Here is a 63,218-nt window from a genome sequence, read left to right as displayed (position 1 = left end):
ATCAAACAACATCTTTCTCTCTAGAACTTCTAATTTCTAAAATATCAAGCATAAAGCATATTCAACAAAAAGGCAACTCTCTCTCTCTCTCTCTCTCTCAACCACTGATTCCAAATACACGCGTTGTTTTCATGGGGCAGTTGATTGAGCAAATTTAGGTAACAAATATCAGAAGATGATAGATGTTGAAAAAGACAAATCTAGGTGAATGCGTGGAAAAATGTACTTTTTACTGTTTTGGCTTGATATGAGCGAATTTCTGAGTACATAAAATTCATCATTCTTAAAAATAAAATAAAAACAAAAATTGAACCCCAATTTGAGGGTTTCCACCGTCCCGCTACTAAAACTTTGTGAAGGAGGTAAATCGTGGGATGTGCCCTAATAGGCTAAGAAATAAGAGTTGTTTATATATTACGCTTACAAGGAGTCCGATTTTATGTCTCTGGAATCGAACCCCCACACTCTTACTTGTTTGGCAATATCTATTAACAACATTTTATACGATTAGTCATCCCACTCTTGCACTTGAAAAGTAGTAGAATTCAATTTATTCGGTTTGACGTTCATGCAGATTTTACCTGTTCTCTTTACATACGAAGTTTATTTTATTTTTTCGAATGGTCAATTTGTATTATTTTACTGTTTATTTTTCTTTTATTGTGGCAAGGGTTCAGTGGGTTATATAGGTTGCGTAGGGATGTGGAATGCCATAATCATTGATTCATATCAATCGAGTGGGGATGTGGAATGCCATACTCATATCAATTGGGGGAGAAAACTTTCTTCTAATGCCTCCTTTCGAGTTAAAAATGAAAATTGATGAATGCAAGTATTAGGAGTTGTGAAAGGAATATGCATGTAGGATTATGTAATTTGTGATTGTCTTTTGACAATTGACTGTATATGACCAAGTCTTTCATAACATTGAATGTTTGCAATCAGGTATATGTAAGCTATTATTGTTTGTAACTAGATTTGTGTAAGACATTATTGTTTGTAACTTGAACTGTTTTCAGTACAATTGTCTGTGACCAAGTTTAACTTAACTTTGATTGTATATGATCATGTATTTCTTAAATATGATTGTTCGTGACCACGTCTTTGTTAAAATGTAATTGTCTTTGATTAGGTCTTTATTAAATGTGACTATTTGTGGCCTCAATCTTAACTTTGACTATATGTGATCAATGCCATCTTGACATTGACTGTATGCGACTATGTCTGTGTTAACATTATTTTGTGATCTAATATATGAATAATGACTTTTTGGTGACTATTTGTGGTATTTTATGTGTTAACTATGACTCTTTGATATCAAGTTTGAGCTATTTGTGACCAGATCTGTTTTCATTATGAATGTTTGTGGATTGTAATGCTTTTATTGTGACATGTAGTTATTTGACTGTGACGTATTGCTGTCTCAACTTATATTAATCAAAGACCTGTTTATATGTTTCAACCGATTTCTCGATCACAAATCATAAAGTTTATAGGTTACAACTTATTTCATGTCACAAATTATCAAATTAATTGATCATAAGTTATTTCTTGACTATAAATTAATTGATCACATATCACAAATTTTATATGTTACAGCATATTTCAGTTACAAATTATCAAATTAATTGGTCATAAGTTATTTTAGGGAATAAATTACCAAATTAATTTCTCAAGAAATTGTGAGTCATGACTATAAATTTAAACTGTAATCTCACATTTTTTAGTTTCCGTATTATTTATTTATCATAAATTATCTATTTTATCGATTACATTATTTATCAGTCACAATAATTCAAATAATTGGTTACAAATACTCTTCATTCCATGCTACCTCCACCACACCATACCACCACCACCGTCTTTTCAAATTTTTTTACTAATGGCTAGAATTCCTAATATGAAGAGAACACACAAAATGCCCAATTTCTCCGACAAAATATTCAATCAGAGAACACTAATATGGAGAGCAATGAAAAAGTAGAGATGATGTTACTATCAATAGAAAAAAATCATGTCCTTTTAAAGATATTTTGGAGTTTTAAGGTTATTATTAGATCCTTGACATCAGTAAACGTACATGTACAGAGAGTAAATTCAAAACACTCTAGCGTAGCTGGGTTCGCTATATAAAACCTTAATCCTATTTGAAAATTGCTCTTACTATGAGTTACTCCAGGAGTTTTGAAAGTCGTCCCCAGAGGCCAAATCATTTTCCTGGACAAGAGCTATCTTATCCAGATTCTATAAACTATAACCATTTTACACAATCTGAAAGCCGAACATTGGCAGGATAAAGCAACTATATGAGACGGTAATCAAATGAACACCTACAAAGAAGCTCTAGGATCCTTTGCACGAAATTTTCTTGTCCTATTTTCGTGGGCTATCAGTTGAGCATTATACTTTGTTGATTACCTGGAAAACAACAATCTAGTAATTTAACACCCTAATTAATGTTGGAAAAATAAGTGAATTGGCTCACTTTGGCAAAATTTTCGGTGGGACCCGTTGGTCCAATTTGGAAGATCAAAGTTGATCATTGTTCTCCTTCGTGAGAGTATCGAAACCATATATTTATTTGTCAAAATTAATGAATGGATGAATGAGAAATTGGAGCTCAAATATGACCATTGGAAGATGGTTTATGTGGGAAAATGAGTCTAGTCCCACATAGGAAAATGAAGAAAGTATTAACAACTTTATATAGGATTATATAATGGAATTGTGTAATCATGTGTAGCATAGAGGCTCTCTCCACGTGCGCGCGCAGGGGGTCCAAATCACGGAACGAAATTGCCTTCGGACCTTGAAATCGTGTGCGGACGCGTCCTGCGTACACGAATGTCGGGTCCACGTTTTGCAATTTTTTGCTTTCTTCAACTAACCTTTGAGTTTCTTGAAACTACCAAAACTCTCAGAAATTGAAACAACTCCATTATTTATTGTTATGGAGTTAATAAGACAGATTTAAACTTATATAAATTGTCATTTTCCAGTAGTTCCAGTACATACAAAAACCACACGAAAATAGGAGAAAAACATTCTGCATATTTTCTTCCTGTATGCATCTCATTTTCTGTCCAGTATAATTTTGTGGTGATATTGTTCGAACACAAACTCAATTCGTCGGAATAGTTTCTGTGGTGCTCAGATTCTGTTGGTTCTGCCGTTGTATCCTGAGAAACAGATGCTTAGGCTAGACTTCAAGCACTTACGGTGAGGGAGCGAATATTTTTTAAGAAAACTATGTTTACATGGGCTTCGGGTTAAAAGTTTATTTCCAAATTTATATGCTTCTAGTTTCATTATTTGCAGAATTATAAGCCTTCTAGATTTATTTTAACATGCTTTCAAAATTTATTTAGCTTTCTGAAATTTATACTGCTTTTATATTTCTGCAAATTATATAATTTATCATTCTTATTCAACTAGTATAATTCATTTTAATCAGATAATATTTTGTATATACGAACCGGGATATGAAATCGTGTTTGTGAAAATTCAAGTTCTGTGTTATTTAAATTATTTATGAAAACAAACAGTTTGTCCAAAATTCGTGTTGTTTAAGTTATCATAAAGTGTGAAAAATCTGTTGTTACGTCACTGTCATATACGGTGAGCTAACTAACATATATAGTAAACTGCCAAATACGGTGAGTTGCACTGCCATATACGGTAAACAATTGTCAAATACGGTAAGTATAAATACGGTGTCTAAAACACAAATACGATATATGAGAACCTGATTCCACTCCATACAATACCGATTAAATTTACCAACAAACTTAAAACAGATTCCTAAAAAAAAAAAATTGGTTTCATATATTGTTAATTTTAGAAACTAATTTTTTTTTGTTTGATTTTCAGAAATGGCAAATGAATCGACCAACATGAATGTGACCCAAACAATACCTACTAGAAATCATGCTATAGGCTCAACTGTGGCTCAAGGGCCAAACTCTGTTGTGGCTCGGACTGTGGCTAAATTGCCAAGTCATGTTGTGAGTCAAACTATGGCTCCAACAACTGACCAAACGGTTACTGTTTCGGTTAATCATAAAGAGAAATCGAAAAAATTCAATGGTTTGAATTTCAAGAGGTGGCACCAGAAAATGCTATTTTACTTGATTACCTTGAATCTTACGAGATTCTTGACTGAGACTGCTCCTGTACTCAATGTAGGAGAAAGAGATATTCAAGCAATCAATACGCTTGATGCTTGGAAGCATTCGGATTTTTTATGCTGAAACTACATTATAAATAGTTTAGCAGACACGCTATACAATGTGTATAGTACTATGAAAACTATTAAGGAATTGTAGGAGTCTTTCGACAGTAAATATAAAACTGAGGATGCCGGGCTAAAAAGTTTATAGTCGACAGATTCCTAGACTATAAGATTGTGGACTCCAAAACAGTTATCAGTCAAGTGCAAGAACTCCAAGTGATTCTTCACGAAATTCATGCCAAAGGAATGATTTTTAGTAAAGCTTTTCAAGTAGCTGCAATTATTGAAAAATTGCCCACTGCATGGAAAGATTTCAAAAATTATTTGAAACACAAGCGAAAGAAAATGAACGTTGAAGAACTTATTGTTAGACTTCGAATTGAAGAAGATAAAAAAATTTAAGAAAAGAAGTGGTTCAATCTTGGTGTGGCGAAAACCAATGTTGTGGAGCATAGTCAAAGTAGTAAGAACTACAAAAACAACTGGACCATCCAGTGGCAAAATGACCAATCTAGGACCAAATGATGAAATTTCTAAGAAGAAATTTCGAGGAAAATGCTTCAATTGTAACAAAACGGGCCACAAGTCTTCGGAGTGCAGATTGCCAAAGAAGAAGAAAGAAGCAAATGGTTGATTACATGGCACATGATGTGTTGGAGCTGAATTTCTCAGCAGTAGTTTCTGAAGTGAATATGGTGGGTTCAAACCCTAAAGAGTAGTGGATTGACACCGTTGCTACGAGACATGTGTGCTCTGATAAGGAGATGTTTACTGTGTTCGAAGCAATTGAGAATGGGGAAAAGTTGTTTATAGGAAATTCAGCAACTTCTGAAATCAAAGGTCAAGGAAAGATGGGTCTGAAGATGACCTCGGGAAAAGAGTTGACTCTCAACAATGTGCTACATGTGCCGAAAATTCGTAATAATTTAGTGTTCGGGTCGCTTTTGAATAAGGATGGTTTTCACATTGTATTTGAGTCAGACAAAGTCATTCTATCAAAAAGTGTAATGTTTATCGGAAAAGTTATGTTTCCGACGGTATGTTTAAGCTGAATGTAATGGTTGTGAAACCAAAATTGAATAAAGCAAATTCTTCTGCTTATTTGCTCGAGTCTTCCAATTTGTGGCATGATAGACTAAGACATGTTACCTATGATATTTTACAAAGACTAGTTAACTTGAATTGCATACCCAAGTTCCACATTGATTCAAAACATAAGTGTGAAACTTGTGTTGAAACAAAATTGACAAGCTCATCGTTTAAATCAGTTGAACGGAACACAGAACCACTTGATTTAATTCACAGTGACGTATGTGACTTAAAACTTGTACAGACAAGAGATGGCAACAAGTATTTCATTACTTTTGTCGACGATAGCACCAAAAACTGTTATATGTATTTGCTAAAAAGTAAAGATGAAGCTATAGAGAAATTTGTTCTCTATAAAAGTGAAGTTGAAACTCAACTTAATAAGAAAATTAAGGTATTAAGAAGTGATCGAAGTGGTGAGTATGAAGCACCATTTTTGAAATTCTGTGCACAACACGAAATCATATATGAAACCACCGTACCTTATTCACCGCAACAAAATGGTGTTGTTGAACGGAAAAATCGCACTTTAAAGGAAATGATTAATGCAATGCTAGTAAGTTCTGGGTTACCTCAGAACATGTGGGGAGAAGCTGTGTTATCAGCAAATTACCTTCTAAATAAGGTACCCCAAAAGAAAATGGAAAAGACCCCTTATGAGTTATGAAAAAGAAGAAAGTCTTCCTATAAATACTTATGAGTGTGGGGGTGTCTTGCTAAAGTGGTCGTTCCAACGCCAAAGAAGGTAAGGATAGGGCCAAAAACGGTAGATAGGATCTTCATTGGCTATGCACACAATAGTAGTGCTTATCAGTTTCTTGTGAATGATTATAAAATCCCAGACATACACAAAAACACGATATTGGAGTCAAGAAATGTGTCATTCTTTGAACATGTATTTCCGTACAAGTCCAAAGAGGAAGCAAGCTCCTCCAAACGAACATATGAGACTATGACTAAAAATAGTCATGATGAAGAACTAGAAGAGGAGATTGAGGTTAGACGTAGCAAATGAGAAAGGACAAAAAAAACGTATGGTCCTGATTTTCTAACATATATGCTAGAAAGTGAATCTCAAAGTTATCAAGAGGCTGTGAATTCTTCGGGAGGACCTCAATGGAAGGAGGCCATTAAAAGTGAGATAGATTCCATACTGCAAAATCATATATGGGAGCTAGTGGATCTTTCTCCAAGAAGCAAACCACTAGGCTATAAATGAATTTTCAAAAGGAAAATGAGAACAGATGGAACTATTGAAAGGTACAAGGCCAGATTAGTAATAAAAGGTTGCAAACAAAGGGAAGGCCTTGATTACTTTGATACATATTCTCTAGTGACGAGAATAACATCTATTAGGTTGGTACTTGTGATTGTCGCTTTGCGAAAACTTGAAGTACATCAAATGGATGTTAAAACTACCTTTCTAAATGGACATTTAGAAGAAGAAATCTATATGAAACAAGTCGATGGGTTTTCGTCACTAGGGCAAGAAAAGAAAGTTTGTAAATTTGTGAAGTCACTATATGGCTTAAAACAAGCGTCCAAACAATGGCATGAAAAATTTGATAATGTCATGATAGAGAGTGGATTTAAAATCAATGAGTGTGGCAAATGTGTTTACGTCAAAGACACTAAAGATTGCTATGTTATTTTATGTCTTTACGTTGATGACATGCTTATTGTCGGTAGTGACAAAAAGATGATTGAATCCACTAAAATTATGTTGAATTCGAGATTTGACATGAAAGATATGGGTTTAGATGATGTTATTCTTGGAGTCAAAATCTCAAGAACATCAGATGGGCTCGTTCTAAGTCAGTTACATTATGTGGACAAAATTTTGGAAAAATTCAATAAGGATGATACTAACTTGGCTAGAACATCGATAGATACGAGTCAACATCTTTCTAAAAACAAAGGTGAAAGTGTCTCTCAAGTAGAATACTCAAGACTTATTGGAAGTCTAATGTACTTGATGAGTTGTACAACACCAAATACAGCCTCCACAGCCAGTAAACTAAGTAGATATATAAGTAATCCAAGAGCTGATCACTGGAAAGGAATAGTAAGAGTACTAAGGTACTTAAGATATACTCGTGACTATGGACAACATTATACCAAATATCTAGCGGTCATTGAAGGATACAGTGATGCTAATTGGATATCTGATATAAAAGACTCAAAATCCACCAGGGGGTGTTTCCTCCTGTCCATTCCTATGATGTAATAGTGATGCCCGTAAGGATGAAGGATAAGCAATAGGCTTTTAATGATTCTTATGCGTCGAAGTTCGAGCCAAGTAATGCAGGTTACTTATAATAAGAGAGAGAATTAGGGCCGCTTCTAGGAGAATTGTGTGGGGTTCTTTCTTAATAACTCTCACAGAACCAGGTATATGTTCATGGCCAAAACGAACATAATAATGAGAACTGAATTATGTTAGGAAGGATCCTATGTAGAGTATATCATCGTTTACATAAACGACAGAACAGTTCAAGGACTACACGTCTACTGGTCAGCTAGTAAAGTAAATATACTTTCACAAGGGAAGGTTCAAAGGGTAATACCTACCTATCCTATATAGGCTTCAACCGTTGAACTTTATCACCTAGTCTTGTGTCTTAGGGTCACCAAGTCTCGTGTCTCAGGGTCTCGTATCTTTCCTAATTTTCATTCATGTGGGGGATTGTTGGAAAAATGAGTGAATTGGCTCACTTTGGCAAAATTTTCGGTGGGACCCGTTGGTCCAATTTGGCAGATGAAAATTGATCCTTGTTTTCCTCCTTGAGAGCATCCAAATTATATATTTATTTGCCAAAATTGATGAATGGATGAATGAGAAATTGGAGCTCAAAGATGACCATTTGAAGATGGTTTATGTGGGAAAATGAGTCTAGTCCCATTATTTGCCAAAATTGATGAATGGATGAATGAGAAATTGGAGCTCAAAGATGACCATTTGAAGATGGTTTATGTGGGAAAATGAGTCTAGTCCCACATAGGAAAATGAAGAAAGTATTAACCACTTTGTATAGAATTGCACATTGGAATGGTGTAATCATGTGTAGCATAGATGCTCTCTCCACGTGCGCGCGCAGGGGGTGCAAATCACAGACCAAAATTATCTTTGGACCTTGAACTTGTGTTCGGGCACGACCTGCGTACATGAATGTCGGATCGAACGGAGAGAAAAATTGGCTCGTTTAGAGTGTCCATGTTTTACAATTTTTTGCTTTCTTCAACTGACCTTTGAGTTTCCTGAAACTGCCAAAACTTTCAGAAACTGAAACAACTCCATTATTTATTGTTATGGAGTTAATATGGTAGATTTAAACTTATATAAATTGCCATTTTCCAGTATTTCCAGTACATACAAAAGCCACACGAAAATAGGAGAAAAACATTCTGCACATTTTCTTCCTGTATGCATCTCAGTTTTTTGTCCAGTGTAATTTTGTGGTGATATTGTTCGAACACAAGCTCAATTCGAATTGCACATTGGAATGGTGTAATCATGTGTAGCATAGATGCTCTCTCCACGTGCGCGCGCAGGGGGTGCAAATCACAGACCAAAATTATCTTTGGACCTTGAACTTGTGTTCGGGCACGACCTGCGTACATGAATGTCGGACCGAACGGAGAGAAAAATTGGCTCGTTTGGAGTGTCCATGTTTTACAATTTTTTGCTTTCTTCAACTGACCTTTGAGTTTCCTGAAACTGCCAAAACTTTCAGAAACTGAAACAACTCCATTATTTATTGTTATGGAGTTAATATGGTAGATTTAAACTTATATAAATTGCCATTTTCCAGTATTTCCAGTACATACAAAAGCCACACGAAAATAGGAGAAAAACATTCTGCACATTTTCTTCCTGTATGCATCTCAGTTTTTTGTCCGGTGTAATTTTGTGGTGATATTGTTCGAACACAAGCTCAATTAGTCGGAATAGTTTCTGTGGTGCTCAGATTCTATTGGTTCTACTGTTGTATCTTGGGAAATAGACGTTCGGGCTAGACTTCAAGCACTTACGGTGAGGGAGGGAATCTGGTTTAAGGAAACTATGTTTACACATGCCTCAGGTTAAAAGTTTATTTCCAAATTTATATGCTTCTAGTTTCATTATTTGCAGAATTATAAGTCTTCCAGATTTATTTTAGCATGCTTTTAGATTTTATTTAACTTTTTGAAATTTATACTACTTTTATGTTTCTGCAAATTATATAATTTACCATTTTTATTCAAGTAGTTTAATTCATTTTAATCAGATAATATTATGTATATACGAACCGGAACATGAAATCGTGTTTGTGAAAATTCAAGTTCTGTGTTATTTAAATTATTTATGAAAACAAACAGTTTGTCCAAAATCTATGTTGTTTAAGTTATCATAAAGTGTGAATTCTGTGTTGTTTAAGTTATCATAAAGTGTGAAAATTCTATTGTTATGTTACTGTAATATACGGTGAGTTAACTAGCATATAAGATAAACTGCCAAATGCGATGAGTTGCAAATACGGTGAGTTGTACTGCCATATACGATAAGCAATTGCCAAATACGGTAAGTGTAAATCCGATATCTAAAACATAAATACGGTATAAATTCTGTGTTGTTTAAGTTATCATAAAGTGTGAAAATTCTATTGTTATGTTACTGTAATATACGGTGAGTTAACTAGCATATACGATAAACTGCCAAATGCGATGAGTTGCAAATACGGTGAGTTGTACTGCCATATACGATAAGCAATTGCCAAATACGGTAAGTGTAAATCCGATATCTAAAACATAAATACGGTATGTGAGAATCCAATTCCACTCCATACACTTCTGATTAAATTTACCAACAATTAACTTGTCACTAGAGAAGATATAGCGTATAAATAAAGAGAGAGATAGTCAGTTTCCAGACTCTTAAGCGGCTGTATCCAAGAGAAGAAATAATGCCCTATGACTAATCTAAAATTCAAGAATTGCAAAAAGTTAGAAGAAATATGAAAAACTCAGACTACTAATGATCAAGCAATTTCCTTTTCTTTTCACCTTAACAAATCCAGTTAGAGTGATTTAGCGAGTGTAGTTTGAAACAAAGACATGATTGAGAAAGATGGGTTATAGAGAAAGAAATAGATTTTGCGTAGAGACTAAAGAAGAAGGCCTAAAGAGAGAGAAACAGAAATAGACAGTTATGGTAATGAGAGAATGGGACTTAACTAATCGTTATTATCACTTGACATTTGAAATTAAAACTATACCACCTTACTTTTGAATTGTATTATTTATATCTAGGGAAGAATTCATTTCTAAGAGTTTATCTATAGCCTATTTCAAAATTAAGAAAAAAGGTTTACAATTTCAAAATTCAGATATTATTAAAAATTATTTATGAAATAATTAATTAAAAAATATTTTATTAATCAAACATATTAAGGTCACAAATTTAAATGATTTGGTCACAATTTATCAAATTCATTGGTTACAAATTATTTTTAAGTCACAAATCGAAAGTTCTATAAGTCACAAATTATTTGTCGATCACAAGTCAAAAATTTTATAGGCCACAATTCATTTATTGATCACAAAATAAAAATTTTTATTGATCACAACTCAATTGTCTGTCACAATTCAAAAATTTCAATGATTGGTAATCACAACTCATTTTCGATCACAAATCAAAAATTTCATAGGTGACAATTCATTGATTGTTCACAAAATTAAAATTTTTATTGATCACAATTCATTTATTAGTCACAAATTTTCAAAATAATTAGTCACAATTAATTTTACAGTCACTAACTCAATAAATTATGAGTTACAATTACATTTTTTAGGTCACATATTATTCATTGGATACAAATTAACCAATTTATTTGGTCACAAACTCCTCCACATCCCATCCCACCTACCCCAACCACCTCCCACCACGATCACTGTCGTCTCAACAGACTGCAAAACCACCACCACACACTACATCAACCCAAAATCACCGTCACAATAACCAAACCAACCCACGTCAATACAAAATCACCGTCACAGTAACAACACCACCACTACCCACACAAACTCCGAAACCAACAACCTACACCATCACTAGAAACCACAACGACCGTCGCCACCAACACACTAACAACACCCAAATCAACCACATAGAAAGCAAAAGCAACAAAAAGATCAGATTCGGTAGCAATCACACTCGTCCTCAACCCACAGCGGCGACGAGAAATGGCAAATCTGCAACGGTGGTGTCGCCGGAGATGTGGCACACACTGACGCACGGCTTCTTCACAAAGCGAGTTGCTAGAGTGGTGGATCAGCTCCGCGGTGTCATTTCACAGCTGCAAATCATGGTGATTGGCCAGAGATGTGGGACGCCGCGCTGCGTTATGCGGTGCTACCTACATGGTGGCAACGACGCTGTGTCATCATTTGAAGTGGCATGGGTAGGTCTCAAGCGGGCGGCGAGCAGATGGAAAGGAAGAGAGGGAAAAGATGGAGAGTGATGGTAGAAGACTCACTGGAAGAGAGGGAGAGTGACGATGAGACTGGGGGAGTGAAATGAAATGGTTAGGGTTTCCTCTGATTTTTGAAATGCTAACTTATAAATTCTGGATTCACATAATTTCCTCTTATATCTATGACTTGGGTTATTTTCCATTTTTCAATTCAAGGCCCAATTTACGGGCCTTTGCCATATTTTTCCAAATGTTGATTAACAATTCTTCCAAAATTTTCATGTCTTTAATTTCTCCACGCCTTCATTATAACATAATTTAATTCAAATTAAACACAGTAGGCAAGAATGATCAGCATTTTTTATATCAGTTTGACATTACAGGCAATGTAATGTGAAATGATAAGGTCAATTAAATATATAAATATGAGACAATTTTTTTATTGATTTTGTCATTAATAAGCATAATTGCAACAAATGCTCCAAACCTTTAAAACACTAACAGTTATTTTTTGAAATCGCCACCTAAAACCTTTTGAAACGTGGCGACGAAGGCATTTTTGAACGGTTTTCATCTGAATGTCTATTAGTTAACCAAAAAATTTAACTTTGACCATATTTTAATCAATTAGAAAGGGGCGAAATAGTAAACATCTATTAAAATAATTAAATGAAGGGATAATTGAATAAAAAAACAAAAAATTAAAAAATTAAAAGAAAAGAAAACATCTTCTTTTACTGCACCCCCACTCTCTCCACCTCACGTAGCCAACCACAAAATCACCCCACTCGTCTGTTATAATTGGCGCCAACGGAAATCGTCGAAGCCAACACCCATCGGAGATCAATAAGTTTTTGGAGAAGGTAAGTGGTCGAAAAATTTGGAGAAGTGTAGTAGGGATTTTGGTTTCATCTATGATTTCTACAACAATAGATTGTCATATAACCTTTCTTGAGGGAGAAATCCTAGTTTGGACTATGGTTTTAAAGGGGTTGAAATTGCCATGACTTCTTATTGTTCGGTACTGCAATTCTTGAAAATCTTTGTTGCCAACCTACCCATTGATGCAAAAATTCAAGCAAGTCCTTGTTGAGCGTCAATTGAAGTATGGTGACTGTGGTCGATGAATGTGATTGACGGAGATAGGTAGATGGATGGATTTTAAAGTGGCGGTGGGTGACCGTGGCTGGTGGTGTTGGGTTGAGGTAGGTTGAAGATCTACAATTTTTATTATTTTTTCTTTTTCTTTTGTTCCTTTTGCTTACCTTTTTAAAAATATTAAATAATATGGTTAAAGTTAATTTTTTTGGTCAATTAATAGACATTTGGATCAAAACTGTCCAAAAAGAACCTCCGCATATACCGTATCATTTCGAAAGGTTTGCGATGATGTACAATTGTAATAAATTAAAGATTTGAAGAAAATTTGCTAATATTTTTAAAGTTCAGAGTATCTGCTACAATTTTCTCTTATTAATATCACATCACATGAAGGTTATTCCCAGTTTGTGCATATAATACTACTCTATCCATTTAATCTATACTTTATTCATTGCCTCCAAGGAGTACTTTTTAATTCGTTTTGTAATTTTACTTCTCCACTAACAAGAAAAAAATGTGGCATATATAGGCGTTATTTTTTAAATCATAAAACAAACATAACCATATGAACCCTAACATTGTACATGCATGCATGTATTAAGACAATTTTACTCAATTTGGCACCTATTTAAGGTTGATTTTAACTAATAATAATAATAGAAAGAAAAATATCTTTTAATTATGTCCAATGGGAATAGGCACCGGCCAATTCGACTTAGATATCTTGAGAACGGAACCTAACTAATTCACATTAAAATTGTAAAAGGTTCCAGTTGGAAAAGAAAGGAATCGACCATATCTAAACCATTTGCTTCTGGTTCACCTCGATCAGATTCTTTTATGCTTAAAAAATATATAGTGTCCCTGGTTGATGAGGTTTAAAATTAAATTTTTAATAAATTTTGATAAAAACTAATGAGATTGATGGTTAAAAATTCTAAGTCTTATAAAATATATGATTAAAATTAATTGTTGATTTTGACTTGAATTAACATTTAGATTTTAATCCCTACCAAATACTGCTAAAAATGTAATGGCTATGTAAGTTTTATTTAACTTTCACATTTTTATTTTAAACAACAATTTATTATTATTATTTTGAATACATTCCTATAAATTATTATTTGGTTAAATTCATCAGTGGTCATCCAACTTTGTATTTAGTGTCGCTATAGCCATCCAATTTAATTTTGTTTCATCATGGCCATTGCACTTTATATATAGTATCACCATGGCTATTCAATTTGATTATACTTCACCATGGCTATATAATTTCATGAAACGCTTCATCATGACCACCAATTTCATATAACATTTCACAATTTTGTAAAACAACAACTTTGCATTATATATAAAATAAATTTTAAAAATAAAAAACAAAAAATTATTTTAAAAATTATAACAAAATAAAAAAATAATATTTAAAAAAGTGACTTAAAAAAATAAAATAAAATAAAAAAACTTATTTTATAATAGCTTTAATTAAAAAATAAAATAAAATAAAAAATGTTTTCGAATTATAAAATTTATTTGATACATAATGCAAAGTTATCGTTTTATCTTTTTTAAAATGAGTGAAAATAAGGTGGGTGGTCATAGTAAAACATTATATTAACTTGTATGGTATTGTGAAATATTTCATGAAATCGGTGGTCATGGCGAAATAAAATCATATTGTGTGGCCATTGTGACACTAAATATATAATTGGGTGGCTATAATGAAATAAAATCAAATTAGGTGACATGGTGACACTGAATATAAAATTGGGTGGCTGTTGGTGGATTTAGTTTAAGTATTATTTAATCGAGAAGTTAATTAAAAATATATTTTTAGAATCAAATCAAATTTAGCATTTCCGCACGTAAATTCAAAATTTTTCATACTTTTTAACCACACATTCTCCTAAAAATCACTATTCAAATTATTGTTTTTTTTTTCTTCTCCATATGATGGCCGAGGGCTTAATTATTTAAATGACGTTGTTGTGTGCGTAGAAAATATACACACATAATAGATACAGAACACACACAACAGCAAGGTGGGTGGGTGAATTTTTTGCATTATTTTATTCACTGAAACCCACCTCAAAGATTCTGTAAAAACATTTTCTGTACATATGGAAAAATCCTTATTTAAATGGAATTGAGAACTAAACTAGATTCAATCTGGCGTGATCTTCGTCGGGTGATTCCAAAAAAAATGACCACCCTTACGCAATCCTTTGAAATAAAACCATTCTTTTTATTTTATTTTTTTGGGAAAAAAAATCTATTAGTTGCCTATTGCAGTACTCTTGAAAAATTAAGATATGCATAACCTATAAATTCACTTAAACTTTGCAATCAAACCAATCTCAATAATTGTGTGGTTGCAATCAATACATAACAAAACAAATCAATATGTTCCTCATTATGTCATACCATTTCCAATTAGGACTAAATTTGCAAATTCTCATTTCTTCATTCTGTCTGGTCAAATATATTAAACATGTACTTTTAAATTTTTCAAGAAGGTTGACCACAATTGTTGGACCGTAATGCTCTAATCCTTTAGTTTGAGGATGTGTAAGCAAATATTTAAAATTTTCATTTGGTCCACAATGTAAATGTTGGGCAATTTCAATTATTGCAAGAATAAATTTATCAATCCAAGCAATTAAGTAGAACGATCAACTATGCAAATAAATAATCCAAGCAAAAATAAAAAAGCGCAACACCAAATTTTACGTGGAAAAAAACCCTCCAATGTAGAGGGGAAAAAATCATGGGGCAACTCCGGCCAAAATCCACTATAATAAAATATCGATTACAATTATTCAAGTTTATGCCCCAAAACTTGAATTATCCATAAATTGGAATACCACAATAATTAATCTCTAAGACCACAAATTTATCTCACCACAAATCAACACTATGATTAAAATTGTGAGAACCCACTATGAACACAAATCCAAAATATATCTTAGAGAAAATTTCAATTTGTATTATGTAGAGAAGAAAGAAAAATGACCTGTGTGAATCCACACCCAGAATTGAAGAAAAATCCTTTTTCTTCCTTTTATTCTTCTTACACCTGCACAGCCAGTTTTACTTCAGCAGCAATGGTTTGTGTTTCTCTCAATGAAAACCAAGTTCAATTCTCACAATCCTTTAGTCACCGTTTTTGACCATTGAGTTTGTCTCTCTCTTTTTCTCACTTGCAGCCACGGTTTTTGGGTGAATATTTATGTGTGCGCCCACAATTGTTGACCTAAAAGAAATTAAGGAGAGTTGGGCTTTTCTTTTCTTTTTCTCATGGGCTGGAACCCATTTATCAATCTCCCCCTCTAGCCCATTGAGGAAGGTGATTATCCTTTAACAAATTAGTTAGAATTCATGTTGACCAGTCTGGCACAAAACTCAAACTTTTCTCTGGTCACAACCTTTGCCATCATGTCAGCTGGATTTTTCTCAGTATGAATCTTCTCCAACAATATCAACTGTTCTGCCACGACCTATCGTAGCCAATGATATCTGACATCAATGTGCTTCGTCCAAGAATGATAAGTAGTATTCTTGCTCACGTCTAATGCACTCTGACTATCACAATTAACTATATACATGTCTTGCTTCAAACCCAAATCTTGGAGAAATCATTTCATCCAAAGCATTTCTTTCGCTGCTTCAGTTGCTGCAGTATACTCAGTCTCAGTTTTAGATAAGGCAACACACTTTTCTAATTTGGATTGCCATGAGACAGCTCCCCCTGCAACAATAATCAAATATCCTGAAGTTGATTTTCTACCATCAAGATCACCAGACATATCTGCATCTGTAAAGCCTTCCAAAATTGGTTTTGAACCTCTAAAAGTCAAGCACATTTTAGAAGTACCTCTCAAGTATCTAAAGATCCATTTTATTGCCTCCCAATGATTTTTATTAGGATTAAAAAGAAACCTGCTAACTACTCCAACTGCATAAGCAATGTTTGGTCATGTACAAACCATGGCATACTTCAAACTCCCAACCGCAAAGGAGTAAGGAATCTTTGCCATTTTTTCTTTATCTTCCTCCTTAGAAGGACAAGTCACCTTACTCAGTTTGAAGTGACTACCAAGTGGTGTCCCAACAGGTTTAGCATTATTCATGCTAAACCTTTCCAGCACTCTCTCTATATATTTCTCTTGTGATAACCATAACTTTTTGGCTTTCCTATCACGACGAATATGCATTCCCAAAATTTGCCTTGCTGGTCCAAGATCCTTCATGTCAAACGACTTGAACAGATCTACTTTCAAACTGTGAATTAACTGAACATCCTGTCCCACTATCAACATATCATCTACATGTAGCAAAAGGATGATGAAGTTGCCACCATGGAATTATCTGACATAAACACAATGATCTGTATCTGTCCTGGTATAACCATGACCCACCATAAATGAATCAAACTTCTTATACCACTATCTTGGAGCGTTTTTCAACCCATACAAACTCTTTTTCAACCTGCAAACCATATGTTCTTTTCTTCTTACTTCAAATCCCTCTGGTTGAACCATGTAGATTTCTTCCTCCAAATTACCATGGAAAAATGCGATCTTGACGTCTAACTGCTCAAGCTCAAGATCCAAACTAGCTGCTAAATCCAAAACTACTCGAATAGAAGTCATTTTGACAACATGAGAGAATATCTCATCAAAGTCAATCCCTTTCTTCTGACCGAAGCCTTTTACCACCAATCGAGCTTTATACTTCACTAGCTTTTCACCATCTTTCTTTAGCTTGAACACCCATTTATTTTTCAATGTCTTTTTACCTTTAGGAAGCTCTGTTAGCTCATAAGTGTTATTCTTCTACAAAGAATTCATCTCTTCCTGCGTAGCCTTCACCTAGCTTTGTTTGTCCTTATGAGTTCTACCTCCTAAAAACATTCTGGCTCCCCCTCATCAGTTACCAACACATAATCTAATATTGGATACCTGGTTGATGGATGATGCTCCCTGGTAGATCTTCTGATATGAGATTCTGATGTAGTATATTGCCCCCCTGCTCAACATCGTCTAAATCATCCTTATAAACTCTTGTTGGCTCATCAGCATGATTGTCAACGTGTGTCTCTACCCCCTGAGTGACATTGTCTGAAGGCAAGGAGACAAGTGTAAGGTCAGTGACACCCTCAATAACACGTCTTTGATTCCTAGATTTCTCAACATCTGCCAAATTCTGATTGTCATGAAAAATCAAATCTCTGCTTCTGAATATTTTCTTCTTTTCTAGATCCCATAATCTATAGCCAAATTCTACATCTCCATAGCCAACAAAAATGCAAGGACTGACTTTATCATCTAGTTTTAACCGTTGTTCCTTAGCCACATGTGAAAATGCTTTGCACCCAAAAACCTTCAAGTGAGAGTAAGAAACATCTTTTCCTGTCCACAATTTTTCTGGAATTTCAAAATCCAAATGAGCTGATGGAGACCGACTGTACGATTCGTTCTCTCTGCCACATCGTTGTGCTGTGGAGTACTAGGAACTGTCTTTTCATGTCTAATACCATGTTCTAAGCAGTAATCTTTAAACACTTTAAACGTTTATTCCCCTCCATTGTCAGTTTGGAGACACTTCAAAAGCTTTCCACTTTCTCGTTCGACCATGGCATGAAATTCTTTGAAGTACTGAAAAACCTGGTCTTTTGATCTCAAAAAGAACACCCACAACTTTCGTGAAGTATCATCAATAAAAGTAAGAAAATACTTATTGCCACCTAAGGACTCCACCTCAATGGGACCACACACATCAGAATAAATCAAATCCAAAACATTAGATTTTCTATTAGAGGATTTCTGAAAGGATACACTATGATGTTTACCAAATTAATAATAATCACAAGACTTTAAAATGTACCTTTGGTAAAAGGAATGAGAGACTTCTTTGCCAAAATCTGTAATCCTTTCTCGCTCATGTGAGCCAACCGCTTGTGCCACAAGTCTGGTGAAGAATCGCTTTTAGTTACATTTACCGCTTCTCTCTACACCTTTACTTGTGTCTTGTAAAGTGTGCAACAAATATTTCCTCTAGCAAATACTATTGACCCTTTTGTTAGTTTCCATCTCCCATTGCCAAAATAACAGTCATACCATGCTTCATCAAATGCATGTGTAGATAGTAAATTCAAGCGCATGTCAGGAACATGTCGCACATTCTTCAATGTCAAGCTACATCCAATATCTGTCTGAAGAGAGATGTCACTAATTCCTGCAATACTGACAAAACTATCATTACCCATCTTCACTCTGCCAAAGTTACTTGATTTGTATGAAGTGAAGAACTCCCATCTTGGAGTAACATGGTAAAAAGTTGCTGAGTCAATAACCCATTCAACAAATGAATCTACAACATGACAACATTGCTCATTTTCAGCCGAAAATACTACTACCACTACTTCTTCTTCTTCTAAAGCACTAGCTGCTGTATTTATCAGTCTTATTCTAATTTTTCTCTTCTTTTAATTTATTTTTCCAAGCCATCCAATGTTTCTTTATATGACCTCTTTACCACAATAAAAACATTTGACATTCGCTCTTGTCTTTGACTGACTTCTGAAATTACCCCGTCCCTTAGGACCTCTACTTTTACTCCTACCTCTGTTCTCTGTAATAAGAGCCTATACATCATTCTTACCCAAGTCTTTTCTTCTTATTTCTTCATTAAACAAGATGTCTTTAACTAGAGTAAGTTCCAACACACCATTCGGAGCGGAGTTACTAAGTGATACCACCAAAGTCTCCCAACTATCAGGTAATGAATTCAGAAGTAATAGTGCTTGCATCTCATCATCTAGCACTATTTTCATTGTAGTTAACTGATTTATCAAGTCTTGAAATTCACTCAAATGCTCAGCAACTGATTTTCCCTCCTTTAGTTTCAGATTCACAAGCTTTCTAATAGCAAAAGCTTTATTTTGAGCAGTCTTTCTCTCATAGAGACTCTCCAGTTTTCCCCAAATACTATGTGTATCTGTCTCTTGAGATATATGATGGAAAACATTAATTTCAACCCACTGTCTAATATATCCAATGGCTTTCCTGTTCATCTTCTTCCAGTCACCGTCACTCACATTGCTTGGCTTAGCACTATCACCTTCAATAGGTTCATGTAAATCTTTACAATACAAGATATCCTCCATCATAGGCTTCCAAATAGAATAATTTGAAGTCGATAATTTAATCATAGTGCCCGAAGCATTTTCCATTTATTCTGCAATAAAACCACACCCACACAACCTGAGCTCTTATACCACTTTGTTGGGCAATTTCAATTATTGCAAGAATAAATTTATCAATCCAAACAATTAAGTAGAACGATCAACTATGCAAATAAATAATCCAAGCAAAAATAAGAAAGCACAACACCAAATTTTACGTGGAAAAAACCCCTCCAATGTAGAGGGAAAAAAACCACGGGGCAACTCTAGCCAAAATCCACTATAATAAAATATAGATTACAATTATTCAAGTTTATACCCCAAAATTTGAATTATCCACAAATTGGAACACCACAATAATTAATCTCTAAGACCACAAATTTATCTCACCACAAATCAACACTATGATTAAACTTGTGAGAACCCATTATGAATACAAATCCAAAATATATCTTAGAGAAAATTTCAATTTGTATTATGTAGAGAAGAAAGAAAAATGACCTGTGTGAATCCACACCCAAAATTGAAGAAAAATCCTTTTTCTTCCTTCTATTCTTCCTACACGTGCACCACGACTAGTTTTACTTCAGCAGCAATGGTTTGTGTTTCTCTCAATGAAAACCAAGTTCAATTCTCACAATCCTTTAGCCGTTGTTTTTTACCATTGAATTTGTCTCTCTCTTTTTCTTACTTGCAGCCACAGTTTTTGGGTGTGTATATATATGTGTGTGTGTGTGTGCGCGCGCGCGCCCACAATTGTTGACCTAAAAGAAATTGAGAGTTGGGCTTTTCGTTTTTCTTTCTTCTCTACATAATACAAATTGGAATTTTCTCTAAGATATATTTTGGAGTATTCATAGTGGGTTCTCACAAGTTTAATCATAGTGTTGATTTGTGGTGAGATAAATTTGTGGTCTTAGAGATTAATTATTTTGGTATTCCAATTTGTGGATAATTCTAGTTTTGGGGCATAAACTTGAATAATTGTAATCTATATTTTATTGTAGTGGATTTTGGCCGGAGTTGCCCCGTGATTTTTTTCCCCTCTACATTGGAGGGTTTTTTCCACGTAAAATTTGGTGTTATGCTTTCTTATTTTTGCTTGGATTATTTATTTGCATAGTTGATCGTTCTAATTAATTTCTTAAATTGATAAATTTATTCTTGCAATAATTCAAATTGCCCAACAGTAAATAAATAGTTAATCTCATAAAGAAGATTTGTCAATTCTAAACTAAAAAGAATGAATTTCTTATTTAAGCGGGATTCTGTGCAAGTAGATTACTAAGAGGCTTAGTGATAAAGTTTAAAAATAGGGAGATACGTAGCGTAACATCATTAAACAGAAAAATAAAAACACCCGTATAGGTGCTGCGACAAAGCCCCTGTTTTTAAACCCTGCTTGAGAAGCATTATTGTTACCATAAATATTCCAGTGTATCAGTTCAACATTGAGCAATTTTCCATGGCTTTAACTGGGAAGAATTTTCCAGTATTTCTTTTGGTTCTCCTTCTTGTTCTCCTGGCTTCTTGTCATGAGAAACAGGTTCTAATTCCACTTACTGATTGATTCTTAACCATGTCAAAACCTACATAGTTCTTTTAGTTTCATATCTTTCACTAAATATGCTGTCATTTGCAGGTGTATATAGTGTACCTTGGAGAACATAGTGGAGAGAAAACATATAATGAAATTGAAGAAAACCATCATTCATATCTGTTCTCTGTGAAAGAAACTGTGGAAGATGCTAAATCTTCTCTTATTTACAGTTACAAGTCCAGCATCAATGGCTTCGCGGCATTGCTCACCCCAGATGAAGCCTCCAAACTCTCCGGTGAGTAGAACCACCACTTCTCTCTCTATGTGTGTGTATTTTTGTGTGTTTGTCTAACTCAATATTGTAATTTTTGTTAACAGAGATTGAGGAGGTGTTGTCTGTATTACGAAGCCATTCAACGAAGTACTTTTTGCACACTACAAGGTCATGGGAATTTTCCGGTCTACAACAAGGAAGTAAAGGGTTTCAGTTGAAGGAAGACTTGTTACTGAAATCAAGATATGGCCAAAATGTTATTGTTGGCATGCTAGATAATGGTATTGTAAATATAAATTTCTTTTTCCTTCTTAATTGCGTTGGATGATTTTAACAGGAATAAAATAAGAATTTCGTCATAGTCGAGTCTTATATTGTACATCAAATATCCCATGAAGAATTATTGATCAGATTGCCATGATTGCATATGATATTTTTTTTTTTTTTTTTGGTTATTAATCAGGTGTGTGGCCAGAATCAAAAAGCTTCAGCGATGAAGGAATGGGACCATATCCACCATCATGGAAAGGAATTTGTCAATCAGGAGATGCATTCAACTCATCAAACTGTAACAAGTGAGTTTTCTTTATATTCCCTTCAATAAATGTCACATTCTAAAGCTGCCCTTCTATATTGTAGAAGAAAAATCTAGCCGTAGTCTGGCCTCGTCACTACTTAATTAACAACATCAGCTAAATGATAGGGGTTTGGCGCATAACTCTAATACTGAGAGAACCATCTTGAATTAAGGAACTTTATACCTCCAAAGAGGGATTAAGCCTGTTTCTTCTAGGTTGTTTCCTAAATTATCAGAAATGACATTTTCAGCTAAAGCGTGAATTGGCCCCAGCTTCTTGTCCTACATTCATGTCCTTATATGCATCACTTATTTGTCTATGTTCGGCTTATGATTCCTGGCTTGTCTATTTCCAATCAAACTGTGATAAATTCTGGCAGGAATTTATTAGTTTTGGCTTCTTGCAATGCCATCTTGTGAACTTCTATCCCTTTAAGTGTCTATTTCACTGTTCTTCTGTGCCAAAGGCGTTACCAATTATTCTGTGCTTTTGCTAGACCAAATATTTATGGGCATTCCCTATCTGACAGGTCATTGTATAGTTGTAAAGCATAAACCAATATGACAAATCGTGGTATCTCAACGTGATATGGGCAGAAAGAGATTTAAAAGTCAGTGATCTTTTTGTAAGGGCTATAATCACTTGTTTTAACCGTTTTATACAATATGGTTGTTAGATTTATGACTCTCAATTGGATTGGGAGTCTTTGATTGCGTGTTGGAATTAAAATTGCAAAAGGAATCAAAGTGGCGGACAAAAGGAAAGGAAATAAATTGGTATCCAAATTCGAGTGAAATTAAGGAAAGAAATATTATTGGAATGGAAAGATCAAACTGCATCCAATTGGAACGAAATTGAATGGAATCACGCTGCCTCTTTTTCTCTCTCTTTTTTTTTTTTTCATGTTTAACCTAGAATTTCTACCTTTTTAGGACTCTTTTAGCGCTAGACTCGTGTGGTATAAATATGAGTCTCCTCTTTCAGTATTGTTGAAGCCAATTGCTGTAATTCTCTCCTTTCATAATGATTAAATAAAATAACATCGTTCCTCTGTCAGTTCCCTTTTATTTTGCATTTTTTACTTTATAATCTTGTTCTTGGTTACTTTGTGATCTTGTTTTATTACTTCAATTGTGTAATTCATTAAATCTCAATTCCTGCATAATTGATCATCGATCCCAACAAAGTGGTATCAGAGCAAGATTGCAAGTTTTTCGTGATTTGATTGAGGTTTTTAGAGATGGCTTCGATGAAGTATGATATTTCACTGCTTGATCGCAATACAAGGTTTTTGCTATGACAAGTAAAGATGAGGGCTGTGTTGACGCAGATAAAACTTGATGATGCTTTGCTGGGTTTTGAGAAGATGCCAGCAAATTGGTCTATGGAGGAGAAGCAACAGAAGAATAGAAAGGCTACATCATTGATTCATCTTCATTTGTCTAATAATATACTGCAGGATGTCTTGAAGGAGAAGACATCGGTTGCTTTGTGGCTCAAGTTGGAGCAATTGTGCATGACAAAGAATCTGACGAGCAAACTGACTCTAAAGCAGAAGTTGTATTCCCATCGCATAGCGGAATGAGGGTTACTGCAGGACCATCTTGCTATGTTCAAGAAAATCGTTGCAGATCTGGAGACGTTGGAGGTAAAGTATGATGAAGAGGATCTGGCCTTGATCCTGTTGTGTTCATTACCTGGCTCTTATTCGTCGTTTCGTGATACTATATTATATAGTCGTGACACGCTAATCATTGAGGATGTACACGGCGCCCTGTTCTCAAAGGTAAAGATGGAGTTGTTGGTTGGAGATCCTACATCTAGGGGTGGGGATGCTCTTGTTACTCATGGTGATCGACGGAGGGGTAGATTGAAGGTGAGGTATAGCAATGTGTATTGTTATTACTGCAAGAAGAAAGGACACATCAAGAAAGATTGCGACAAGTTACAGGGTAAAGGTAATTTACATGCAAATCATGTGGGGACAATCAGGTAATTCGAATGAGACTAATATTGCTAAGAATTTTTGTGATGATGAAGATGTGATGTTGGCTTTATCTGACGGGGAATCCAAACCTGAGGAGTGGATTCTGGATTCTGCATGTTCGTCTCATATGTGTCCTAATAGGGCGTTATTCCAGACATATGAGACGGTGAAGCAAGGTGGAGTTGTCATGGGAAACAACCAATCTTGTCGGATTGCAGGAATCGGTCCAGTCAGATTAAGGCTATAAGATGGGACAGTGAGGACACTTGATCAGATTCGTCATGTTCCAGACTTGACAAAGAATCTCATATTACTGAGTACCTTGGATGCAAAAGGGTACAAATTTTTTGTTGGAGGTGGAGTCTTGAAGGTTCGAAAGGGTGTCCGGGTTGTACTGGAAGGACGGAGAAAGTCCAAATTATACATCTTGCAGGGGAACGCAGAACCAGTTAGGAGACATTCGGGCAAGTTCAGTATCGTGGTGGACATTCAGTTTGGTACAATATCTCTTGTGTTGGGCTCTGGATCAGTTCTAAATATTGCTAGGGAAAGCGTTGGTGATTCTGCTTTGCCACCAAATTCAGCAGTTGCACTGTGTTCAAATGCCAGAGGGAGATCCATGGAGCATAGGTACAGTGTTGTCAATAATGTCTGGGATGCTTTGAGGATCGTTGAAGGTGATAGTTCTGGCAAGGGACTTTCTGATCAAGTACTGTGTTTGGTTTCTGCTATAGAGTGTGCTTCGACCCTGTCTAGTGAATATTAATTCCTTGGTGGAATTTTGGGAACCTAGGTTTAGGTTCGGGTGTCGCTTGTCGACGGCAAGCGGAGGAACATGTTTTCGTGGAGAGTTTAGTACTGTGTTGAGAAGCTTGGTTATTGTGATGCAGACGAATTTATTTCTCAAGGTGAAGAAATTTTGGAGCTTTGTTCGTTGCACCAGAATTTCGAGTCAAGGTGGAAATTGTTAGATTTGTGACTCTCAATTGGATTGGGAGTCTTTGATTGCGTGTTGGAATTAAAATTGCAAAAGGAATCAAAGTGGCAGACAAAAGGAAAGGGAATAAATTGGTATCCAAATCCGAGTGAAATTAGGAAAGAAATATTTTTGGAGTGGAAAGATCAAACTGCATCCAATTGGAACGGAATCACGCAGCCTTTTTTTCTCCTTTTTTTTTTCACGTTTAACCTAGAATTTCTACCTTTTTAGGACTCTTTTAGCGCTAGACTCGTGTGGTATAAATATGAGTCTCCTCTTTCAGTATTGTTGAAACCAATTGCTGTAATTCTCTCCTTTCATAGTGATTGAATAAAATAACATCGTTCCTCTGCCAGTTCCATTTTATTTTGCATATTTTACTTTAATCTTGTTCTTGGTTACTTTGTGATCTTGTTTTATTACTTCAATTGTGTAATTCATTAAATCTCAATTCCTGCATAATTGGTCATCGGTCCCAACAATGGTCACCTGATATAGCTCTTTATAGACGCAAAGAAACTAGAATTTGTGCGGTGAACACCATATTTGTCTGGTTCGAAATTTTTGCCTCAAACAGCACTTATAATTTGTTCAATGACAGGAAAATAATAGGTGCACGATACTACATCAAGGGTTATGAGGCACACTATGGCCCTATTAACGGAACATTGGATTATCGGTCCCCTCGTGACAAGGATGGACATGGAACTCACACAGCATCAACAGTTGGAGGCCGAAGTGTTCAAAATGTTTCTGCATTGGGTGGATTTGCCCAGGGCACTGCATCAGGTGGCGCACCACTTGTCCGACTGGCTATCTACAAAGTCTGCTGGGCAATTCCCGGCCAAGGGAAAGAAGAGGGAAATACGTGCTTTATGGAAGACATGTTGGCTGCCATGGATGATGCAATTGCTGATGGTGTTCATGTATTGAGCATTTCAATTGGGACAAAGGATCCTGTTTCCTTCAATGAAGATGGTATTGCCATTGGAGCGCTTCACGCGATCAAGAAAAATATAGTGGTGGCTTGCAGCGCAGGGAACTCGGGCCCTTCACCTGCTACATTATCTAATATGGCTCCCTGGATTATCACAGTTGGTGCTAGTAGCATTGACCGGAAGTTTTTAGCACCTATTGTGCTGGGAAATGGCAGGAAAATTGAGGTAAACCAAGCATTCCACTAGGAAAAAATCATTTGACAATACTGTTGATCACTGATTTAAGTTCCATTTTCTTCTGTGAATATTCTCAGGGACAAACAGTAACTCCATATATGCTGGAAAAAAAGATGTATCAACTAGTTTATGCAGCCCAAATAGTCAATGCTGATGTGCCAAAAAATATCTCCGGGTTCTCTGATCTCTCTCCCTCTGTCTCTGTCTGTTTGTTGTCCCTGTGTCTATCTGTATTTGTGTGCGTATTGAATTTTGAACATTGATAATGTGAAGGCAATGTCTACCTGGTTCACTTTCACCCAAGGCCACAAAGGGGAAGATTGTATTATGTTTACGAGGGAATGGAACAAGAGTGGGAAAAGGCTGGGAAGTGAAAAGGGCTGGTGGGATTGGTTTCATCTTGGGAAATGGTAGAGCAAATGGAGCTGAACTAGCAGTTGATACTCATATTCTTCCAGCCACTGGTGTCAATTATGAAAATGCTCTTGAAATTCTCAACTATATCCATTCTACAAAAACACCAATGGCCTATATAGCACCAGCTACAACAAAGTTAGATAGCAAGCCAGCACCATTCATGGCTTCCTTCACCAGTAGAGGCCCGAGCACAGTTTCACCCAATATTCTCAAGGTAAGTGGAGATACAAATTCATATCTAACTATTGCAACATAGGATCTTGAATGAGTAAAATGCACACAAATAACTTTGATGGCTTACTTGACAGCCAGATATTACGGCTCCAGGGCTAAATATATTGGCTGCATGGAGTGAAGCCTCATCTCCAACGAAACTTGACCAAGATCATCGCATAGTGAAATATAATATCCTATCAGGAACTTCTATGTCATGCCCCCATATAGGTGCGGCATCTGCACTTCTGAAGGCCATACATCCCAGTTGGAGTAGTTCTGCTATAAGATCTGCTCTGATAACCTCGGGTACATTTTGTGAATCTTGTCCAACATTTTTCTAGACTAGTAGCATTTATTTCCAATCGTATTTAATACCATTTCCTGCAGCGGAACTGATTAACAATGTAGGCAAGCCAATAACTGATGCGTCCGGCAAGCCAGCAGATCCTTTCCAATTTGGATCAGGTCATTTTAGGCCATCGAAAGCAGCCGATCCTGGACTCGTGTATGATGCATCATACACTGACTATCTTCTTTTCCTCTGCAGCATTGAAGTTAAGAACCTGGATTCTTCCTTCAAGTGTCCTATAAAGCCACCCTCTCCTGCTGATCTCAATTATCCATCCCTCGCCATTCCCAAACTCAATGGCACCTCTACTGTAGAGCGAAGAGTCACAAATGTTGGCAGCAGTAAGAGTGTCTATTTCATCAAAGTTATACCACCACCGGGATTCTCAGTGAAGGTTTCACCTTCAATTTTATTCTTTAATCATGTTGGCCAGAGGAAGACATTCACCATCACAGTAAAAGCAAATAGTGTAAATAAAGGCATGGAGAAAGACAAGTACGCATTTGGATGGTATACCTGGTTTGATGGGATTCACAATGTCCGAAGTCCCATTGCAGTTTCAGTCGTATAGATATTTTTCCCTTTTGTTTTTGTGGTTAGTGTCTTGTATTATCATCAAAGTTGTATTTGTCATTAATGAAGACCGGCAACAATAACAGGCTTCAACACTAGACAAACTTTATATCAAGATTTAGGAAAAGTAAACCAAATTATTTTGTGTAGAACCATTCACGCAGAAAATTTATTTGAGTCAAATGTCTCCTAAAATTCTATTGTTGAAATGATGTATTTGAGGAGCCTCCTTGAATATCGGATAGTCACATTAATTCTTCTGTAATTTTCTATGTCATCTAGCTTGTATTAATAGGACTATAATCTGATGTAATTAGTAATGTATTGAATGTATTTAACTAAAACTTTCTAAAATTAAGTATTTAGCTTTTGTGCCCTCAAATTGGTATCAAAGCCTACAATTTTTATTTTTATTTTTATTTTTATTATTATTTTTTTCCACAGAAACTGTGGTCTGAATAGAGCAGTAGCAACAGATTTTGAAGTTGTGGAGCACTTTTGATGAACGTTTTGAAGAAACAAAGGGTGAAGATGGATTGACTCAAGCACAGAAAGATGTTTTAAATGACAGGAGAGTAGAAGACGACAAAGCTCTTTTCAATAATTACAAATCAGTTGAAAGATCGGTGTTTGAATGAATCTCGAAGGCAGAAACTTCAAAGCAAGCTTGGGAGATTTACGAACTGCACATCGAGGAGAAGATAAAGTAAAAAAAAGGTAGGCTCGCAATCTTTAAGGCTAGAATTTGAGAAATTTGAGATGAAAGAAGAAGAAAATAATTCAGATTATTTTACAAGAGTGACCTCTATGTTAAATCAAATGTCATTCAATGGTAAAAATTTTAGACGATTAAAAAGTTGTGGAGAAAATTCTTCAAAGTTTGCCACAAAAATTCAACTTCACAGCTGCTGCTATTGAAGAATTTAAGGACCTGTCATCGCTTTCATTAGATGATTTACTTGCATCCTAAAAATCTCATGAATTGCGAATAAAGCACTGGAATCTTTCTTTCTCTGACCAAGCTCTAAAATCTCAAATTTCGAGAGGCCTTGCTTCCAATAATATTATTGGACAAGGTACGGGAAGAGGAAGATCTAGAGGTTGAGGAAGAGGCAACAATATTCACGAAAGAGGCAGAGGATTTCAAAGTGGTGGATATTCTAAAGAAGAAAAGATGACCATAAAAATAATTGTTGACAAGGAAGAGGCCAAGGATATCAACCAAGAGGTAAAAAAGAATGCATTGAATGCTATAATTGCTATCAACCTGGACATAAAAGCAATGATGGTTGATATTAGCAAAAGGAATATATGGAGTGCTATTATTAACACACAAACCTGGCCATAAAAGCAATGATGGTTGATATTAGCAAAAGGAATATATGGAGTGCTATTATTGTCACAAACCTGGCCATAAAAGTAATGAGTGTTGGTGCTTGGAGTAATTAACAAAACAATGGCAGCACAATAAAGACCAGAAGAAGATAAAATCACAACACAAAGATTTCACAAACTGCAGAGGATTTTATTGTCTTGAGGAATTACACACGCACAGACCCATATTTGGAGTTCTCACGGAATTCTTTTAAATTCTGTCTACAGCCACACGAGCTGAAAGAAAAAAACAAAAGAATATATATATATATATATATATATTCTACAACCTAAAATACGTGTAAAAGACTTGTCCCTAATAACTTGGACTTGGGTAGACTTGATCTAGGCTCCACAAGAAAAGGCCCAACAATCAGCCAAAAAACGACCCAACAATTCTCCCACTTGGAGACTAGATCAACCAATGTATCACCATCCACCTTAGAAAAGAATATCCTCCACCTCTGCAACTTGTGACCCTTGCCTTCAAACCTGAAGACCAACTGAAGTTGCACATAACTTCAGTTTCTCAAGTGTAACACCCTTTGTTAGCATATCAGCAGGGTTCTTGCTTCCACAAATCTTTTCAAGTATCAACTGACTGACCATCATCAAGTAAGGACCGAATGAAATGATACCTGATCTGAATGTGCTTTGTCCTGGAATGAAATGCCGAATTCTTGGCAAGGAATATGGTACTTTAACTATTGCTGTAAAGAGTACCCTTCTGCTTCTCTTTGCCCAATTCCTCCAAGAAGTTTTGTAGCCAAATCATCTCCTTTGAAGCTTCTGACACTGCAACATACTCCGTTTCTGTAGTAGATAAAGATATAGTCTTTTGTAGGTTGGCACCCCATGACACGACAGTACCACTCAAAGTGTAAACAAAGCCAGTGGTGCTCTTTCTACTATCAGCATCTCCGGCCAAATCATCATCAACAAAACCCTGTAACTCTATACTTTCTCCAGTGAAACACAGACATGCTTATGTAGAGCCTTTTAGGTACCTCAAAATCCATTTCACAGCCTCCCAATGTTGTCATCCCGGGTTACTCATGTATCTACTTACAACTCCTACTGCATGTGTAATATCTGATCTTGTACAGACCATAGCATACATTAGAGAACCAATAGCCGAAGCATAAGAAACCTTATCTATATAGTCATGTTCCTCCTTTGTTTTTGGTGACTGATCTTTGTTGAGTCTGAAGTGACTTCCCAACGGTGTATTGACTGGTTTGGCCTGGTTCATGTTAAATCTACTAAGTACCTTTTTCACACACTCAGCTTGTGAGAGTCTCAACATATCATTGACTCTATCTCTCGTGATCCTGATACCAAGAATTTGTTTGACAGCTCCCAAATCATTCATTGCAAACTTTGACAACTATTTCTTCAGATTATTGATCTCGTTAATGCTGTGCAATGAGCATATCATCCACGTATAACAATAGAATGATATAAGAATTTTCAAAATACCTGACATAGCAACAATGATCTTCCTGACATCTGATATACACTGAGTTGCACATGAAGTTGTCAAATTTCTTGTACCACTGTCTAGGAGCTTGTTTCAAACCGTACAGGCTCTTTGTTAGTTTACAAACCAAATTCTCTTTGCCTTGAACTATGAATCCTTCAGGCTGGTGCATGTAGATGTCTTCTTTTAGATCCCCATGAAGAAAAGCTATTTTCACATCTAATTGTTCAAGATGCAAGTCTTCAGCAGCAACCATGGCCAATACTAGCCTAATGGTCGTGATCTTCACCATAGGAGAAAAGATCTCGGAGTAATCAATTCCCCTTTTCTGCTAAAAGCCTTTTAGAACAAGTCTTGCCTTGTATCTCTTGCTATCATCTTGCTCAATTTTTACATGGTACACCCACTTGTTCTGCAAAACCTTCTTCCCAAGTGGAAGTTCTGTCAACTCCCATGTCTTATTTCCTAGCAGGGAATCCATCTCATCCTTCATGGCCAACTCCCACTTGTTCGAATTCTAATCTGCAAGGTTTCTTCATAACTTTGCGGTTCTCCACCATCTGTCAACAAAATGTAATTCAACGTCGGTGGAAAACGCTGTAGGGCTCGAATAGTCCTAGTAGATCTCCGAATTGTGGCTACGAGTATAGATAGTTCTGGATCTGACTCTGGAGTAATAGGAATGGATGCACTGGTCCCACTCTTACTATCACCCATGTCTCCATATTGCACCGTGACCTTTGCAAGTTTATCCAAATTCACAAACTCGTGCTGTTAAGGAGTTGTATCAACAATTGTGCTAGGTTTGTCCTTGTACATAACTTTCTCATTGAACACCACATTTTTGCTCCTAATAATCTTTCGATTCTACTCATCCTAGAATCGATAACCAAATGCCTCATCTTCATAACCAATAAAATAGCATTTTATTGACTTTACTTCAAGTTTGCTGCGAGTGTTGGAATCAGCAAGAACATAAGAAACACAACCAAAGGTTCTTAAGTGGGAAAGCTTAACCTCTTTTTCGCTCCAGGCCTCCTCAGGCAGTCTGTTCTCCAATGGGACTGATGGTCCACGATTGATCAGGTAAACTGCGGTGTTAACTGCATTTGCCCATAATGTAGGTGGTAGCCCTGCGTGTAACCTCATACTCCTAGCACACTCATTGATGGTTCTATTCATGCGCTCAACGACACCATTTTGTTGTGGTGTCCTAGGGATGGTCTTCTCCATTCTGATACCATGAATTGCACAGTATTTCTTGAATAATCCATCAATATATTCTCCACCATTATCTGACCTTAAGCATTTGACCTTTAGGTTTGTCTCTTTTTCAACTAGTGCCTCCACTTTTTGAACACATCAAATACCTCAAATTTAAATTTCAAAAAATAGACCCATACCTTTCTGCTATGATCATCGATGAATGTAACGTAGTATCGGGAACCTCCAAGAGACGCCATTGGAGAAGGTCCCTATACATCTATGTGTACAAGATCTAGCTTTCCTGACTTTAAAGCTCTGCCACTCTTTAAGAAACTGACCTTTTTCTGCTTCCGAAGTATATAGTTCCTATACATGCCCAAATTAACTGACTTTATCTTTGGGAGCTTGCCTTTAGACAGGAGTTCCTTCATGCCTTTTTGACTCATATGGCCAAGCCTGTAGTGCCACAACTCTACTGTACTATCTACTGTAGTGGTAGCAATAGTGTCATTAGAACTGTCAGTCATGTACAAAGTACTAGTCTTCTTGCCTCTAGCCAATAACAATTCTCCTTTAGTAACCTTCCAGGTGCTATTTGAGAACATTACTGAGTGACTAGAGTCATCGAGTTGTCCTACGAAAATTAAGTTTGTCTTCAACTCGGGAATGTGTCTAACCTCTGCAATGTCCACATGTTCCCATTAGAAAGTACAATGTCAATATCTCCAATTCCCTCAATGTTCAATGCTTGTCCATCAGCCAAGTGCAGTTTTCCAAAATCACCGGCAATGTAGTTTCTCATGATATCCCGATGAGAAGAGATGTGAAAGGATGTCCCTGAATCCAATATCTAGTCATCAACAGAGCTGTGAACTGCAAGTAGTAACGCATCTTGTATTTCTTCAGTTACTGTGTTCACACCATTAGCATATGTCTTCTTCGGATTTCTGCAATTTTTCTCTATGTGGCCTGTTTTGCCACAATTCTAGCAGGTTGCCTGTTGTCCAGGCCTTGATTTACTCCTGCTCATATTCCTTGACTTTGATCTCCCTCTGTTTGACTTCCTGTCATGTGACCTCCCATGAGCATCAACATTTAGAGCGGAACTTGATCCCAAGGTTTTACCAGAGTCTCTTCTGGCCACCTCCTCAGCCAAAATCAAATCACGAATATCTTCATATTTTAATTTCATCTTACTAGCAAAGTTACTAACAGCCATTCTCATAGCTTCCCAACTATTTGTGATGCGAACCCCGTAGCAACGTTGACTACGAAACCCACAACGAGATTGATGAACCCAAGAAAGCCAAATTAATCCAAGAGTTTAGGATTAACCCAAAAGAAAGTCAAACAAAAAAATCCAACAAGAATGACGCTTGAAAGACCCCTTGATCATGCAATCCAAGAATTAAATCCGGTTGTCTGAACACCACAAGTTAACACTTGATAAGTTCGAAGTTGTTCAATGAAGAATGATGAAGAGAAGACAATACGCCTCACTTTAATTCAATATCAATAATGTCAAATGTTTTTAACAATTGAATGGAAATTCCTATTTATACTAAACCTAAAAACTAGGTAAAAATCGTGCAAAAGTCGATCATAATTCCCAAAATATGGAAAAGAATAAAAAACTAACAAAATATGAAAAATTGCCAAAATTAGGAAATTGGCCAAAAAAATGGTCCATGCGGTATGGTGTATTTTCATGCGGTCGTATGGTTCAACCAAAAATTCATCTTGAGTTTCAGTATGCTTCCATGTGGTCCCATGGTGTTTTAGTTGTGCGATCGCACAGGCTTGTTTTCAGCATCCGGTTTCGTCACTTGATAACAAATTGATCCAAGTTGACTTGGCCTTCGATCCGAACATGAAAGTTGCTCCATTTTGAGTCTCGAACATGGTTCCATCAATGGTTTCTTAAACGAACAATCCCATTGCTTGTTTCACTTGCTTTGCCCTTGATCGCGTCATTGGTTCGCCATCGACTATCAACGGATCTTGTCTCGCACTCCCCTTCATTGTGCTTGACTCCTGGATCATATCAATTTGGCAATGATGCCAACAATATTAGAGTTCTAATCTCATTATCAAATTCAATTTCAACAGATGATAATTGATTAGTGATGGTATTAAACTCATTCAAATGTTGGGCAACAAATGCACCTTCTGCCATCTTCAAATTGAATAATTTTTTCATCAAATGCACTTTGTTTTTAGCAGAAGGTTTTTCATACATACCTGACAAAGCCTCCATGAGTTCTATAGTGGTCTTCTCCTTGGTGACGTTGTGTACAACTGACCTTGAAAGTGTCAACCGAATGACTCCCAAGACCTATCGATCAGCAACTTCCAATCGGCATCTGCCATGTTGTCCGGTTTCTTCCCCAATAGTGGAAGATGGAGTTTCTTTCCATAGAGGTAGTCCTCTATTTGCATCTTCCAGTATCCATAATCTATGCCATCAAACTTCTGAATACCGGATACCTTCAGTTCTTCTCCAGCCATCATTTTTTTCTCTCAGCCCCAAACCCGACTCTGATACCAATTGCTGGGAGTAATTAACAAAACAATGGCAGCAAAATAAAGACCAGAAGAAGATAAAATCACGGCACAAAGATTTCACAAACTGCAGAGGATTTTATTGCCTTGAGGAATTACACACGCACAGACCTATATTTGGAGTTCTCATCGAATTCTTTTAAATTCTGTCTACAGCCACACAAGCTGAAAGAAAAAACAAAACGATATATATATTCTACAACCTAAAATACGTGTAAAAGACACAAGCCCTAATAACTTGGAGTTGGACCTGGGCAGACTTGATCTATGCTCCACAAGAAAATGCCCAACAATCAGCCAAAAAATGGTCCAACAATTGGCACAACAAGAATGATGATAAAGCTCGAACAAGTTTTATTCATCAAGATGATAATATTGAGAAAAACAAATGTAAAACTTTATTGCTTACATGTTATGATAATCACAAGAATGATGTTTAGTATTTGGATAGTGGAGACAGTAAGCATATGACTGGAAATAAAGACTTGTTTTCTGAATTGTTGGAATCAGACATGGGGTAGATCACAATTGGGTGATGCAAGAGCTTATGCAATTAAAGGCACTGGACACATTTCATCAACTGAAACCAAGAGTGGAAAAATTGAAAAGATGTATGTATTTATGTTCTAGGTTTGAAAAGGATTTGATGCTAATTTCTTTGTTAAAATGTGCATTTTGATGAGAGGAAGTCAGATTGCGGTAAGATTCTTTTGGTGTCGAATAATTTGTTCCCTATTTAATGTAAAGTTATTGGCATTACATCTTGCTTTGTTGGCATGAAGGAAGGGGTCTCCAAGTTGTGGCACGGAAGTTACCATCATATAAATTATGGAGGCTTGAAGTTATTATCAACAAAAAATAAAAATAAAAAATGGAAAAAAGGTCTTCCCCAAATTGATCAAGTTCATGATGTTTGTGAGGCATGCCAACTTGGAAAGCAGCATAGAGATCTATTTCCTCACAAGTCGTCTTGGAGTGCCAATCAACCAATTCAGCTTGTACATTCAGATTTGTGCGGATCAATGCTAACATCATCTCTCAGAGATAGCAAATATTTCATTTCTTTCATTGATGATTATAGTAGATAAGCTTGAACATATTTTGTCCAAGAAAAAAATCTGATTGTTTCAAGAATTCAAGAATTTTAAAGCTGAAGTTGAAAAGTTCTTCGGGTTTTCCATTAAGACATTGTTGATCGTGGAACCGAATATCTTTCAAAAGAATTTGATAAGTTTTACAATGATCTTGGTATAAGACATGAATTGAAGTACTACCACGAGAATTTTGGGCAGAGGCGATGTCACCATCAAAAGTCTGAAAAACTAAAATCCTCATGAGGCCTGGTATGGATCTAAACCAACAATTGGAACTGTTGACCTCGAAAATTGGACATTCCACGTGGCCAACTGAGAGCTACTCCATGTATTCCTCCCTACGCACAATAAGCGAACGGTCAGATGCACACGATCTGGACCAGTGGGGGTGGCGGCAGCTGTATACACTCTGATGGTCAAGTCAGGTTTAGGTGGTCGGAACAGTACCCAGGGGTTGTGCAAAACAATGATAAGGGGGAAGATAAAATATATAAGCTTGCTATGGAGTGCTATGTAGTAAGAGTCTTCATTACCTTTGCCTCTTGTCAAACCTTGGGTATTTATATGTGGGATGAACCGTTGGATGTGGGACACGTGTATACATCTGACGGTATGAGGCGTTCGCTCATAGGCGTCAATCAGCCGCGTCTGTAGAGTGGGTGGATAGCTTGTTTTTCCTGAGTTGAATTGACATAAAGTTGATAAGTCACATCAACTAACCTCATGGAGACGACAAAACAATTTAAACCTTAGGTCCAAGGAGGATCTTGGCACAAATCTCTTTTTGGAATTGACGGCGGGTCTTCTAACAAGGGTCCACTTGGCCTCGGCCTCGGGGGGCGAGGTGTTTCAGTTAGGTCAGTAGTAGGGATCGCCTGTACTTCGCAGCGTGCTCATTGGTGATATCATTTCGGAAACACTTTGCACAGGTCTTTATCAGGTCGGAATATATGGTGGAGGGCGTTCCGAGGCGGTTCAGATAGGGGCATAACAGGAACCTTGAAGATTTTTGTCAGCTGCCTATGCTCATGTTCCTGATGAAATGAGAACCAAGTTGGATAATAAAGATGAGAAATGTATTTTCATTGGTTATTACGAGAGGTCTAAAGCTTATAAATTGTATAATCCAATAACAAAGAAAATTGAGATCGGTAGATACTTGAAGTTTGATAAAAATGTTACTTTTGAAGGATCAGACAATAACTCATCTACAATTTTTAATGAAGAAGAAAACATTTGCAGTGAGAACGACAATAGTTATACATCTTTGAATTCTCTATTAGAAGATGATTTTGATGAAGACCAGCGACGAAGAAAAAAGAAAAGCATATAAGAACTTTATGATGCAACTAATACAAATAATAAAGAATGGGCTATTCTTTTTGCATTTTTTTGTAGGAAAGAGACCCAATTTTATATGATGTAGCAATAAAAGAAGAAAAGCGGAGGCAAATGAAGGAATAAATTTAGGTCAGTGAAAAGAATAAATGTATGCAAGTTGGCATCAATGGCTAGGATTAATCTTGATCCAATGGCTCTCATTGGTTACAAGTTGCCTTAAACCTTCTTTGATCGTAAGGTAGCCAAGTTGGAATTGACTACCTTACAAGTGGCATATATCTACACTTGCAAGTTGCCTTTGCTTATTTCCAACTCTATAATAGTTGGCATGTCACTTTCGATGCAAGTGGATCTATACAACTCATGTGTGCAAGTGGACATATCTCCATCAAGGTGGTCAAGTTGGACTTTGCTTCCTCAAGCAAGTTGTCAAATTGCATGTTGGCCTCATTTTGCAAGTTGTCCAATTGGCTCGAGGTTGCATACACTTACATCCAAAAACTACCGGCTATAATCCACGATATTGCTTCCCTCCCATAATATTGGTTTTCACCTGAGAAAATTAGATTTTCGTCCATGCATCTACCTGAGTTTTGCCTGCCTGTGTCCCCTACTGTAGGTTCCTGTGTTGTTCAATTTGCGTTCCCTGTCACAAGTTCAACCTGCATATCCTAATGCAGTGTCTATGTTTTTCCTACCTGCCTCTCCTACCACAGGTACTTCTGTCCAGTAGTAACGTACTGCCTACGTTACCCGCATTCTCCAACTGCAACTGGGACATATCAGCTACGACCATAGGGGACGTAAGTTACTCCCCACTAAATTTGACGACGCCCTCATCGCCATGTACCTCCAAAGCTTAGACATTATTTGCCATAAAGTCTATCTCATTTTCCCACTTTGTGTCATAAGATTCCCGTGTCATGCCAAGCCTCAAGTTATGACCTTGTAGTCTGTGACATTCTCCCCCACTCAATCCGCTAACGTCCTCGTAGCGAAACATGTTCCGTGCATTCTCATGCAACCTTGCAGTGTCCTCCACGTTAATGGGCATCAAAGTTCTCCCAACTTGCGGCACCATTTCCTCAATGAACGGGTTTCCACAGTGCCCCCTCGTACCTCTTCTCATTGCAACCTCTTGTATGCCACCTTTGACACCAACCTTCACCCTTAGCACCTTTGCATTGGTTTCTCGGATGGACAACTCCTCTAGTTGTATTATCTCCACACATGTCAAAGCTTTGAACCTTTGTACACCCAATTTCTAAATTTTTTGACAATGCTTCCTCAATTTCCTTTTTTTCGGTAGTTCCCTCGGTAACTCTGGGGCATCATGTCCTTATCATCTTCAAGGACTTCCGCTAACTGTATCCCTGACAGTTGTTGTGTTTCCATTCCCACAGAAACTATTTTGGCACTCATAGCATTTAACAGTTGGAATGAATTCATTCGAACTTCATCCTCATCTTAGCTATCCATGGCCTCCAGTTTGCTCTCCAAAATGGAAATAGATGCCAATGATTCCAACTTAGGACAATCCCTCATGAGATGTGGTCTTTTGCAAGTAAAGCAACCACAAGGTGTAAAATTACCCCTATTCTTCTTGTCATACTCCTTTCTCCAAAAAGCTTGTGTGTTGCCACCAGGTCCATAATCACCCTTAGAATTTTGCCTCCAATCTGGCTTACTCCATTGCATGGCTTTCCTTGTATCTTTCTTATTACCTCCAAAATTTTCTTTGGCAGGTTTGATAGTTTTAGCTTCGGTCTCAAGACTTTCTTCAAACTTCGTCAAGGATTCAACTACTGCAATTGCCTTGTCTACGATTTTGACACCATGACGTTGCAGCTCTTGTCGTACCCATGTTGCACAATCGTCTAGAAAATAGAATAGCGAATCATCATCCGGCATGCTTGGGGTTTGAAGCATAAGGGTCGTAAACTCTTTGGCATAGTCACGAATTGTTCCCGTATGTTTTAATTCCCTCAATTTCTTGCAGGCGTCATAGACGACATTCTCCGGGTAGAATTATCTCTTTATCTCCCTTTTGAACTCGTCCCAAGTATCAACCTTGCAAGCTCCCTTTGCGATTTCGCCATGCTTACGACACCACTACAATGCCGCAATAACTGAGAGAAATATTGATGTCGTCCGCACCTTCATTGCCTCCTCGACAATATTTACGCTATCAAAGTACACTTCCATTTGCCATAGGAAGTTCTCTACATCCGTAGCATCTCTATGGCCATCATATTCCTTCGACTTCGGTGGTCAATTTTCGGGGTAACAACACTTATAGCTACACCTCCGCTAGTACTAGGAGTTGATTACTTGATTTGTCTGAACTCTTGGCTCATTTTCTCCAACGTCATAGCCAACCTGTTCACTTGCCCTTGTATTGCACTAACGGCATTAGTGACTTTGGCCTGTAGAAGGGTGAAATTTTCACCCGCAACGGCTTGTCTAACTCCTACAGTCTGAACATCATACTTTACCACCTGGACATTGTCCCCCAATGATGCCTGATCGTCCATAACCTCTTGGACATTAATTTGGAGAGTTTCTAACTTTCCAACGGCATGATCCTCCAATTTCTCCATGAAGTGTTCCAAGGATTCAACCCTATCACCCATTGTAATAATGATTAGGTCAAGTTTTTCCTCCATCGTTGAAGCTTCCCGTGCTTTTCTCTTACCACGCGTCCTCATTCTTTTTATCGGGGTAACGCCCCATCCCCTCTCTACTTCAATTTTAGCAGCATCATGAGATTTCGCCATTTGTGTACCTTACTCAAATCTAGCTTCCAAGAACCTCTCGCAAATCTAGCTACCACAACCAAACCTTCGCATTGATACCGCCTCCATAGTCCACACCACGTGAACCTTACACGAACATCACCTTACCTCTGAGATGAAAAATTGGTTCAACCCCACGTGAACCTTACTCTGATACCACTTGTCATAGGCCTAGTTTCATTATACCCGATGCTAGAACAGTGCGGCCTTAGCGCTCCAACACTCTCGTCCCCACGAGATAGCGCTAAGTCAGCCTTACACCCTTACAATAATTTAACCAATGAGGTTAAATTATATGTTAACTTTGGTAGAGAAGGTAAATAGAAAAATTATGAGGAAAAAAGTACACATATATTTGGGGAAAATGCAGTACACATATATTTGGGGAAAATTCTTTGTATAAATATAAGAGAAATATTTACAAACACACTACAAGTTTTTCTCTACAAAGATATTACTCTACTTCACTTTAATCCCCTTTCCATCTATGTGAATTTTCTCTCAACTGTCTAATATCCTCTCTTTTCCCTAGATTCAATTCATTGGATTTACAAATGACCAAGTCCCTCTATTTATAGGCAAACTCAAGATATGTAAGTTGGCATCAATGGCTAGGATTAATCTTGATTTAAGGGCTCTCATTGGTTGCAAGTTGCCTTAAACCTCCTTTGACCATAAGGTACGTAAGTTAGAATTGACTACCTTGCAAGTGGCATATCTCTACACTTACAAGTTGCCTTGATGCATTGTATCTTGCCTCTTTCCAACTCTATAATAGTTGGCATGTCACTTTCGATGCAAGTGGATCTATACAACTCATGTGTGCAAGTGGACATATCTCCATCAAAGTGGCCAAGTTGGACTTTGCTTCCTCAAGCAAGTTGTCAAGTTGCATGTTGGCTTCATTTTATAAGTTGTCCAGTTGGCTCGAGTTGGCATACACTTGCATCCAAAACTACCGGTTATAATCCACGATATTGCTTCCCTCCCATAATAGTGGTTTTCACCCGAGAAAACTAGATTTTCATCCCTACGTCTGCCTGAGTTTTGTCTGCCGGCGTCCACCTATCGCAGTTCCTATCTTGGTTCTACCTACATCCCCTACTGCAGGTTCCTGTATTGTTTAGCCTGCATTTCCTAACGCAGTGCCTGTGTTTTCCCTATCTGCGTCCCCTATCATAGGTATTTCCGTCCAGCAGTAACGCATTGCCTGCATTACCATCATTTCCTAGCCACAACTTGGACGTATCTATCGTGACCATGGGGGATGTAAGTCACTCCCCCACTAAATTTGGTGACACCCTCATCGTCATGTACTGTCGAAACTTAAACCTTATTTGCTATAAGTCTATCTCATTTTCCCACTTTGTGTCATGGCATTCCCATGTCATGCTAAGCCCCAAGTCAGGACCTTGCGGTCTGTGACATATATCCTAAAAATGCCTTTCTCTACCTTTTCATGTTGCTTATCTTTTTTTACATTAGGAATGTGAAAATAACATACTGAACCAAAGAATTTTGATATGACTTGCCGAAGGTTTCATTCTGGTCCATACTACAATAGGATTTTATCTTGCACAACCTTAGTTGGAAGCCCATTTTGCAAATACACAGCAATGTAGACAGCCTCGACCAAAACCTTCTTGGGAAGTTTTTTTTGTCAAAAATCAAATATCTTGCCATTTTCATCACTGTTCAATTTTTCCTCTTTGAAAGACAATTTTGTTATGTGTATATGCCACTGTTAATTACAGTTCTATATCTTCATCTTCAAAAAATTTATCAAATTCTTTTCCAATCTGACCTCAACTTCTTCAACTTGCAACCAGAGTGAGTTTCCACTAGATTGTTGAATTTCTTGAAGATGGAGAAAACTTGAGACTTTCTACTCATGAAATACACCCATGTCATTCTTGAGTAATCATCAATAAAAAGAATGAAATATTTGTTTTTACTCAATGAAAGAGTTCTCATTGGTCCATAACCATTAGAGTGGACTAGTTCCAATTTTTCACTAGCTCTTGCACCACTTAAGAGAAAAGAATGTCTATGTTGTTTTCCAATTAGCAACATTAACATACTTCTTTACTCAGATTTATAAAAGATAAATCTCTAGCCATTCTCTTTTCATAAGAAAGTTCGAGTGATGACAAGTTAAAATGCCCAAATCTCTTATGCTAAAGCCAAATTTCATCAGCATTACTTCTATAAGCATGTGAACTAAGACAAGAAGATTGATTTGGTAGAAAGCTTTGATTTTTCACTTCAACATTAAATAACTCTATTCCATATGAATCATAAATCTTACAATTTTTATTTTTAAACATCAAGCAATATCTTTTTTCCATTATTTGAGCCACACTTAAAAGATTTTGATTCAAAATTTGGTACTAACAAGACATTTGAAATAAGCTTAGTACCTTTACCTGTATGCACAACAGTAGTCTTTTTACCTTCAGCATTGACATATTGTTCATTTTCCATCTTCAATTTGGTCTTAAATGAAGTGTCTAAAGTAGTGAATAGATTGGCATTAAACGTCATACGATTGGTACACATCAGTATACCTCTATTTGCTCATTCTTGGCTGTGAATGTTGTGAAGTTATAAATAAGTGATCTTTTTCTTGCTTGTCTGTAAAATGAGTAGTTTGAACTTGTTTAAACCGAAAAAAAGAGCCCTAAAAAAATTGAAAAGAAATTGATTTGAGCACTAATTTAGGGCACAAACAACTTTTGAATTGTTTTGGTAATTTAATTGGATCGAATGACTCAACATAAGAACAACACGAAGAACGAAGATGACGATTCAAGAATACAACCTCGATTTTTGGAACCAAAGCTTTGATACCAACTGACTCGAATCCACATAGGAATTGTGACTACGAAACCCACGATAGATTAGATCAAACCCAAAAAAACCAAGAATCAACATTTGAAAAACTCGACCCAATAAATTATTGAACCAAAGAACTAAGACAATCGAAAGTAATATCTTCACTCTGTGATCACAAAACTTACGAATCTTACTTGAATTGTTGAATGCTCCAAAAAATTAATTTTGATAAGTTCAAAATTAATTCAATAAAGAACAAGATGAAAGCAAATATCTCTCCAAATTTGTGTTCTTACGATAAAAGGAAAAATCCTATTTATATGGGATCCATAAAAACCTAATTAAAATGGAATTAACCCTAAAAGATACTAGAAGGATATCATAAAAAGAGTTTTAACTGAAACAGATGAAGTTAAAAAAAAAAAAAAAAAGGTCCAAAATTGCACTTTGCAGCCACATAGGCTTAATGCATACAGTCACACAGGCCAGTCAACAGTCTCCGGCTTGGTCTCGATAAGGGGCTACGTGGTCGTATGCTTAGATATACTATGCGTCGCATGGGTTTTTCCCTCTGCTCCTTCCTCCGCTACTTGAATCAAGTTGATCCATTTTGTTTCATCTTCCAAGCCTAATATGAAATTTGTCAATTAGCTTGTTGTGATTGATGTTTCATCCACCATAGCTTGAACAAGTAATCTCATGGCTTCTTTGACCTTCTTTGCTCTTGGCCTAGTCATTGGTCCTTCCACCACAATCAACGGGTCTTTGTCCTTGCTAGCTCTCATACCATGAATCTCATCAATTGTATTCTAATTTCTACCTAATCATTATTTCTTTGCTTTAAAAAGTGCATACAAATGCAATGTAGTTTGTTTACTTGTTAGGTTTATGTCGGATTTTATACTCAAATAATTGAGAAGTGAAAAAAAGAAATCAATAAAAGTATTTAACATGGTTCGATAATGTGCTTATGTCCAGAAGGAGCGAAGTGGAGATTTTTATTCAATATGAGTAATAGGGTTACATTATCGGTATTTTAATCATAATTCAAGCAAATACAAAACTTTAGGGCGCTTACAAGGAAATACCCATGCAGTAAAAGGTGTGATATTTTATTTTCATGTTTGGTTTTTGACAGCATTTATAATTCTATGAGTGAAAGTAGATCTTAATATTACATTTTCATTGAGCAGCAATACGGCTAGAATCACATAGTTTTAGAGATGATGGAATGGAACTTGGTCGGAATTCATGGAAAAGAATCTACCAATCAAGATTAGTTGTTAACTCATCTCAATGCAATGGGTAACACTAATTTTTATTTTCTTTGACATATGTTTGTTAGGATGAACAAAATATCACAGTAACTGATGTTAAATCAATCTTTCGTAGAAAATTGATTAGAGCTCACTATTATTTAAAAGGTTATAAGAGACATTACGGCCCCTTAAATGAATGATAAATTATTGATCTACATAAGATAGGGATGGACACAGGATCCACATGACTTCGACCGTTGCAAGCTGAAAAGTTCACAACACCTCATTCCTTGGGGCCTTTCTAGTGGCAAAGCCGAAGGTGATGCTCTTTATTTATGACTTGAAATCTATAATGTTGGGTGCCTCTATGTCATGTTTAGCAATCTATAAATTATAGTATACGTATTATCTAGGAAATTTCTTGATCCTTTGGGCGTCTAATTGTTTCTTGGTTGTCCCTATCTGGAAATCTTTCTCAAAAGATTGAACAGGGAATATAGTTTTGTTCATAAGAAAAGATTCAAGTGGTGTAGAAAAAGGTATGGATGTGAAAAAAACCAGTGGTGTTGGGCATGTTTGGTAAGTGATGTCCAAATCCCAAAGGCGATGATGATAAATCGAGACCCGTTTTAACTTCATAGGCTATAAGCCCAGGATTGAAGAATTAAATCCACACCACAATTGAAGTAGCCCAATTATATTAGGTATTTAGAGATAATCAGTCCATTGAGCTAGATGCTCAATTCCCAACTTGGAGGTAATTTAAATTCACAAGAAAAGATAGATAAATAAATCGATATCTTTTCTTTTAACTACCTTATCCCGTCTTGGATGAGTTCTATCTTTTGGTTAATATAATCTTGCAAATATTCTATCCTAATCCTACAAGACTCCTGGGAAATTCGCTCTCCCTACTGAGCCTATAAATTGGAGCCTTCAACTTCATTTTATTAACACCAAAAACTGAGAAAAAAACCAAGAAGGAACTCTCCTTGCTTTGTGCAAAAACACGACACCTCCTCTGTCTTCTTTGTGAACTTGTCTTTGTGACTAAAAATGGCCTTCAAATTGGAGATATCTTTGTGATGTGGATCAAGTTTCTGAGCCTAATCTAGAAGGAGGAAATCGTTCTTGAATTTTATGGTTTTTTTTGGTCATGTTTTCTTTTATTGAATCTCTACAAATTCTAAACTAATTGGTTTTTTGATTCGATTTGTAGGTGGATTTGTTGCACAATTGGTATCAGAGCTTGTGGTGGTGAAAATTCGGCCAAAATTCGGCAGAAAACAGAAAAATCGAACTACCCAGATTTTTGCACAAAAATCATACCTGCAAACGCGATTTTCCAACAATCCAGAAGTTCATTGGTGAAACGGACACCAGGGTTGAGACGTACATGTGGAGGCAGTGCTGGGTGTGTGGCGTGTGATCCTAGCTGCGGCGCGTGACGACGGCACGTGAGGGCGTGTGGCATCGATTCTGGGGGAAGCTGTTTTCAGGTAGTTTGTTCCTCACATTATTTCTAACATTTTTCATGTTAGAAGTTTTCTGTTTTAGGTTACACAGAAAAATTTGGATGATTTTGCCCTTGGATCAACGGTCGAAATTGCCACATATTTACTGAATTACTTTAGGCTAAAAGTGCGGCCCTAAAGCAGTAAACTCACATCTCTTGTAATTTACGGACTTAGACAAGTCCGCTCTAGTAAATTGGCTGAAACTTTACATTATCGCACTAAAAAATCATTGTGTGGGGTTATTATTAGAATTAGGGGTTGTCATTGCTTGGCAACCATTGCTTGTTGATAGAACCTAGGATTACTTATCATTATCTGTTTAATTTTCTAAGTTAAATTATTTATTCGTCATTAGATTAATTTGTTGAACGTTGTTGCGTTATCTTTTATTATTTTAGACTTGTACCCAGACTCCTATTCTAGTTCTTCCCTTGATCTGAGAACTCGATTCTCACGAAACCCTGGGGTTCTAGAATAGCGTATTATTGTGAAACCATAGGTATCTTGTTACTCCGTGTAATCTGTGTGACCTGTGACTTTTACATATCAAAATTTGTGTTCTGTGCATTTTTTTGGTAAAATATCGACACATCACTTTGCGCTGGGTGTCTTTAATGGTAAATGAGATTTTTCAATTTGGCAACAAAAAATGAAATGTATTCTTGTTCAACAAAAAGTTTCCAAAGCTATTGATGACTATTTTCCTACAAACTTGACTAACGAAGAAAAAGGGAATATGGATGAATTGCATACACTTTTATAATATTACACTTGTCTGATACAGTATTAAGAAAAGTTGGAAAATTAAAATTAGCTCAAGAACTTTGGGAAAAATTGGAGGAACTTTATGAGTCTAAATCAACTCCAAACAAACTTTTTCTACATAAAAGCTTTTTTAGCTTCAAAATCGATTCTTCAAAAGATTTGGATAATAAGTTGGATATCTTTAATAAACTCGTGCAAGATATCACTAACTGTGGTGAAAAAGTATTTGAAGAGTATAAGACAATAATTTTGTTGAATGCTATCCCTGAAACTTATAGAGATGTTAAAAATTCTATTAAATACGGGAGAGATACTTTGACACCTGAAATTGTCATAGACTCATTAAGAAGTAAAGAAATGGAAATGTAAGCCGAGAGAGTCGAGAGAAGAAGTGGTGAGGTTCATATAATGAGAGGTAGGTCTCAGTCTAGAACCCGTGATAACCAAAGTGGATAGGCGTTTGGTAGTAAAAAGAAAAGTAGAAGTTTATCTAGGTCAAGAAATAAAACTAAATGTAGAAAATGCTATGATTGCGATAAAACTGGACATTTCATTAAAGATTGTTATGTTGAGAAAAACAAACAAAAGGAAAAGTTTCACGATGAGGCAAATGTTATTACTTTCTCTAATGAATTTTGTGAAGTACATGTGTTATTAAACTTTGAACCTACTGAAGTAAATTTGACTGTGAAATCACATTTAAATGAATTGATACTTGATTCTGGTGCATCATTTCATGTTTCATCACATAAAGACTAGTTTGAAAATATGCAAGATTCTGAAAGTGGTCATGCTATTTTGTGCAATAATCATGCATATAAAATTGTTGGCATTGGTGATATCACGTTAAAATTTGACACTGGTTATGTGCTTAAATTATATGGAGTTAGATATATTCCTAAAATGGCTATAAATCTTATCTCAGTAGGAGCATTAGAAACTGATGATTTTACTGGTAAAATTGGAAACAACATGCTTAAAATGATTAAGGGTGCTCTTGTCACATGTAAAGGTACTAAATGAAACGGTATTTATGTGACCACTGCTGAAATTGTTAAAAATTCAACTTTTTCTATAAATTTGATCAATACTGATGACGCACACAAGTGACACAATAGATTAGCTCACATAAGTATTAAAGGACTTAAACTACTAAATGATAAAGGTGTATTTGAAAAAGACTGTGTCTATGCCTTTCTGTATCACTGTGTACTTAGTAAACATCATAGGTCATCCTTTTCATCTGGTATGCATAAAACTATTAAAATCTTGGAATATATTCATACTGAATTATGGGGGCCTGCTACTAATCCTACAATGGGTGGTAATAGATATTTTATGTCCATAATTGATGATTACTCTCGTAGGGTGTGGGTTTACCTGTTAAATGATAAAATTGAAACCTTTTAAATTTTCAAAATATGAAAATTGTAAGTTGAAACTCAAACTGGCAAAAAGATAAAATATCTAAGAATTGATAACGTCCTAAAGTTCTGTAATAATGATTTTGATGATTTGTGTGAAAAATGTGAAATTATTAGACATAAAATTGTTCCTTATACACCTCAACAAAATGGGGTGGCTGAACGTATGAATCGTACTTTACTTGACAAAGTTAGATGTATGATGTTGAGTTCTAGAATTTCTAAATCTTTTTGGGGTGAAGTTGTTATCACTGCATGTTATCTGATTAATTTGACACCTTCTAATACATTAAATGGTGATACTCCACATGAAAAATGGTATGGTAAATGTGCTGACTATGCTATGTTAAAAACTTTTGGCTGTGCTGCTTTTTCTCATCAAAATGAGGGAAAATTTGAACCTAGAGCTAGGAAATGAGTTTTCTTAGGATATCCTGAAGGAGTTAAAGGGTATAGGCTTTGGGATAGAAGTCAAAATGGAGTTAAGATCATCATAAGTCGTGATGTTACATTTAATGAGTCTGAAATGCCGTGTCTAAAATCAAAAAGTGACCCCTTGAGAGAAAAACAGTAAGAAAGCATTAGTGACGAATCTCAAGTAAATTTAAGATCCTTAAGTGTTCAAACCCCCCACCACCTCAATCGATGTGGAGCATCAAAATCATAGACTAGAATAAAATCAGAGTGAAAATATTGAGAGAGATAAAGTTACAGAAGAATATCAAGGAGAGCAAAACCCTTTGTCTGATTACCAGTTAGCTAGAGACAGAGTTGGAAGAACACATAGGGTGCCTCAAAGGTTAGAGTCTGATTTTGAACTTGCTTATACTAGTTATGAAGAATTAGTTGATAGGGAACCAAACACGCATGAAGAAGCCTTAAGGAGTGAACAATCTGAAGATTGGGTGAAAGCGATGAAAGAAGAGATAAATTCCCTCGATAAGAATCAAATATGAGAATTAGTCCCAAGACATAAAGACAAGTCAATGATTGGATGTAAATGGGCTTTTAGAATTAACGAGAGAATTACCAAAGGAGAGGGTTTTGAGATTTAAAGTTAGACTTATGGCCAAAGGTTACACACAAAAGGAAGGGGTAGATTATAATGAAATCTTTTCTCCAATTGTTAAGTATACCACAATTAGGATTATGCTTGCATTAGTTGCACATTTCAATTGGGAACTTGAACAACTTGATATTGAAATTGCTTTTCTGCATGGAGAACTTGATGAAAAGATTTTTATGGATCAACCTAAAGGTTTTGAAAATAAACAAAAACCTGATCATGTGCGTTTTTTTAAACGCTCTTTATATGGTTTAAAACAATCTCCTAGACAATGGTACAAACATTTTGATTCGTTTGTTAAAACAATTGATTTTAAAAGGAGTGAATTTGATCATTGCTTGTACTATCAAGATAATGCAAACAATAATGACTGTGTGTTTTTGTTGCTATACGTGGACAATATACTTTTGATTGGTCCCAACTTGAAATTGTTAAATGATGTAAAAACTACTTTAAGTAATGAATTTGATATGAAAGACCTAGGTAATGCTAAAAGATTCTTAGGCATGGAAATTCAAAGAGATAGGTCTAAATCAATTTTATTTTTACACCAAGTTCCATATATCATGAAAATTTTGAAAAAAATTGGCATGAATGAATGTAAACCTGTTACTTTACCTTTAGCTAATCACTTTGTATTATCTAAGGAACAATCACCTGCTAATGAAGAAGAAGAAGAATATATGAAACAAATTCCATATATAAATGCCATTGGTTCTGTGATGTTTCTAATGGTGTGTACTAGACCTCACCCATGTCATTCTTGAGTAATCATCAATAAAAAGAATGAAATATTTGTTTTTACTCAATGAAAGAGTTCTCATTGGTCCATAACCATTAGAGTGGACTAGTTCCAATTTTTCACTAGCTCTTGCACCACTTAAGAGAAAAGAATGTCTATGTTGTTTTCCAATTAGCAACATTAACATACTTCTTTACTCAGATTTATAAAAGATAAATCTCTAGCCATTCTCTTTTCATAAGAAAGTTCGAGTGATGACAAGTTAAAATGCCCAAATCTCTTATGCTAAAGCCAAATTTCATCAGCATTACTTCTATAAGCATGTGAACTAAGACAAGAAGATTGATTTGGTAGAAAGCTTTGATTTTTCACTTCAACATTAAATAACTCTATTCCATATGAATCATAAATCTTACAATTTTTATTTTTAAACATCAAGCAATATCTTTTTTCCATTATTTGAGCCACACTTTTCATTAGAGATATGGTTTTTCAAGAACTGGTAAAACTTGAGAAAATCCTTTAAGGTGCTCACATTGGTAAAGTTTAGAAGCTCCCTTGATCTTCTGAACATCGGTACAAACTTGTAAGTCTCTTCCTTTAAGCTATTAGTTATCTTATCTGACTTGCAGGATGATTTGACATCAAGGTAAAGATTGTTGGGCATGTTTGGTAAGTGGTGCCTAAATCCCAAAGGCGATGATGAAAAATTGAGACCCTTTTTAACTTCATAGACTATAAGCTTAGGATTAAAAAATTAAATCCACACCACAATTAAAGTAGCCCAATTATGTTGGGTATTTAGAGATAATTAATCCATTGGGTTGGATGCTCAATACCCAACTTGGAAGTAATTTAAAATCACAAGAAAAGATAGATAAATAAATCTATATCTTTTCTTTTAACTACCTTATCTTGTCTTGGATGAGCTCTATCTTTTGGTTAATATAATCTTGCAAATATTCTATCCTAATCCTACAAGACTCCTGGGAAATCCGTGCTCCCTATTGAGCTTATAAATTGGAGCTTTCACCTTCATTTTATTCACACAAAAAACTGAGAGAAAAACCAAGAAGGAACTCTCCCTGCTTTGTGCAAAAACACGGCACCTCCTCTGTCTTCTTTGTGATTAAAAATGACCTTTAAATTAGAGATACCTTTGTGGTGTGGATCAAGTTTCTGAGCCTAATCTAGAAAGGGGAAATCGTTTTTGAATTTTATGATTTTTTTTTGTCTTGTTTTCTTTTATTGAATCTCTACAAATCCTAAACTAATTGGTTGTTTGATTCGATTTGTAGGTGAATTTGTTGCACGGCATTTTGTTCATTTTGTAGAATCATGTGGATGGAACTGGAGTATCAGTTATTGCTCGTGTACTTTGTGAAACTTTCATTTTTTGGATGATTCTGACACCATTCTCTATCTTACAAATCAACAAGAATTTGACTCAAGAACAGTTCCAGGGAAAATTGTTTTAGGTAGTAAGCCATTGCCATTCATGGTCGGCTTAACCTCGATAGGTCCAAGTAGTCTTGAACCCAACACTCTAAAGGTGCTTATCTTTATCTAAAGTTTAAGTTGTCGGTATCACGATAGATAATGACTTCTAATAGCCCGATATCACTAAGCCGAAGTTGAATAACTTGGTAGCATGGAGTGAGTCAATCTCTTCCACAATACTATTCATAGATGATTGGGTGGTGGAATACAATGTTGTCTCCCAAACTTCCATGTCTTACCCTCTCGTGGCGACCGTAATTGCCTTAATTAGGGCGTACTGCATCCAAAATAGAGCAGTACCACCATAAGATCAATCTAATGCTATAACGAATAACTGACGCCAATGGATATCATGCAACTCCCTTCCATTATATATTGAATCAATTCCAACCCACAAAAGCAATGGATCTGAGCCTTCCAATTAACTAACAACATGTGCATATAAATACTGATAGAATAATGACTTGTTGAAACCATGGTACGTGCATAATAATGAGCAAATCACAACTTACTCAAATACAGAAATAGAAGGATATGAAATGAAGCAAGGTATACGAATATAAATCTCCTTCGTCACGTGCACTATTGTTAATAGAATCAAATGGACATCTGTCTTCCAAGATACAATACTTCTTCGAAAATTAATATAGCAAAATATTAATTGTATCAAACGAATCAATGCTTGACCGTACTTTCTAGAACGAAGATATTGAATACTAAATATCAAATACGAACTCAAAAATAATATGGAAATTATTTTGAAATAATTTGAAGAGAGAATACATTAGAAATCAATTAATTGGGATTTTCGATTGATGAAAATGAAATTAGGAAGGACCTATTTATAGATTTTCATGTGTCCCTTCTTAATAGTCATATCTTTTGGCAAAATTAATTTCAATCATTAGATTATATTATTTCAAGATTGATGGTCTAGATTGTACATTATCAAAAGATCGTGACTCTTTATTATGGACCTTTTACACTTGAAGAGTCATAGATATACCTATGGAAAGGCTTTTTCAATTCACACTTTTTAATCTTTGTATACCTAAATAATACAGGATGAAAAGGGATTTTGAGTATAAAATATTACCAAATCCCACATATTTATGTAAGAAGAATTCAAATATATGCGGTGCATCACATCTATGGATTCATTAATGTAATGTGGCTACATGTAACAAGTACTATAGTTATCGCATTCAGGATCTACATCACGATTACGAAATGTAATACTTGTCATTAATAACAATAGTGTGGAGCAGTATGGATCATGTCACTCAAGAAATTTATCATTTCCCTCCAAAATTTCCATCAACAAATTGAGATTTGTTGGCAAAATTCACTTTCCCCACAAAAACGATATTTCCTAGGGTAATGATTTGCTTCAAATTTTTCAATATTAGGACTAGTGCCTACAAAAATTTGTATTTTTTCCCGACAAAAAAATTGACGGGAAAAATATATCTTTTTCCGAAAAAAATATTAGACTATTTGTAGGCTAATAATTAACGAAATTTTTTTCCGAAATTTTAATCCCTACAAGTATATATTTGAAGTTAAAATATAATTAAAAAGAAAAAGAGAAAAGATTTTTTTCTTTTTTTTTGGTTAATAAAACCCAAAAGTGAAAAACCATAACCCATGTACGTATGAAGCCTTCCACTTCCTCCTTGCCTCCAAAAATTTTCCCCACAATTATTCATTCCTTCTTTGCCATCTTTCACTCTTCCTCTTCGCCTCTAAAATTTTTCCCCACAATTATTCATTCCTTCTTTGCCATCTTTCACTCTTCCTCTTCGCCTCTAAAATTTTTCCCCAAAATTATTCATTTCCTCTCTTTGCCGCTTCAGCTTAATCGGCCCAAGCCTAATTCAAATTCTTCAATTGATGCAGTATCTTGTCAACAAATTACGACTCAATCTACAGATTTCTATGTTATTCTTCAAGCAATCTTTCGGGTATGCTCATCTATCCTATTTGTTTTTTGGTTTAAACAGATGAATTTCATTTCATTCCATATGCACACATTTCAATTGCACTCGGCTAATTTGGGTATGCACAAAAGCCAATCTCAATTACTGATATTAATTATGCTACAAAATTTAGTCCCTTTCTTAATGGGATTTCGTTATCAAATTTATTACTTTGGCAAAGGATCTATTTAGAAAATGAACTATTAGTGGAGTAATAAAGTAGAAATTGCTAGAGCATATGATGTGTTGTGGATTGTGGTGGATAGTAGTAGAGAAATGGATTTGGGATTATGATAGGATTCTGTCTCTTGTAGTTAAATTGATCTATGTATAGATTGGTTGCTCATTGATTGGATCGCTTGGAATGTTTTACAATGGGTAGTTGTCTACGACTATCCAAATGTTTAATGTGTTGGACTATACCATAATGAAGTATTGTCTATGACTACCAACTTATACCATACTGTGAAGGCTACTGCAAAAAGCAGAATTTGTAAATAGCATTGTAAGTCGCATCAACGGCATTGATCAATTAAGTGTTTTGAGCATAGATTATAATCCTTGAATATTATGGAATATATACATTGTGTAAGCCAATTACAAAGAGAGTATTCTTGCTAATTATAAGGATTTTTATGTAAGTAGAAGAGTGGAAACAAAGAATTTTGCTTTGATATTATCACGACATGGTATAAGACATTTGTTTCCTCAATAATTTCTGCAGTATCATCTCCGTTGCCATCTATTATTAAGGTGGAGTTCTTACTGATTCTATTGTTGAAGTATCGTCTAGTGAGCTATAATAAATAAATAGAATGTATTTTTCCAGTTGGTTTTTATTTGAGTTGCTATCATGTCGAATTTCACATTACTGATTTGATGGTGTGTGTTGAGGTTTTAGGAATCCAAAATTTCTCCTATTAATTGTGATTACACTATTGGTTGAATTGATCTGTAGTAGTTGAAAGGTTGTATTTTTATTTTCGAAATGCATCCAAAATGGTAAAATCATAAGAAAAAGAAATAAAGAAAGAGAAGATGTTAAATAGAAGCTTGTTTTATGAAGCACGTGAACATTCATCACTAGACTATTGGTGCCACTAGTTTTCATTTTTGAGCTTAATTACTCAATATAAGGTTGAAATATTTCCTTTTTGATGCTCAGAAATGCATAAAGCAATCTTGGAGAAAATTGTTGTTGTAGACTTGTCACAATTAAAAAGAACCTCTCATACATGAAAATATGTATTCTTTATATATGCTCATTTCTTTATCTCTTTTTGAATTAAATGTGTTACAAATATTATCTAAAGAGAAATTAGAATAAAAAGGGAAACTCATGTGATAGGCACAATAGAAAGTAAAAATATTCATAGAGCTGAAGAAAATGATGAGGCATTGGATGATGAAGTAGAGGGTTCCAAAAGTAGGGCGTTTATTTGTTAAGCATGTGTATGGATGTGTTTATCATGGTAAGCATGCGTATGGATGTGTTTATGTTGCTGGAAAGTTAATAGCCAAAGAAAACTACATGAATAAATTAAAAGCACATTAGTCAATTCATTTTGTAAATTCGTTTATTTTTACCTTGTGGCCTGTTTTCTAGTATTGGGTAGTTTCTTATAATTATGGTTTCTTTTTATTTTAATAATTATTTCAATTTCAGACGAACTTGGAGATAAATTTGAAAAACTCGAGATTGGCAAATTATATTAATAGACTATACAATAGGAGGTGTAGGGAGTTCAAGGCTGAGTTGAGTGCATGCTATAATTTGCGCAAGACACATGAGAATGTATTAGCCAATCCTCCTTTGGAGATGCTTGATGGAACTGTGGATCAATGTTGGAACTGTGTAATCATTTAAACTTCGATAATTCAAGATATTTATTGCATAATTCCTTATCAGTTCACAGCTTTTACCCCTAATTTTGTTAAGGCATCATTAGCAAACGTGGTGAACCGATCCAAAAAGAATTACAATTACCATACTGGTTCACGTCCTTTCTCATACATAGTGGAGGAGATGGCTGAGGTAGTGAACTTATATGTTATCAACATATACTTAATTAATTAATTTTGCTAAGAATTTGAATATGGTATTTGAAACATGCACTTTTTATTATTAGGATGGCTCGAAGATTCTCGAAGTTGACACATTTGAGTTCGCTTATGTAGGCGGAAGAACAAGTGTTGGTCTGGACTTATAATACCACTAAGACTCAACATGTAAGAAAGACTCAATACTATAACTTTGTTTTCTTTATCATTTTTTATCTACCAGGTTAGACACAATCATGAATGAATGTAAACCTGTTACTTTACCTTTAGCTAATCACTTTGTATTATCTAAGGAACAATCACCTGCTAATGAAGAAGAAGAAGAATATATGAAACAAATTCCATATATAAATGCCATTGGTTCTGTGATGTTTCTAATGGTGTGTACTAGACCTGACTTAGCATTTGTTGTTAGTAAGTAGGTATATGTCCAACACAGGTCCCAAACATTGAGAGACTTTGAAATGGTTGTTTAGATATTTGAAAGGAACATGCAATGTTGGCTTAATATAAATTTAATACTGAAGGAATAAAGTTGAAAAGTTTTACTGATGCTAACTATGTTAGTGATAGAGATAATAGGAAATCTACATCTTCCTACATGTTTACTTTGTGTAATTCATGTGCTAGTTAGAAATCACAACTTCAACATGTTATTGCATTATCCACTACTGAATCAGAATACATTGTTGATACTGAAGCCTTTAAAGAATCTTTGTGGTTTAAAGGTGTATTAAATGAACTTGGTATTTTTAAGGATAATGTGACAATATATTCTGATAGTCAATCTGCTATTCACGTATGCAAAAATCATGTCTTTCATGAACGTACTAAACATAGAGATATTAGATTGCATTTCATTAGAGATATGGTTTTTCAAGAACTGGTAAAACTTGAGAAAATCCTTTAAGGTGCTCACATTGGTAAAGTTTAGAAGCTGCCTTGATCTTCTGAACATCGGTACAAACTTGTAAGTCTCTTCCTTTAAGCTATTAGTTATCTTATCTGACTTGCAGGATGATTTGACATCAAGGTAAAGATTGTTGGGCATGTTTGGTAAGTGGTGCCTAAATCCCAAAGGCGATGATGAAAAATTGAGACCCTTTTTAACTTCATAGACTATAAGCTTAGGATTAAAAAATTAAATCCACACCACAATTAAAGTAGCCCAATTATGTTGGGTATTTAGAGATAATTAATCCATTGGGTTGGATGTTCAATACCCAACTTGGAAGTAATTTAAAATCACAAGAAAAGATAGATAAATAAATCTATATCTTTTCTTTTAACTACCTTATCTTGTCTTGGATGAGCTCTATCTTTTGGTTAATATAATCTTGCAAATATTCTATCCTAATCCTACAAGACTCCTGGGAAATCCGTGCTCCCTATTGAGCTTATAAATTGGAGCTTTCACCTTCATTTTATTCACACAAAAAACTGAGAGAAAAACCAAGAAGGAACTCTCCCTGCTTTGTGCAAAAACACGGCACCTCCTCTGTCTTCTTTGTGATTAAAAATGACCTTTAAATTAGAGATACCTTTGTGGTGTGGATCAAGTTTCTGAGCCTAATCTAGAAAGGGGAAATCGTTTTTGAATTTTATGATTTTTTTTTGTCTTGTTTTCTTTTATTGAATCTCTACAAATCCTAAACTAATTGGTTGTTTGATTCGATTTGTAGGTGGATTTGTTGCACGGCATTTTGTTCATTTTGTAGAATCATGTGGATGGAACTGGAGTATCAGTTATTGCTCGTGTACTTTGTGAAACTTTCATTTTTTGGATGATTCTGACACCATTCTCTATCTTACAAATCAACAAGAATTTGACTCAAGAACAGTTCCAGGGAAAATTGTTTTAGGTAGTAAGCCATTGCCATTCATGGTCGGCTTAACCTCGATAGGTCCAAGTAGTCTTGAACCCAACACTCTAAAGGTGCTTATCTTTATCTAAAGTTTAAGTTGTCGGTATCACGATAGATAATGACTTCTAATAGCCCGATATCACTAAGCCGAAGTTGAATAACTTGGTAGCATGGAGTGAGTCAATCTCTTCCACAATACTATTCATAGATGATTGGGTGGTGGAATACAATGTTGTCTCCCAAACTTCCATGTCTTACCCTCTCGTGGCGACCGTAATTGCCTTAATTAGGGCGTACTGCATCCAAAATAGAGCAGTACCACCATAAGATCAATCTAATGCTATAACGAATAACTGACGCCAATGGATATCATGCAACTCCCTTCCATTATATATTGAATCAATTCCAACCCACAAAAGCAATGGATCTGAGCCTTCCAATTAACTAACAACATGTGCATATAAATACTGATAGAATAATGACTTGTTGAAACCATGGTACGTGCATAATAATGAGCAAATCACAACTTACTCAAATACAGAAATAGAAGGATATGAAATGAAGCAAGGTATACGAATATAAATCTCCTTCGTCACGTGCACTATTGTTAATAGAATCAAATGGACATCTGTCTTCCAAGATACAATACTTCTTCGAAAATTAATATAGCAAAATATTAATTGTATCAAACGAATCAATGCTTGACCGTACTTTCTAGAACGAAGATATTGAATACTAAATATCAAATACGAACTCAAAAATAATATGGAAATTATTTTGAAATAATTTGAAGAGAGAATACATTAGAAATCAATTAATTGGGATTTTCGATTGATGAAAATGAAATTAGGAAGGACCTATTTATAGATTTTCATGGGTCCCTTCTTAATAGTCATATCTTTTGGCAAAATTAATTTCAATCATTAGATTATATTATTTCAAGATTGATGGTCTAGATTGTACATTATCAAAAGATCGTGACTCTTTATTATGGACCTTTTACACTTGAAGAGTCATAGATATACCTATGGAAAGGCTTTTTCAATTCACACTTTTTAATCTTTGTATACCTAAATAATACAGGATGAAAAGGGATTTTGAGTATAAAATATTACCAAATCCCACATATTTATGTAAGAAGAATTCAAATATATGCGGTGCATCACATCTATGGATTCATTAATGTAATGTGGCTACATGTAACAAGTACTATAGTTATCGCATTCAGGATCTACATCACGATTACGAAATGTAATACTTGTCATTAATAACAATAGTGTGGAGCAGTATGGATCATGTCACTCAAGAAATTTATCATTTCCCTCCAAAATTTCCATCAACAAATTGAGATTTGTTGGCAAAATTCACTTTCCCCACAAAAACGATATTTCCTAGGGTAATGATTTGCTTCAAATTTTTCAATATTAGGACTAATGCCCACAAAAATTTGTATTTTTTCCCGACAAAAAAATTGACGGGAAAAATATATCTTTTTCCGACAAAAATATTAGACTGTTTGTAGGCTAATAATTAACGAAAAAATTTTCCGAATTGCTATTTTTAATTTTAATCCCTACAAGTATATATTTGAAGTTAAAATATAATTAAAAAGAATATATATTTTTTTTTTTGGTTAATAAAACCCAAAAGTGAAAAACCATAACCCATGTACGTATGAAGCCTTCCACTTCCTCCTTGCCTCCAAAAATTTTCCCCACAATTATTCATTCCTTCTTTGCCATCTTTCACTCTTCCTCTTCGCCTCTAAAATTTTTCCCCAAAATTATTCATTTCCTCTCTTTGCCGCTTCAGCTTAATCGGCCCAAGCCTAATTCAAATTCTTCAATTGATGCAGTATCTTGTCAACAAATTACGACTCAATCTACAGATTTCTATGTTATTCTTCAAGCAATCTTTCGGGTATGCTCATCTATCCTATTTGTTTTTTGGTTTAAACAGATGAATTTCATTTCATTCCATATGCACACATTTCAATTGCACTCGGCTAATTTGGGTATGCACAAAAGCCAATCTCAATTACTGATATTAATTATGCTACAAAATTTAGTCCCTTTCTTAATGGGATTTCGTTATCAAATTTATTACTTTGGCAAAGGATCTATTTAGAAAATGAACTATTAGTGGAGTAATAAAGTAGAAATTGCTAGAGCATATGATGTGTTGTGGATTGTGGTGGATAGTAGTAGAGAAATGGATTTGGGATTATGATAGGATTCTGTCTCTTGTAGTTAAATTGATCTATGTATAGATTGGTTGCTCATTGATTGGATCGCTTGGAATGTTTTACAATGGGTAGTTGTCTACGACTATCCAAATGTTTAATGTGTTGGACTATACCATAATGAAGTATTGTCTATGACTACCAACTTATACCATACTGTGAAGGCTACTGCAAAAAGCAGAATTTGTAAATAGCATTGTAAGTCGCATCAACGGCATTGATCAATTAAGTGTTTTGAGCATAGATTATAATCCTTGAATATTATGGAATATATACATTGTGTAAGCCAATTACAAAGAGAGTATTCTTGCTAATTATAAGGATTTTTATGTAAGTAGAAGAGTGGAAACAAAGAATTTTGCTTTGATATTATCACGACATGGTATAAGACATTTGTTTCCTCAATAATTTCTGCAGTATCATCTCCGTTGCCATCTATTATTAAGGTGGAGTTCTTACTGATTCTATTGTTGAAGTATCGTCTAGTGAGCTATAATAAATAAATAGAATGTATTTTTCCAGTTGGTTTTTATTTGAGTTGCTATCATGTCGAATTTCACATTACTGATTTGATGGTGTGTGTTGAGGTTTTAGGAATCCAAAATTTCTCCTATTAATTGTGATTACACTATTGGTTGAATTGATCTGTAGTAGTTGAAAGGTTGTATTTTTATTTTCGAAATGCATCCAAAATGGTAAAATCATAAGAAAAAGAAATAAAGAAAGAGAAGATGTTAAATAGAAGCTTGTTTTATGAAGCACGTGAACATTCATCACTAGACTATTGGTGCCACTAGTTTTCATTTTTGAGCTTAATTACTCAATATAAGGTTGAAATATTTCCTTTTTGATGCTCAGAAATGCATAAAGCAATCTTGGAGAAAATTGTTGTTGTAGACTTGTCACAATTAAAAAGAACCTCTCATACATGAAAATATGTATTCTTTATATATGCTCATTTCTTTATCTCTTTTTGAATTAAATGTGTTACAAATATTATCTAAAGAGAAATTAGAATAAAAAGGGAAACTCATGTGATAGGCACAATAGAAAGTAAAAATATTCATAGAGCTGAAGAAAATGATGAGGCATTGGATGATGAAGTAGAGGGTTCCAAAAGTAGGGCGTTTATTTGTTAAGCATGTGTATGGATGTGTTTACCATGGTAAGCATGTGTATGGATGTGTTTATGTTGCTGGAAAGTTAATAGCCAAAGAAAACTACATGAATAAATTAAAAGCACATTAGTCAATTCATTTTGTAAATTCGTTTATTTTTACCTTGTGGCCTGTTTTCTAGTATTGGGTAGTTTCTTATAATTATGGTTTCTTTTTATTTTAATAATTATTTCAATTTCAGACGAACTTGGAGATAAATTTGAAAAACTCGAGATTGGCAAATTATATTAATAGACTATACAATAGGAGGTGTAGGGAGTTCAAGGCTGAGTTGAGTGCATGCTATAATTTGCGCAAGACACATGAGAATGTATTAGCCAATCCTCCTTTGGAGATGCTTGATGGAAGTGTGGATCAATGGTGGAACTGTGTAATCATTTAAACTTCGATAATTCAAGATATTTATTGCATAATTCCTTATCAGTTCACAGCTTTTACCCCTAATTTTGTTAAGGCATCATTAGCAAACGTGGTGAACCGATCCAAAAAGAATTACAATTACCATACTGGTTCACGTCCTTTCTCATACATAGTGGAGGAGATGGCTGAGGTAGTGAACTTATATGTTATCAACATATACTTAATTAATTAATTTTGCTAAGAATTTGAATATGGTATTTGAAACATGCACTTTTTATTATTAGGATGGCTCGAAGATTCTCGAAGTTGACACATTTGAGTTCGCTTATGTAGGCGGAAGAACAAGTGTTGGTCTGGACTTATAATACCACTAAGACTCAACATGTAAGAAAGACTCAATACTATAACTTTGTTTTCTTTATCATTTTTTATCTACCAGGTTAGACACAATAGAATATATTGCAAAGTTAGATTTTAAAAAAAAAAAAAAAAAACAAGAAAATTATCATTGTATTAAGTAGTATGACAAATTTTGAATAATTTTGTTGTGGCCATTTTGGAAACAGACACTACAATGGTCAAAATGTTTCAGAGGATCGATTATATCTCTTACGTTGTGTTATATCTCTTGTGTGCAATTATGTTATATCTTTTGCAAAATTTAATTTTATGGACTATTTTACACATTTTGTGAGTTGTGTTTGTAGGATGAAATATTTATCAAAGAGTATGAATATCTTGTAGAGAGGGCAAAGAGGCAGCAACTTCTCGAAGATCTCTCTTGGGAAAAGATACCTGTAGATGATCGTGAGGCCGTGATTAATATCATGATGTACATTCTAAGTACAAAGCTTGGACGTCAAATTCTTGGCTTGGGAGATGGTTACCTTCGAGACATTCACTCATCTTCTTCCAATGTACACAGTTTGGAAAATGAGTTAGAAACAAAATGTGCTACTACAAAGGTAGCCGATGCAGCTCGAGTGTAGGTGAAGCAAAGGATGCAATATAAGATGAAGGTTGTTCAGCAACAATTCAATTCTACATTGCAGTCTTGGCATCATTCTATGCACGAGCTATGTGGTAAAATTCTTGACTTCGTTGTACCTCCATTTACACCATTGTCAATAGAGAATAATGCTAATGAGGACGATGGTTATATTGAGGACAAAGAGAATAGTTTGTTGATGATCAGCCTCATATATAATTCACGAGGATGAAGAGTTATTTTTTTAAGTGCATAATAATAAATATAAAGCATGTTTGCTATACTCCTTTTAAGTTTAGGTTTAATCATACTTGGTGAATGAATTTTATTTGTCTTATGATAAAATACTTTGGATTGAATGTTATACTGATTGACACTACATGTCTTAATTAATTTATTGTCTATTTGTATCTTTATATTATTTTGAATAAGGCTAAAAAAATTACTATAATATAAATAACAAATAAAATATAAAAAAATGTAATTTAATTTCTCCCTACGAATTGTTTCACAATAGCCTACACATATACTTTCCCTACAAAAATTTTTTTTTTAGAAAAACAATAATGTTTAGCCCACAAAATAATCTGTAATATGTTGCCACAAATTCTTAATTGTTGTCTTAGCCTACAAATATTCTTTCTACACAAAATATTATTTGTAGGGGAAAATGCAATTTAGCCCAAAACATAATTTGTGGGGAAAAGGAACCTTTTCATGGGCAAACTTAATTTTAGTAGTCGAAAAAAAATTTTGGAGGAAAACTTACACGACGTATTATATTTGTCTCCAAATGTTCATAGGGAAAAAGTTTAGCCCACAAATCTTTAAAATAATAATAATAATAATAATAATAATAATAATAATAATTGTCGTCTTCTACCCATCCCCTTGATGTTTGCCCCACAAATGTGTCTATACAATTTTTCCGTCTGAAAATATTTTTCTCATAAATATGAACATTTCCCTACAAAAACATTTGTAGGGAAAACATAATATTCTTGTAGTGTGTATAAGCATATGATATTGTCACATGTCATCAAATATTACCTTATATAAAACATTACCACAATGGATGAGGTTTCATACAGTTCCACATAAGATGATGCGAAATTCCAAAAAGAATATAATCAGTGTTTGGAACATCTTGCAGATGTATCGGATTTCTTTGAATCCAATTGTGCAATGTCTATATATATATTTTAAAATATAGATGAATTTTGGTAACATACATCGTGTTATGTGACCCCGCGAGATATTTGTTAGCATCGTGTTATTGTTGGCATCATGATGAGGTAATCCTTCGGTAAGCTGAAATAGGAAAAATAAACAGGTACCAAATATAGGGTAAACATAGAAAAAAAAAAGGTTTGATTGTTCCTAGATACCAAATTAATACCAAAAAAATGAAGTATGCAGTTATTCCATATTAAGTAACATC

The 63,218-nt window shown here is 35.2% G+C and overlaps 2 protein-coding genes across 2 annotated transcripts; both read left to right on the top strand.

Annotated features, from left to right (window-relative positions):
• Positions 1–21,372: 21,372 nt before the first annotated feature.
• LOC111373695 (subtilisin-like protease SBT5.6) lies at positions 21,373–28,464 on the top strand. Its single transcript, XM_022996262.1, has 9 exons — positions 21,373–21,602; positions 21,699–21,891; positions 21,975–22,151; positions 22,334–22,445; positions 26,016–26,577; positions 26,667–26,764; positions 26,863–27,220; positions 27,315–27,528; positions 27,610–28,464. Exons 1-9 carry the CDS (start codon positions 21,522–21,524, stop codon positions 28,140–28,142), a joined length of 2,328 nt encoding a protein of 775 aa, XP_022852030.1. The 5' UTR covers positions 21,373–21,521; the 3' UTR covers positions 28,143–28,464.
• Positions 28,465–58,683: 30,219 nt separating this feature from the next.
• LOC111373703 lies at positions 58,684–62,060 on the top strand. The gene is made up of 2 exons (XM_022996280.1): positions 58,684–58,929; positions 61,497–62,060. Exons 1-2 carry the CDS (start codon positions 58,684–58,686, stop codon positions 61,776–61,778), a joined length of 528 nt encoding a protein of 175 aa, XP_022852048.1. The 3' UTR covers positions 61,779–62,060.
• The last annotated feature ends 1,158 nt before the right edge of the window (positions 62,061–63,218 follow it).

This window comes from Olea europaea, unplaced genomic scaffold (genome assembly GCF_002742605.1).
Source record: "Olea europaea var. sylvestris unplaced genomic scaffold, O_europaea_v1 scaffold1154, whole genome shotgun sequence".
Taxonomy (NCBI): domain Eukaryota; kingdom Viridiplantae; phylum Streptophyta; class Magnoliopsida; order Lamiales; family Oleaceae; genus Olea; species Olea europaea.
This window is presented reverse-complemented; position numbering and strand designations above follow the sequence as displayed.

What these genes read in the sequence shown, in the direction of transcription:
- LOC111373695 (XM_022996262.1), top strand. Translation starts at nt 21,522, where the DNA reads ATGGCTTTAACTGGGAAGAATTTTCCAGTATTTCTTTTGGTTCTCCTT. An exon ending in CTTCTTGTCATGAGAAACAG is followed by an intron (nt 21,603 to 21,698) that starts GTTCTAATTCCA and finishes TGTCATTTGCAG; the next exon opens with GTGTATATAGTGTACCTTGG. An exon ending in ATCTGCTCTGATAACCTCGG is followed by an intron (nt 27,529 to 27,609) that starts GTACATTTTGTG and finishes CATTTCCTGCAG; the next exon opens with CGGAACTGATTAACAATGTA.
- LOC111373703 (XM_022996280.1), top strand. Translation starts at nt 58,684, where the DNA reads ATGAAGCCTTCCACTTCCTCCTTGCCTCCAAAAATTTTCCCCACAATT. An exon ending in TTCTTCAAGCAATCTTTCGG is followed by an intron (nt 58,930 to 61,496) that starts GTATGCTCATCT and finishes TTGTGTTTGTAG; the next exon opens with GATGAAATATTTATCAAAGA.